Source organism: Schistocerca serialis, chromosome 3, assembly GCF_023864345.2.
Source record: "Schistocerca serialis cubense isolate TAMUIC-IGC-003099 chromosome 3, iqSchSeri2.2, whole genome shotgun sequence".
Taxonomy (NCBI): domain Eukaryota; kingdom Metazoa; phylum Arthropoda; class Insecta; order Orthoptera; family Acrididae; genus Schistocerca; species Schistocerca serialis.
In genome coordinates, this window is record NC_064640.1 from 754,933,877 (window position 1) to 755,005,965 (window position 72,089).

A 72,089-nucleotide genomic window follows, 5' to 3' on the forward strand; every position below is an offset into this window, starting at 1 on the left:
TCTGACGCAATGTCGATGTTCTGAATTTGACAGAGACCTACCTCCAGCCCACACACTCCTTCAAGTTCAGGAATATGACTGATTACCATACTGATCATGCTGGAGGCCATGGTGGCATGGCCACAGTCATTAACAAAGCCATCAAGCATACACGAGTTAGCCTTCCTCAACTTACCACCTTGGAGGCGATGGTTATCACCATCAACACGGTCCATGGCGTTGTGACAATGATAGCAGCCTACCTGAGTCCTCAGAGATAATTCGACTAACGAGACTTCACAACAGTATTTGATCACTTCCATCAGTTCCTTCTATGCAGCCAAATAAATGTGAAGCATAATGGGTGAAACTCTCTGCACAACAACCCAAGGGGAGAACAACTCCACGCCCCTCAAGAACGGCTGTGGGCAATAACTATCAGCCCTGAAGACACGACATATGTTCCACACAAAAGGACCCACAGTCCTGATGTTCTCGATGTGGTGATGCTAAAGAACCTCCACCTCGGCCTCCAACTCACGTCCATAGGACCTTGCCTCAAACCACTACCTGGTAACTGGTACAGTCAGGAAAGCCCTGGGCCAAATGTGACTGCCACATGCATGGTCACAAACTGGGATCAGTGTGCCGTATGGCTCAACAACAACGTCCACTCAATGGCAGACGTCTCCACAACTGTGAGGACTGATGAGATCATCTCAGCTCTAACAGGGAAAATCAAACAAGCCTTTTGACAAGTGTCAGTTCCCACCACATACTAACCTATGCACCTTGAAATTTTCTCTCCCTTACTGCAAGACCTCGAGACGCTCAAGAGCTGGGCCTGATATCGATGGCAAAAGTTCGAAACCCTGCTGACCATAGGGAGATAAAGAGACGACAATGGCAGCTTCATTTCTGAGCCACTGAACACCAGATAGAAGTATGGGAAGACAAGATAGCCCGTCTCACCCAGCAATCTAGGAGTGAGTGAGGCCTCATATGATCCCTACGACACCCATGACCTCTGAAACTGGCCACCCATGGCCCAGCAGACCAGATTTACAATTCTCAAACCAAAGCTGAAACCTTTACCACAACATTTGAAGCCTAAAACACAATAGATCGTAATTGTGGCGATGAAGACGTGGCACGAGCACAACTGGCACAGGAGGTCAGTGACACAGTTCTTCCAATTCTTTCAGAATTGACAACCCCTGCTAAAATCAAATCTGTCATCTGTAGGGTGGGAAAACATTCAGGCCCCGGCCCAGATGGGGTGAATAACATGCAGACGAAACACCTGCCAAGAAAGCCATTTGTATTTCTCACCCAGATCTCCAACCAGTGCCTGCTACTGGGATATTTCCCATCTCTTTGGAGGATTGCCCATGCAGTCCTGCTACCAAAGTCTAATGGATGTCTTATATAACTGAACAACTACAGACTATTCAGCTTGCTATTCAAATTATCAAAACTTATCTAAAAGCTCATATTGGTCTGACTGAACCAACCAGTTCTTGACAACGGCATCATCAGACCCGAACAGTATGCCTGCCAGCTGAAACTGTCCACCAAATTATAGCTTCTACGAGTGACAGAATACATCACCTACAGCCTTAATATATCAAACCACACACCTGCTGTTTTTCTTGATGTGGAAAAGGATTATGATCGTGTATGGAGGACTGGTCAGAGTTCATAACTTTGGAACATTTCCACCCTACTGCCTCTGTCTCATTGACAGATTCCTCCAGCATAGACAACTCTTAATTAAGATCAAAGGCCATCACTCCAACTTGAAATACCTAATGGATGGTATCCTCCAGGAATCAGTACTGACAACATTTCTATTAGCCATGTATGTCAATGACTTCTTATCTCTGCATGGTTGGTATCGGCCCAATTCAATATTTTACTATGTTGCTAATGAGAAGTCATCAAATGACTGTCGCTATTAGGCATCTTCAGTAAATCCTCATTGCCACCGAATGGTTGGCTGCAACCAATGCCAACACCGCAGCACTGCCAAGACCCACACAGTAATGTTTACACATTGGCGCCCTGACCTGAGTGACAGACTCACCCTTCACCACAGAGAACTGGAATGAACTGACCATATCAAATACTTGGGGTTCATCCTGGACAGCAAACTCCTCTTTAAAAAACCAGGAGTAATCGTTGCAGATCCTTCACTTCATCATATGATTGTATCCTGTGCTTGCTAACACTAATACGCAAGTTCACATGAGTAGGACATGTATGAGAGTCCTGAGGCAAAGAGCATATTTTATAAACATTTCCTGATAGAAAACAAGATTTTAGCTTTGATGCATACACCTGTTAAAAATTTATCCACACCTATGAAAGAAATTTCCATCTACAATAATATAAAATCTAATCAATTTTTTCTTTATAAATAAGTTCTCTAAGATCGGTTTTGTGTATACCTACAAACGATATTTCCATTTTATTTCAAATATTATTTATTATACTATCATCACAATGCATTTTTGAGGGTGAATTTTTTATAGTAATATCTATTTCTTTATGAATTTCCTTTTCTTGAATACACTATGGACAAATTCCTTTATTTTCACTTCCCATTTACAAAGAAAAAATTTAATAAGTTAAGAAACTAATATTTAATAAATTTTATTAAATATAAATGTATTCATTTTTAGATACCAAACTAAGAAACATATATAACGATAAAATTGTTAATGATCACTGATGAAAAAATAATCCATGCTTCAATACAAAAGAAATTTGTGATATTTTGGAATAATTGAATTCTACAAAAGCCTTAGATGATAATGACAAAATGAAAAAAATGTAAAGAATTAAATCTAACCAGCAGTTACCCTCGCATTCAGATATAAATTTTATAAACAAACCAGGATTATATTATTTAATTATGAAATCCAAAATGCCTTTTGCACAAAATTTTCAATATTTTATTTAAGAAAGAGTTTCACCATCTATTTGTAAACACAGTGATTATACATTAATACTTAATGTAATGAATACTTAATGTAATGAAGGTCAAACACATTATTTAAAAGATAAAATAAAAAAGTAAAATTAAGCACAATTATATGAAAAGTTCAAATGGAATATGTGACAGAATTATAGAAATCTTATGAGTAAGAAATGAACAATTAACTAGTTTATTACCAGATGTCCTTCCTTAATTAACTGATGAAAATATAAAACATTGTTTTGATATTTTGAAATTAAATGATTACATGAATGATTACTATGTTATTTGAAATCAATTCAAAAATCTTCCCTAAGAAATATTAAAAGAGATAGACATCCAAATTCTGATGAATTATAAAGTATTTATTATTTACCTAATTCAGTAAAGTTATTTCACAGAATTTAAAATTCTAAAATAATTTTGACATAAGGTCACCTTAATTAAATTTTATTTTAATATCAAAATATACTATACCTTCTTTAATCAAACAATGAATGTAATGAATTTTACATTCAATACCAAACATGATTAAATTTCAATAATTAACTCCATTTATGTAAAAATATTTATAAATTAAAAATTTAGAAAATTATGATAACCCCAGTTAATATCTCTTAAGAAAATCAAAAGATTTTACCTGGAAAAGTAGATGGAGTAAAGGGACATTAATTAAATGATTAAAAATTATAATTCACTCCAAATCTCTTTTTAGAGTATTCATGAACAATACGAATTTTTCTCCATTCAGATTGTTTAAATAATTTACATATTCATCAAATATTTGATCCGTTAATGTAGATACATTTCCATCAGCAGAATAACATACAGATAGAAAATATGGAAGGGCTAATTTTCTCCTTCATACTATTTGAAATATTTATATATAAAAATTTTTATTTAATATCTATAAATCAATATTATCTTTATTTATCCTACTGTTATGTGAATTATCAAAAGTTACAATTTAAATTATACAATAGCTCCTTTCTTATTAAAAACATTTTGAAGAAAATAAATATCAGGAATAATTCGTTTTCAGTAGTTCCTGTTCATGAAAAATTTCTTTTATTTCTTCATCAGTTAAATCCTTTATTTTACATGTAATTGGATTTGGATGACCAACATCTTCAATTCCCACCAATTCCCACCAATCTGCTGTACATTCTTTTTCGAAAATTCTGTTTAATTTATTGATTCTTACTTTATCACCTATTTTATATGTAGCATCAGCATCAAACAAATTTGTTACATAAACAGTTTTAACTCAGATTTTACATTTTCTGTCCTTAGATCTGATGATTCCTTTTTTTATTGTTGAATGTTTTGTGTTATTGTAATCGTCAAGAAGAGTTTTAACTAAATCAACCCATTTACAATTTCATGTAAGTAATGTTTTTTCTCTTCTTTCCTTAGAATATTCTATTAAATCTTTCAACAACAGATGCTTGTAATTCACAAAATGTAGAATAATGATTAATATTATATTTTTCATTAATTCTTGTAATTCTTTATTATGAACTTCTATATCATTATGTGCTTTTAAATTTCTTGGTGATTGCTTTCTAAATATTCTTTCAGAAGTATTATCTACATTGTTACATATTTGATCTTTAACTGGAATAGCCCAAGCATATGGAAAAAAATTAATGACAATTAATAGATATACATATATCCTTTATTTATTTCTGATGTTCCTTTCAGATTACAAGAATCAGCACCAGCCAATGCAGGCTTAGGCATGTGGCAAACTTCAACTAGATCAGCTTTGTATAAATCATTAAAACCAAGAGTAATTACATTAGTGCTAGGAAAATTTTTTCTCATATCTGTATGTAATTGAATAATAATTTCATCGTGAATTTTAATAGATTTGCTCCATCACTTAAAAAAATTTTTTTAACAGGTTAACTTTTTTTAGCTATATAAACTGAACAATATCATCCAATTCTTTGTCCTCTATTTTTGCTGATATTTTATAAGGATCATTTGCTTTAGTAAACTCTTTGAACTTTAAACTGCAGATGTGACTGTGATTTTTCATTTATATAGATAAGAAATTGTTAAGTTTTAAATTATTTCACCAAATATAATTAACATCAACTGCAACAGTTAGAACAGAATATTTTTATCTTACAATTAGAAAATTTGATTTGTGCACTATTTTTATTGACTGGACAGAGTTAGTTTTTCCTAAGGTTTGTCAAAAACATTCATCAAAAGATAAAGCTCATTAAATGTTAAATCTCAGTTTATAGTTTTACGAAAAACTGTTTATTAAGATTAAAGCCATACTAATTAAAATTGTGCATTTTTTGTTCGCCTCCAGTCATAAATGTGAGTTAAAAAATTTGATTAACATATCCTTTATCTTTAACATTACTTAACTCATTTCAGTATGGAGGTGAATCTGTTTTTTAATAAATCATTGAGAAATCTTTTTCTACCTCCTTTTTTGTAAAGTAATTTGATAGATTAATTTTATTAAGTTGGTTAAAATGTGTTGTACTTACGTATTTATTTAGTTCTGTTAGAATACTTGGGTACTCAGGTTTTGTAACAAGACTCAATAACACCTTTTCTAACTACAGTATCGTAACAACCTACGGGATCTTTTATATAGAGTACTCTTATACCCTTAATCCCAATATAACATTTGATAATTTAAAAGTGTTAGCCATTTCTTTTTCGAATTGTTTGATTATACATTTCATTTTTGGGTTTTCTGATGATTGGAACTTTGGGTATTCTTAAATGTTATATCTAATGACTGCAATGACAGTTCTATTTTTTAGAATTCTGACACTTATTCTTTCAAAATTTTTAGGTCTATATTTGTTTGAAAACTTTTGACTTTTTTAAATTCTTTACTGTCTGTACAATGTCACTTATTTCCCAAAATGCCCATTGATTATAGTCAAAATATCATTAAACTTATAATTAGCTGTTAATAGTTTCAATACAAATATACATTATTGGCCACATATTACATCATTAAAATTTTGAATTCTCTGACTATTGTAGTTGCATCACTTTTCCCAAATAGTTAACTAGTTAATTTGTTATATTTTCTTCAAATGAAAAAATAACAAATTTTATATCATTATCCTTATAATAACAAATCTGGTGAGTACCAACATGATCAGATGTATTTAGTATTCCACATTCATAATCTCCAGGATGACATGCCAATTTATCAATCATAAAAACACTCCGAAAATATATTTCTTAAAGTGCTTTACTAATTCTTCTGTATTAAGATTAGATAAAGAATCAACAAATATTTTGATTATTTCTTCGAATGTTTACTACTTTTTTGAAACTTTTCCTTTATTTTCCATTATTTGATTGCATCATTTTTGTTGTTCTAATTTCTTATCATTTTTATGTTTATGATGAACTGAATTTGTGGTTCCTGTGGAACGGTAGCTAATGAACGAGTTGCACATAGCACACTGAGTGAAATTGGTAAAAATCCACCTTTGTGTTTTGTTAATCCTGAATGTTCTTTCCTTTTAGCTAGAGACTCAAATTTTATTTCATAACTGGAATACCTAACAACAGATGACACAGCCTCTGGACTGAGTCCCATTCCTAATTTTCGCATCCCATACATGATTCATCGAATTGCAGTTGCAGCTAATTTTTTACCAATTGGAGATTTTCAATGGTGCATTCTCTCTTTTGCCAGTTTTTGGACATCTTTATTGCTTCATGTGTAGATTCTAAATCTTTAAGATTACAACAGGCAATGTCATGTTGTTTGCAAGGTTCATTTAATGGAGTTCTTCCTTAATTTCCATATGCTTGTCTTTCTTCTAGTTCAGGAAAAACCCTGGAAGATGCATTTCTGCCATTAGCAAATTACTTAAAGCCCAAGCTATTGATTCTTTAGCATAATTTTTACTTGAGTATGTGAGGAAGGTTATTCATAAATCTAATTAAATATGGGCTTACTTTTGGGTTATTAATAATAAAATCACTAAATTTATTTGATAACATTTCAGTTGATTCAAATTTTTCATGTGAGAATTTTGTTGTAGCTAATTCTTCTCCATGAATTACTGTTGATCTATCGATTAATTCTCTAAAATTGTTCATCCAAATATATTTGATTGGTTTTCTGTATATTTTAATTTAAATATTGACTTTCTTTGAAGTGATTGATAAAATTTCTTTCTGAAAAACTGGGAAAATAATTTTCAGCAATTGGCTTCATCAAATTATTATATTCATTTCCATTACCTGATTTTACTTTATTGGCATCACTTTCATTATATACAGTATTTGAGTCAAATTACGGTCTAGCATTATTTTGTAAATTAACAGAACGAAATTCCTCACCTCAATCGTCCATAGTAATGTGATTTTAAGTTGACAGAGTCGTTAATCCATCAGTACATTCTTAATATGTTTTATCAAATTCTAATTTGGTCAGCATTGAATTCAATAGGATATTTACCAATATATTTGTAAGTACCAAAAGGACTTAATTAAGAAACAGTATCTTCGCAATGATTAATAAATTCTAACATTCCTTCACTTGTATGTAATATTTTTGTCACCTTTATCTTTTAATATTTCTTTCTTAAACATAATTCTCTAACAAATTAGTTATTTCTGATTCACTTAATGTAAATCTCTTCAACAACTATCACAATGTTTAAATGTTGGATACCATTAAATTCTGCTGAAAGAAGTTAATTATAAGGAACTATTTATTTTTCAACTTCTCTGTTTTCTTCAATTACTTTAAGCATATTATCACTTAATCCTTCAATTCCTTGTTTAACTTGTCCAGTTGCATTGATTATTGATTGATCTTCTTTTTCATATTTTTCACATTCTATAATTGTTTGATTTTCCATATTTTAAACTCTTCTTTTAATTGCTCTTTTCCTTTTCTACTTCATCTATGTTCTTAACAGTCTCTGGATAATATACCATTAACATTTATTAAAGATAAAAACTATGATCACCTATGCTTTTAATTTTCATTGTTTATGTTCATCATTTACTTTCAATGTTTATGTTCAACGTTCAGTATTTATTTTCAGTGTTGAAAGAATTCTTAATTTTTCTCTGTATTTACCATTATTAATTTTTCTAGTCATACATATCATAATAAAACAAAATTCATCTTTATACCAATATTAACTACATATATCTTTAAATACACCAAACCTTAAATTACCACCATCAAATTCATGATAAATATGATTTAAATTTGTGTCATTATGTCTGAAAAAATTCAAATATTACCATTCTGTCCAACTAATTGTTTTGGTACTTTTGAATTTGTTTGACTTGAAGAAGAACAATCTATCCCTTTGTGTGCACATCCGGTTAAATAGTCTCTAATTACATCTTGATTTTGAAGAATAAAATCATCAGAAACTACAACTGAGTCATTTTCACATTATCTAACAGAGTATTTCTTCACTAATTCAATGAAATTTATAAATTTTTCATTAATTTTATCTTCTATTTTTTCACATCTTTTTATAAGTTCTTGTTATTTGCGTTGATATAAATTTAGAATAAAAGTACTAATGAATTATTTTATTCCAAGTGAACCATCCTGGAGTTAGAATATAATTATCAATCGATAGTGTTGTTTTTCAACAACCACTCAGTGCTCTAATTGAACATCTAATAGAATTTGCTAACAATTTACCAACCGTAATTTTTAATTTCAGTTCTGGAATTCTTTTTTTGGTTCCTAATCAGTTTTCCTTTATTTACATACTTTTTATTAATCCAATTTTCACGTCTGTTTAAATTGAGAGATAATTAATCCATTTTAAAAAATGATTGACCATTCAAAATAGAGAAACTTATGAAAACGTTACATTAGTCAGTTTTTTTCAACTTTTGTAACTAGAAATATTACATAAAAAAATAATAACTTAGATACTGAAGGAGAAATGACAGAAATTTCGGTTGGCCAATATAGTCTGAAGGATTCAGAAAAAATTATTCGAACAAGAAACGTAATATTCACACAAAAGAATATAAAACTTAAACAGAGTTACTATTGAAAGTGTTGTTGAATTATTTATGGATAAAGGAGTTGTATTGGACAAATTTTCGGTTCTAATAATTGTTTTACTGCAGCAAATGAAAAAACATTTGCTAACAATGTTCGTATAATTATTGCATTTGATATAATAACCTGCAACTTTAATCTATCTGATCGAATGTTTGTTTAACATAGGAACCATTTTTATAGGGAAATTAATATTATTTTGTCATTTAAACCAAATGCTTAATAATTTATGAACCAGGTTATCCCGTAAATATTCCCATTTTTGATGCTATTAAGAAATTATAAGTAACTGTAGTGATGAAAACAAAAATTTGACGGACTTCAATGGAGCTTCCGTAACAGTAATTAAAAAAAATTGTTTAACAATTTTTTTAAAATAAATCATGAACAAAGTTGAGAATTTCTACTTTTACTAACTTCCTGTTAATGAGAACACGATAAAAGTTAAATGGTCGAATCAAGGAAACTAATTAATATTACTATTGGTGATATTTAGATTCATCCAAAATAGTCACAGCTTTACATGATATTTCATGTTACTTACAGATTACATATTTTTCAGCGTATAATGCTAAATCCAATATCAAACTAATTGATAAGTATGTGTTAAAGTTGTTCAATGTTACAATTAAAAAATGAAACAATATTTTGTCTGGCACAGAACATTCATTTATATCCTTAATACTCTTAACAAAGGTAAAATTGAAAACAAACAAAATGAAGAACTTTGCCCATTAAAATTATTCGGAAGATGTTTTAGGGATTTTAAGTAAATAATTTATGATGTAGATTTAACATTCATTTTGAGTTGGAGTTATAAAAAAACCAAGAAGGTGCTTTTCTTAGATGGGTTAGTAATAATGATAGTCGAACACATCCAGAAGAATTAAAAATATTTGTTATAAATATGGAAATTCGTGTTCCTCTTGTTTAATATGATCCTGAATATGCACTTGAACTAAAAAAGGAAATGCTAAAAAATCCAAAGTTCCAGTTTTTTTTGAACCACAGACATTGGAAATTGGTGGATAAAACAGAAAAAGAAATGTCCAACTAGATATTAGTAATTATTATAATACAGCTAAATTTGAAGTGCCTTACTTTATTTTCAATGTTTTCCAAACCAGTCGAAAAAATTATCAGTTAAATGATTCTTCTTTAGTCATTCTTGCAAAATCACAAAATAAGTATGTGAAAAATGGCACAAATGAAATTTTTCATCGAGAATTATGGGATCTTCATCTGCCAAGCAATTTTTTAAAAGTTTATGACGTTTCTAGAGGTTTTGAAAGAGTAACACGATTAAATACTGATGTAAATGTAAGTCCATTCGTTTTATTCAAAGTTGTTCTACTTATGAATTAAAAATGCCTGGAAGAATGATTGTTTTATGTGCAAAAAAAAAAACAGTGAAATTATCTGTCCCTTTTAATGAAACAATACCAAATGATAGACCTACAATTCGCAACATAGAATACTTACTGAATATATGAATGTTATGGAAGTATAGTTGAAGGACTTTGTGTATGCATATAAAATTGGCGATGTTATCCACTAAAAAATCAAATTGAGTTATTAAATATGTTGTAAGAAAGTAATAACCTTGCTAGATTTTAAACAATATTTGTTTTAATAACATTGAACAATACAGACCAATGAATTTAATTCTGAGTAATAAACATGTAGTTAACTCTTTTAAGGTTAATAAAAAGTGTCAAGTTTACATCATGAGGATGGTATGTTATTGAAAATAAAATTCATAAATCACTATATGTACATTATTTAATTGCATAAATGATATATAATTGTAATATCTAGCATATTTTTACTTTTTATAAGATTCATATTTCGCATATTTACATTCTCCATTTTAAGTGATATTTCTACTTATCATAAACATGTTTTAATCTAATAACACAATAAAATTTGAAAAAAATTATCTTATCATAATTCTCAATATGGAATGTATATGTGATAATTTACATTTTATAGATTTATCAAACAATGCTGTTGATGTTTCTTTTAAAATACAGGTGTTGTTTAAATTTTCTGACTCTTTGAAAACTTGAAGAAATCCATTTAAATTAAAGATACTTTTACACAAAAATTTTAAGAAAATAAATGAGCACTAGAATTATTAACTATTCATTGAGTTCTTCCATTTACTTATCATAATTTTCAAGGAAAGAAGGTGATAATGAGGACATAGTTTGACAACTATAAATCTTCATATGTTTTTAATTTTTCTTAGAAATTATATGAGTTTTACTTGAAATCTTGGAATCATATTTGGAAAACGTTTGCATAAATGTCCGTCTGATTAACTGAGTGGTAATGTGCTTTCTCCCTTGCAATGTGCCCGGGTTCAATACTTGACCAGGTTGGAGATTTTCTCCGCTTGTGGTCTGGGTGTTCTGTTGCCCTCATCATCAATTTCTTCTCATCCCTGAGGGCAAGTCGCACAATGTGTCATCGACTACAATAAGACTTGCACTTGGTGGTTGAACTTCCCCAGATGGCGCCTCCTGGCCAACAATGCCAAAGCTCCTTTGCATAAATAAAACAAACATTTGAAGTTCATGTGCTCAAAAAATCGTAAAATATTTGGAAAAATTATGAAAATATTTGAATAATCGATGAATATGTTCGAACAAATTGTAGCGGCACCACTGTTAAGATAGCAAAAAGTCACATTCGGTGCAATATTTGTGAAAGAGTAAATACAGTGGTTTGTATGACGCAAGTTACATGCAGAAGGGACCCACTGGCCTACCTAGGTGTTATGAGTACATGACTCAGAGCAGCGCGTTAGCAAAACAGAGGCGCACAGCTGCATATAAATAGGTGCCGGTTTTCTAAAGAGGGGTTTCAAGTGTGCAGCCCTCCTGTACGACAGGGCGTGTCACACCACCGGCAACACACAGCAGCAGATGGGACACCAGCGTTCCAGTCCACGACGGGATGCTGGTTCGACCCTCTGAGGCCAAAGTGGAGCCTGTAGCCAGGAAGCTGTGGGCGACTCGACGGCGTGCTACCATGGGCAGTCTTGTTCACTCCCAACACACGTTGGAGGCATCCTGAGGTGAAGGCCACAGATTTGGCTGTCAGATCACAGTCACTTGTTGTCGCCTGCGATCTTAACCATGACGGCGAAGAAGCATGCAGCTTCTGTGACTTCCTGTGAGCAGTGTTGTGGCAACTGGGATAGAGGCCGCTGAGTCAGCTGCTGGCTCATCCTGATGTTGTCAAAATTCTGTGGCTGTACATGGTCACTGAGATAGCCCTTCAGCGCAAAGTTGTTTTGGAGACATCAAAGTGGCGTCCTCGACATCGCTGGACCCTGTAACATGCAAAGAGAGAAATGTGGCATTGTAGCTGGGAATAATAAAATACTTGAAGATCATTGCTGAGTTTTAATATGGCGCATCCACATCCAACATTCCTCCACCGCACGCCAGTATCTACATTTGGCAGTGACGACTAGAAAATGTTTAAAATGCCTAAAAACTATGACCTTTTTTATTCTCATCAATCAGCCTTTTGTGTTATTAAAATGTGACTTTTTGACAAAAAAATGTTCTTTGATACCTTTTGCTCGAAATATCACAATTTTTGGTTCTTCCTTGATTTCCAAGAAATCCCAAAATTGTGCTAGAGTGGGTAACATGTATCTACTGGTGAAGACAGTAGTCCTGTTGCACAATGGTTTAACTAAAGATTTTGGCATGGTTATCAATAGTGTCAAAAAAGGGCTTAGTGTGAATATTTTGCAAGGTTTTGAGGAGAAAGTAAAATGTTAACACAAAACGAGAGCATTTGTTAGTTGTGTCCTGACTGAGAGTGAAAACAATTAATGTTTAACTGGAGGCACTGGTACTGGTAAGGGTCTTCAAGAAATTTCGGTACTTCCTGTTCAGATAGTAGACCAGAATATATAGAGATTAGAATATACTTGAGTTCTTGTTGACAGCAAAACTGATCCATGAAGGCTTAAGAAGAAAAGTATTGTATCTACAGAAATTTAACTTTGATCGCCTATCTACCAGGGGTAACAATTTCCTGCTGATGCACTGTCCCAGTCACCAGTATAATTAGTGGATAAAACGAATGAAGACCTAGACCGATTCATAGAGGGTTCTTTGCATACCTGTGGAGTTGATCAATAAAGCCATTTGCTATACAAACTTCTGTAATGCCAATTTCGGACCAAATGGGTGTTCATTCACATTAAAGACACATATAAATTTAACAGCATGGAGAGGAGAATAAGAAAGGTTCTATCCATGTGCAAGGATTGATAAAATATAAAACTTTTGACTCAAACGACTCAGGCAACACTGTACCCAACAGTGCCCAAGAATTTGAGACAACTTGCCGCAGTTGATTTAATGGGAGTCCCCACAAGAACACAGAGGGGTGTATGGTATGTGATACTGGTGGTTGAACTCACATCCACATTCGTTACACCACTGCAGAAGGCAATGGCGAAGACACTATCGAAGGTGTTGTGTAAAGATTTCCTTACACAAGTTGGGCACACAGACAAAATTATCTCTGATAATGGTTCCCAGTTGTGGCCCAGGAAATGGATAACCACAATAAGGGGGCGTAGGATCAAACACATTTATATTTCGGCGTCGCACCCATGTCTAAACCCCTTGGGACATGTAATAAAGATCTTGTGAATCTTTGCAGAGTATATAGCATTAAACACATGGGATATATTTCTGCAAGACTTTCAGTATTAATGAATGAGACTCCGCACAGTAATACAGTTTTGAACCCGCTGACTGTGTTAAAGACCTACCGTCTACAAGGCAGAATGAGAGAAACAGTTGATTTTTCCACCATGGACGAGACTACAGCATAAGGAACTGGTCGAATGAGCACTGCGCAAAAAGCAAGACGCAGTCTACAGTGGAAAGTGCCACCAAGAAGGCTACAATTCGGAAATATCAGAGAGTCCTAGTAAAATATTTTTTACTTCCGGACAAAGAAAAGAGAAAATGTCACAAAATCTTCTCTGTGTATAATGGACCAATGAGAAACAGAAGAACCGTACATGCGAATGCATTCTAGTTGGACACGATTTAATCAAAGAAATGTGATGGTGTGCAGTTGCACCACATCAGCCACTTGAAACCCGTCTTGGACTAAAATACAAGAAAAGAACAGACGACAAACAGCTAACGAAAATTAAAATTTTATGTTTAGATGAAGATACGGTTCTGTATGAAGTTAGACTGAACTGTTATAGTGTGTAGTATTGGTCCATTGTGTACGATTACGATGGGTTTTCTGTCTTTAAGAAATGGTGTAGTGTCAAGAAGTACAGATAAATCAGACATAGTAAAAGGGTACCATGATAATGCTGATATCTTTAAATAAGAAGTGATTTATGATTGAGGAGATGATATATGTGTTTGTTGGTTTGCTGCGACGAATCGAAGTCCACAAAGTGTAGTGATGAAGCAAGAACATCACAGGGATGCGAATATCCAGATATAATTATATTAGAGATATAGTTTAATATGATGATAAAGGTCAATTTTGTGAACATTTTTAAAACGAGTATTTTTTTTTACATTTTCGGGACTCAGGGGGCTAATAAGGATCAATAGTACTGCTTCCAAGAACAAGAGAGATTTAAATCATCACTACTTCAACAGTAATGGTAATGTGGGTGATATTCTTATTATGAGCTTTAGGCCGTTGTCCAAGGCATAATTCTCTGTCTAATGTTTCGTCTTCTACTGTTGGAGATACGCATTAACGACTTAGAGAGCAGTTACAGTCGTTTACATAAACAGTTCACCTCGTTGAAATTGTTTGTTTGTTACTCGTTCTGAGTCATCAAAGCCTCTGATGGTGTCTGAAGCGTAGGAAGACGAAATTTTAGGCAGATAATTATGCCTTGGACCATGGCATAATGTCTTTAATAGAAATATCAGCAATTTCGCAAATACCGGCCGTGAAAGCTTGAATTCTATGAGCAAATTCTTACATGCTTTCTGTATTGACAGATTAAGTTTGTCGATTACTGTGGATCACTAAGTACCAACAGCATGCCGGCCGGAATGGCCGTGCGGTTCTCGGCGCTACAGTCTGGAACCGGGCGATCGCTACGGTCGCAGGTTCGAATCGTGCCTCGGGCATGGATGTGTGTGATGTGCTTAGGTTAGTTAGGTTTAATTAGTTCTAAGTTCTAGGCGACTGATGACCTCAGAAGTTAAGTCGCATAGTGCTCAGAGTCATTTGAATCAATTTTTACCAACAGTATACGCTAGTATCCGTATCAGACAGTACCTTCAATACAGATTGCCTACGACTTGGCTTCTTCTCCCGGAAAGTCTGCTGGCCAAATCTCACTTTTCTCGAGCTCCAGGCAACTACCTGGGTTGATTAAACTTCAGCTAAAACGGCCAGTCGTGTAGAGCGATAGGCTTTTCGATTCTACGGGGGCAGTTATCTCATTAGTCATCCCCTGTCGCCTTGTCTCACTGGTATCACAGTGTTGCTTCTGCTAGGAATTTTCACAACATAGGAATCGCACACTTTTCGATCTTTGGCTACTACTATTCTTGTTTTATTTTAATGATCAGCTATTTTATTTGTATCAGGAGGCATAATTAGTCCTGTATACAGCTGATACAAGCGTTGTTGTGTAGCCGAGCAAATTCACATCAAAAGAGAAAATAGTAAATAATGTTTCTGTAAAAGTTACTGACTGGTTTTTCACGAATGAGCTACATTCAAATATAGAAAGATCACAGCTCATCCAGTCATATACGGACATCCTATTTTGTACTGGCGTATTAACCTAGTATACCAAAAAAGTAATAAACGTTATAGAAAATTCTAAATCCTTAGGTGTCTGTACTGACGAAAAATTAAAATGGAAAAACCGTATAGCAACCCTGCTAAGACATTTATGTTCGTCTACTTTTTGCATGAGAATGATTTCCAACATTGGAAATACAGCAGCCACTAATAAGTTAAAGTATTTTGCATATTTTCATTCGCTGATGTATTATGGAATAATATTCTGGAGTAACTCTTCCCATAGGGCGACGGTTCAATCCCGTCTCCGGCCATCTTCATTTAGGTTTTCCGTGATTTCCCTAAATCATTTCAGGCAAATGCCGGGAAGGTTCCTTTGAAAGGGCACGGCCGCTTTCCTTCCCAATCCTTCCCTAACCCGAGCTTGCGCTCCGTCTCTAATGACCTCGTTGTCGACGGGACGTTAAACACTAACTACCACCACCATCACTTCCCATAGGGAAAAAGTATTCACTGAACAAATGGGAGCAGTGAGAATCACTTGCGATGTTCAAGCATGTACCTCTTGCATTCGTCTCTTAAAACATTTGGGAAAATCAACAATAACATCACGGTACGTTCATTCACTTACGAAATTTGATATCAACAATCCATATTAGCTGAGAGGTAGAGAGATTTTTACAAACAAAAGACTAGAAGGAATCAAGAACTGCATTACCCATTAATTAGTCTAACTTTGGCACAGAAATGGGTGAAATATGCAGCAATAAGACACCGTGACAGTCTACCCATGGAAATAAAATGTCTGAGAGATAGGAGAAGTGTCGTCAAATACAGATTAAACATGTTTGTCCTGAACAGGACCTTGTGATTCAAAATGATGTCCTATAGAAGAAAGTCTACATTGCTGATTCAACAGTCTTGGTCCATTGGACACAGTCATAATTAGTGGAGACAGCGAAAAGTTAGAGAGACAAACGTAGATGTGCTTTAATCTTTACAAACAAAAACTTACATCATGGGTCAACGACGACCTGGAACTTAACAGTATTGTGCTGCCGCCAGTATACTCTGAAGCATAGGGGGTTCAAACTACCTTCCTACAGACGACGCATCTAAACATGGCAACGGACGGGCACTGCTAAACACTTATTGTAACGTGCTGTAGGTCTTCCTGTACAGGCTCTGGTGATATTCTCCTGCAGGTCAATTAATGTCCAGTGGCGTCAGGCATGGTGATCCATGTGGCCATCGAACTGGACCCCATCTACCAGTCCAGTGCCCAAGGAGGACCGCATCCAGGAGTCGGAACGTGTTTCGTTCGAAGTGTGGAGGTTCGTCATACTGCTGGAAGAAAAACACACATCTCTGTTCGAGAGGCAGATCGTCCAAATAGGGTAATAATGTTTCCTGAAGATTATGTCTGTAGCGTGCAGCACTGGGAGTGCTGCATTCACGAAGACGACGATTCAATCCCGCGTCCGGTCATCCTGAATTGGGCATCCCGTGATTTCCCTAAATCGCTCGAGGCAAATGCCGGGATGGTTCCTTTTAAAGGGCACGGCCGACTTCCTTCCCCATCCTTTTCCAATCTGTTGAGACCGATGACCTCCCTGTTTGATCTCTTAGCAAAAACAACTCAGACCAAACTGGGTGATGTTAGAGGGCCGCTCTGCAAAATTATTTAGGCATGTGTCAATGTGGAACTCTCTCACGATTACGCCAGAGGAGGTTCCAAAGAAGGAGGGATGAAAAATCAGGAAAACATGTTACTGCTTCGGATTGCGTTCAGATTTTGTCGGATGAGTTTGAACGGTCCCTAGTGTTTCCACCCTGTGTGGCACAACAAGAACCACCCTGAACTCCGAAGGGGTCAGATCACGTTTAGTGAGGTTTAAGCTCTGCGATTTCCTTTGATTAGGGCCAAAATGCCCAGGGGATGGCAGCAGTGGACATATTTGTGAGGAATATCGTCCTTTTGTCCATCTCAATGAGAACTGTTGTTTTCAACCGCAAAATATGTTGGATTCAACGCGCAAAGGGAAGGGGTGGTTTCATGACGCCCTTTTTGCACCCCTGAGACCTTTTTGTCTCCATTCTGAGCGGAAGTGTGTCTGAAATGTTTACCTCGGCCACACATAAGAAAAACTCGTGATTTCAACGCTGGGTGTGGCGGTTCTGATCTCCACTGCACAGGCGTCAGAAAAAGGGGTGAAGTACGGGTAAGAGCAGATGTGACGATCTTCCCATCGTGTGATACGTCCATGGTGGTGCAATTTAGTGCCAATGTAACACCATTAACAGAACATACAACTCATATGAACTTCTGAAGTGTGGCGTTTTCTTCGCATGTGTCGATACGTTGCTGTCTGAAGCGTTGCCGAAACGGAGGGTGACGTCACACGGTGCAATTATTTTGTACCGTTACAGAGGGAGATTGTAGTTCACTTTCGAGCTAAAATTCAAACCTACGTGTTGCAATGGGGAACAGTTACGAGGATTTAGAAAAAATGATGCTATAATTTTGTTGTACAATGTATTTACCTTCATCAGGTAGTATATAATTCTCATATTGTTATGTATCATAGGTGAAATATTTCAGACTTTTTTATGAAAGATTATTCTGCTGTCTGTATTAAAACAATGGTAAGAGCTCTAAATTTCATGTACATACATGGGTGCACTCAATCTGATGGGACACTACTGTCTATTGTTATATAGGACGAGTAGTTGGTATAATTTTGTTGGCTGTGAGAATGTTTTGATGGTAGTTTACTAGGAGTGTGAAGGTAGTTGACTAACCTAGCGATGTAGCCCAACTATAAAAACTTTGCGGACCAGAGCTTCCAGACTGCCACAATTGTTCTTGCTGGATTGAACAGAACGCTGTTTGTGTTAAAAAGTATCTGTAGAAATAGTGAGAAGGAAAACATACATGTAGTTTTTTATTTCACTGGTGACTAAGGATGACTCGATGAGATACACGTCGCTCGAAAAGTTATTGTCGCGTCTTATGTTAGCTGGAAACGTGTATGCAGAGCTGTGGCACAATATTTAATGCCTACTGAGTCCCGTGCGGATAAATGTGCGGTGCAGTCGCCCCACAGCTGTTAACGGCCCTCTCATCTGTCTACGGCTTCCCTTCTACTACCTTTATTCGGGTCTCCTGCCCTTCCTACAACACCGCCGTTCGCGGATGTGCGGGTGCAGGAAACATGAAGCATGGGCCGGAGAGTGCGAAAGGTCTCCGCGTTGTCCGCTTGGGAAACTGGGCACATGTATCATTGCTGAGCGGACCAAAGTTCCAAGAGGTGCCCGGGAGCAGGAAATGGACTCTGTAATCGCACTGGAGAACTGCAATTTGTAAGCCATGATTCTTCTCGCAAGCCGAGATACGTAGCGTTGCTTCCCTAAAGCTCCTCGTGCAGAAAAGCAATTCCGTAAACGACCCGCAGCGGCGAAATGAATTCTAAGAACGTGCAGCGAATAAGTTTAGATACAAAGTTCAGAAGTCATGCCGCACTTGATGCTGTGTGAACGAAGCGAGCGCGTGCACACACACACACACACACACACACACACACACACACACACACACACACACACATATATATATATATATATATATATATATATATATATATAGATATATATATATATATATAAAAGCGCGCCAGTACAAATGTATTACCAGAATAATGAATAATGGTCGCTCCCTAAATATTACGTTCCTAACCGCTTTATTATGATTGCGACCAATGTTATAACGTGAATTACACGTGTTCAATTCATTATTTTGCTGGTGCGCCTGATGATTAAGAAACGAAGAAAAGAAAATCATTGTCTGGTAACACGGACAACCTTCTGGAACTTGTCCTTTCTTCTTCAAATTTTTTAAAATTTCTTTTTGTATGACAATTGTTCATTTGAGACGCAACATATGCTTACACTTGACAGTACTTGGAAGGAAAATAACCGATGCTTTTCTTCCGAAATGTGCGAATGAATCTTAAGAAATGTAGCTTTCATTTGCTAGTCGCTGGGAGTTACTTGAAAGATCTGAAATCTGACAAGACTTCCAGCAATAATTTACAGGTTTTTAAGATTTCTAAACAAAAGCATATTACATAGCATCAGACCAACTTCTGATAAGAAATTTTTTTCTTTGTGGCTTGAAATAGCTTGCATATCGTTAAATGTAACATAAATATTACAAAAAGTATGTTACACTTGAAAATGGTTGATTTCCATAGAAAGAATGCGTACCGCTGAGTCTTACTTATCTTACCCCACATCTGCATCCACATCTGTATTCAGCAAGTCTCCGTTCGGCGATTGGTAGAGAGTTTCTACAGTACCACAAAGATAACATTTTACTTATTTATGCATTTATTTCAACAAGTAAGCCACATGCCTTCTCTCTTACTTTTATCTGGACTTCCAGGAGATGATGATGATGGTGTTTGGTTTGTGGGGCGCTCAACTGTGCGGTTACCAGCGCCCGTACTAATTACTAACCTTTGCTCACTTCAAACTCTCCACTTTCATGAATGTTGAGGACAACACAAACACTCATTCATCTCGAGGCAGGTGAAAATCCCTGACCCCGCCGGGAATCGAACCCGGAACCTCGTGCTCGGGAAGCGAAAACTCGACCGGGAGACCACGAGCTGCGGAATTCCAGAGACAGTTAACACTGCAAAGTGTATAATACACGAGCAGTAAACAATAATAATAACAACGATAATAATAGTAGACATAACAATAGATATATGGCACTTCAGAAATTTGTGTCTAAATAACATTGGGTAGTGAACTCGAGAACATGTTTGTTACATCACGTAATATGAATATTACGATTCGGATCACCCCACGCTGGGATCCAAAAATTAAATGATATCACTAATTAAATTAAATCAAACGCAAAAGATTATGAGATGAAAGGGTTGATATATGAATGGAAAAGATTGTTTACGTGATTAAAACAAGAGAGAAATGTATTTATTTCAGTACCGTATGTACAAAGCAAAATAAAATTACAACTCTCAGGGCTGACCTGACACGCGTGGACACGACTAAGTTATTAAGGGGAAGGAGCGAGGAGCGAATCATCTCACCATTCTTCGTGGTCATTCGGCGTGTAGTACTATCGAGAGCACGCGCTGCGTCGGTACGGCGTGTCGAATCGGAGCTGTTCGGCACGAGTCGGCTGCCTCCATCGGCATCCGCGACTTTGTGGCGAGGCCCAGGTACGATCTCCGCGTTGTCTGCTCGTTGTGGGTTGCGTACCAAAAACTGTGACATCACGGTGTCGGAAAGCGAATGTTGCCGATAGATGGAAGATGCCTCATGTCTCCTTGCTTCTGCGCTACTTCAGCGACTCTTCCCTTCACTCCTCATTCCTTTCTCAGCTCAACGACTCCTTTACATTTTCTCCTCTCTCGGCGTTGTCACTGGCGGACTTGATTTACAATGCCGCCTAATGCCTGATCGCCGTTTCATAAGCACGCCTCTCCGTGCAAGGTGGAAATTTCCGATCTTGCGTGGGCTGGAGTGTGGCTCGGGAATTAGCGTCTTTCTCACGATTTCACCAGGGCTAGTGACACATTCTTCCGATGTTTTTCTGCTTTCCAAAGTTGTTGTGAAAGCAGCCACACAACACTTCTTTCTAATCGCTATCTCTGTGCTAGTCCTGGACGGACTCGTGTATGTGCTTCGTCTAGGAGTCTACTGGAATCCATTATATATAAGGAACATCCTTACTGTCCAGGAAACCTCTTTTTAAGGGGGGTAGGACGTCAAACGTACCGACTTGGAATAGGAGAGTCACCACAGGACATTTTAATTTCGACTGTCTATACTTTTACAAATAAATTCATAAAATTTTGTCACCATGACGAGGAAGGATTGAGGACTCACACTCATTGCAGTGGAAGTTCAAAAACGTAGCAAAATACCTTTTTTTACATGTGGAATTTCATCATTACTTATTACTGGCTGCATTTGTTGCTATAGGAACACTTTTCTTCCTAAGTAAGATAGATACTTCGATGAATTTTTCATAGCATAAAAACAGTAGTTACAGGTGTATGAAACTCTATAATTTTCCAATATTACAAAACTGTGGAAAAATTGAGATAATTAACTATAAAACTTGAGTTTTTTCTAAACATGAAGTTTAAAATGTTACAGTTCATTCATTTTCTCATAAATTGAATAACTTCTAGAGTTTCATACACCTGTAACTATGGTTTGTATGCTGTGCAAAAGGCATCGAAGAATATCTCTTACTTAGGAAGAAAAATGTACCTATAACAACAAACGCAGCCAGTAGTAAGTGAAAAAATGATGAAATTTCACATGCAAAAAAAAAAGTTTTTTGTTACGTTTTCTAGCTTCCACTACTGTGAGTAGGAATCCTGAATCCTTCCTGGTCATGCTGTTAAAGTTTAATAAATTTATTTGTAAAAGTATAGACAGTGGAAATTAAAATGTCCTGTGGTGCCTCTCCTGCTCCATGTCGGCCCGTTTGACGTCCTACCCCCCTTAAGAAGGCTGACTTCTTTCACACGCCTCCGTGTGTAAATTCTTGAGATTCCCGGCGGGGTCAGGGATTTTCTCTGCCTCTTGATCACTGGGTGTTGTGTGATGTCCTTAGGTTAGTTAGGTTTAAGTAATTTTAAGTTCTAGGGGACTGATGACCTTAGGTGTTAAGTCACATAGTGCTCAGAGCCATTTGAACCAATTTTGAATTCTTGACGCTTTGTGTACCTCCTCCCAGTGCCTGTAGGATGCTATAACTGTCGCCATGCTCGTGCTTTCAAAGGCAGGTAAAATTACTGTTTCCAGGCCAGAAGAATTGACATACTTTCGCGAGTGCATTCTTGACGTTCTGTACTAATGGCTGCAGGAGTCCATCACTCCTCGGCACACTTTTCATTGTCTTCGAGGCTTTTCTTAAGAGAGGCGAGGGCGTCCGCCGGGCCACCTGCTGGCTGATTGCAGAATGACTCCAATGTAGGTTTCTCGGGCACTCGCCGCATCGATACTGCCCTGCTTTCTCCTGGGCCTCTAGCGGTGTGAGTCGGTGAAGGAGGCCCCGGGCAGAGGTATTAAATTCTATTAAGAAATTTCCTTATTACTGCCCTGTCGAATATAAGTAATGTCATCTATCAGAAATGTATGGCAGCTCTACAGTAATAATCTTATCTGAAGATTACGTGGACTAGTCTGAAGAAGAGAGAAAAATAATACTGTAACTTTAGAAGATGGATGGGAGAAAAAAAATTGAATTGAATAAGGATGTCGGAAACATGGATAGTAATCACATAGTGTTAGGCGTAGTAATTCACTGTTAAACAAAAGAAAGGCAGCTAACATATGCCTAGAGAGATCCTACGCCGATGGTAACAGATAGAGCCTTAATAGCCTCTTGAATAAAATGTAGTTTTGGATAAGACGCAGGCCATTGCGTAGTCTGTCCTGCTATTCCGAACACACAGCACCGACCAATAATGTGCCAAAAGCTACCCGCCATCCGACAACAATAGAGGCAGTTTACGAAGAGATACAATTTTAGGAAGGCTAACTGGATTGATTCGGCTGACTGTTGGATAGTTAAAGCGTGACGATGTGTTGTACAGTCCCTAAAGAATTTTGTCACTTCGCCGGCACCGTTAGAGCTTGCTCTAGGGCGTCCATTCCTAGAAGAACAACATGTAATTACGTAAAAGAATTTGCCCCTCAGACAGCCGAACCCCTGGCTCTTGTCGGAATACACGCCTTTGGAGAAGAAACTCTTGCTCAGACAAACAGACATTGCAGTCTCCTTCGTATCCATTGCAAAAAAATAAGAGTGGGGCAAGCTATGCTATAAATCGTTATGGGTCGAAGTATCCACAAGGCATGCAAACTTCTTAACTGCTTAGCTAGCAAATCACAAAAACTTCAAAATGTGCAAATGTCAAATCAGATTAAATTTAATATAAGCTGCTCAAAAATTGAAGGCCCCTAAGTATACGCAATACGAACATAAAAAACAGCAGAGGAGAATGAGAGCACACACAAGAAAAAAAACGAAACGCTTAACACATTTAATATGTCAGAACTCGATATGTTCCAAAAGCGCAAGGCAGCCGGTCTTGACGACATATGCGTTTAAAAATTTCGGACCCGAGGCCACAAAATGATTAATCACTATGATGAATAACTGCATGACACTCTGCAAAATACCGGGGATGTGGAGAACGTCCAGGGTCACAGCCATTCTAAAACCTGTCCTTCAACAAGATGACACTAAGAGCTATAGGACATATGCCTCCTAAATGAAATCGTCAAATGAGTCATGCTCAACAGATTCGCAGAAGTAGTGAAGCCACTTCCGATCTCACAACAAGCCTCGTTCAGAACAGGCAAATGCTGCACATCACAGGTACTGGTACTAACGCAAGGCATTGACGATGGATCGGGGAAAGAAGGACTATTGGGGTCGTATTCATAGATTTATCAGCTGCCTACGACACAGTCAACCATCGACTACTGTTACGGAAAGTGTGCGCACTAAGTGAATGTTATGATATGACAGAAATGACTGGAAATCTCCTCCAAAACAGTAGGTTGTTAGTTGTTTTTCAAGAACACAGAAGAATGTCGTACCGCGGGCTAGCGTGCGGGATCCTTTGTGTTTCATTGTCCATACCAATGACCAGCCACTACTTGAAGGTCTCAAAGCTACATAGATGCAGATGACTATGTCAGTACAGCCCAAGAAAAAACTTTGAGACTATCAAAAAGAAACTATATGATGGCGTTGAACCACTGGCTTCCTGCTATAAGGAAAATCAACTCAACCTAAAACAGAAGACCCAAACTTGAGTTTTTCGGTTGAATAATAAACACACGTAAGGGAGATTACAAGTAACATGGGAGGGGGTACCGCTAGGGTGTTGTGCAACTCCAAAATATTTGCGCATCACATTGTATAGAGCACCCACAGGAAACACTGAATGAACACCAAGCATAAAGTAGCTGATAGGAACAACATCGCGAACAAAATAGCGTGCACTGCAGGGAGTACACAGACCAGGACAGAAAGAAATACAGCATTAGATTTGTGCTATTTAGCTGTGGAGCACGCATATCCAGCCATGCCAAAGAAGGGGATATGCCACTCAATGAATCATGGCGCAACACCACAGGCTGACTGAGACCAACACTGAATGACAAGCTGCACTGCCTAACCATAACATGTCCAACAACACCAGACGCGAATTGGCAGCCTAGAATGAAAAAAATAAAATAAAATAAAATAAATTTCAAGTAACTTCTTCCCACTACCCTCTTGGATGCCAAACAGGCAGCTACCGACTTAAATGGAGGAGGAGTTTTCTACACTCAACAAAAAATCTCACTAATACGCAGCAACAAACCACAGGAGAAATCTGGCACGAAGAAAAGTCCATTTCCAAGACAGAAGCACACCAATGGTAAAACTTCCCCAGGACGCATACAGGAGTGGGAGGTATGGAGATATTTGATCAGATGGCGTTCAGGAGTTGTAAGAAACAAAATCAGTCTGAATAGATGGGGATCATCAGAAGAAACGGAGTTGTGCGATTGTGAATAGAGTAGACTACTAACCATAAGTTTAGTTTCTTCCGAGAATTATGTTGAGTTTCATAAGATTTGGCACATAAATAAAATTTATTTACAGTTGTCAGTAAGTCGGCAATATTCTTCGACTGGTGCCGCACCAACGGCTGAGGAGGAGGGAGCCCCTGCGGCGAGCGCCCAGGAAGAGGACATTGGAGCTGTTCTGCAAGCACAAAGCGGGAAGCTGGGCGGACTCCCAAGACTCGGTTAAGAAGAGAAATGTTGCGAAGAGCCAGAATGACCATGAGAAGTGTGCCGCGAACTGATGGACCCCTGCGACCATTAGGACAGAACATCAAGAACGTACGCGGGAAAGCATGTGAGTTCCTCTGGCCTGGTAACGCTCAATTTACCTGCCTTAGAAAGCAGAAAGCGCCAACAATTCCAGCATCCCACAGGCACAGGGAGGAGCGTAGACAAAGCGCGGAGAATTCGAGTAGGAAAGCACTTGAAAGATATCAGGGTTCTTGACAAGATGTTTTTCTTGACATTAAGGACATTCCTATAAATCACAGATGCCAGTAGACTCCGAGACGAAGCCCAACCATGAGTCTGTTCAGGCCTCACGCAGAGAGAGCGATTACAAAGAAGTGTTGTCTAGCTGCTCTCACTACAGCTTCTCAATGTAGAAAAATATCGCAAGAATGTGAAATTGTGAGGAAGACGCCAGTTCTCGTGGCACACACTAGCCCACTCTAAATAGGAAATTTCCATGCTCCACGAGAGACGTGGCCATGAAATGGCGATCTGCCACTAGGCTGTAACGCAAATTAAGTCCGCTAATGACAACCCCGCGAGAGGAGAAAATTTCGAGGAAGAGCTCTGCTGGGAAATGGATGATGAGAGAGTCGGTCTGTGAGACAGTGCGGAAACGAGAGGACATGAGGTCTCTTCCATTCAACCTTCCGACATCGTGATATGACAGCTTCAGCAACGCAACCAACAACGGACAGCCAACGCGGAGATGGTATTCGGGTCTCGCCGCGAAGTCGCGATTTCTGATGAGTGCGGCCGTCTTGCGCGGCTAAGTTCCGAGGCGACGCGCCGTAGCGACAACACTACACAACGAATGACCTCGCATAATGTTGAGACGATTTTTTTTCCCTTTTTACTTTTTTTGTTTGCTGATCTCATTTTGTTCGTAATTGTTCCTTGGATATGTTTGGGGCGGACGTCCCTTGACACATGTTGAAGTTCATTGTTGATCCATTGAACCCTCTGACCGAACCCGCTGAGCTACCGTGCCGGCAGAGCATTCGCCCGCCCCCCCCCCCCCCCCCTCCTTTCACCTTCCCCTTAATATGGCTCTGAGCACTATGGGACTTAACACCTGTGGTCATCAGTCCCCTAGAACTTAGAACTACTTAAACCTAACTAACCTAAGGACATCACACACATCCATGCCCGAGGCAGGATTCGAACCTGCGACCGTAGCAGTCGCGCGGTTCCGGACTGAGCGCCTAGAACTGCTAGACCACCGCGGCCGGCCCCCTTAATAAATGAGTCGTGTCCACGCCCAGTCAAATCGGCCCTAAGATTTGTAAGTTTGTTTTGGTTTGCGTAAACGATACTGAAATAAACAAATCTATTTTCATGTTTTAATCGAGCAATCCGTTCCAGTTACACGTCAACCCCTTTACCTCATCACCATTTGTGTTTGATTTCATTTAGTTACTTGATATCAAGTAATTGGTGGGTCCTCGTGTAGAGCGATCTCACTGGTAATTTTCACGTTATGTAATAGCACAGAGAAGAATTTCTGTAATTTATGGCGCCAAACGTGGAGCTTCGATTTGATTTCATTCTAGTGATTTTACTAGTGTGAGAACTTTTAAATTTTTCGACACTATTCAGGAAGAATTAACTTTCCATTCCTTTATTAGCATATGTTAAGCTCTTTGTATGTGATGTCAGGCGCATGGATCGTGTGTTTGTGTGTGCTGAATGAGTTGCAAATTTGCAGTACGAAGCAGATATAGTGGTAGCTAGTCTGTATAGCTTCGGTTCCCACAGCCTCCCACGTGTTTTATGACGTAGTTTTAGAAAGTGTTGTTTGCTGTTTCCATTATTCTGTTCCATGTTTCCATTGTTACATTTGCTGCTTCCAGCGTTGCCATCAGCGTTGTATTGTCTCTGTTCGTTCTGTGGAGTGCTTTTAGTTTATGGTTCCGTTCTCCTATTCAGCTGAGGTCTGGGAGGTTGATAAATATGGAAACTATTAAACCAACGGAGAAGATTTCGTGTGTGAGTGAGGAAACGGCAGTAACATCTGTGGGGAGTAAGCAATATCAGAGTGCATTAGAAAGAGGCAGGCTAATTGAGGGAAGTTCGGGGGTGAGCGAGGAAACACAAGGAATGTCTGTACGTCATACTCAGAGTCTACTAGATCGAATTCTCACAACATTAGAAAACCACACATCACAGATAATAGGCAAAAGGGAGGAGAATAAAACATGGTTTGAAAGGCTGGAAACGCAGCTAAAACTTTTCAGTGTAAAGCTTGATAGGCAAACAGATACAACAGATACGGACGGAGGTCACCGAAAGCCTGGACGAGATGAGAAAAGAGTGTGAAACGAAGGATGACAACTTAGAAACGGGGGTAAACGTGAAGATGACTGATATCTCCTCGTGCATTGAGGAAGAAAGTAAATCGTACAAGGTAACACAAACTCGAGTATCAGTCCTCGAACAAGAAGTGTCTGCAATGCGACTAAGTAAGTTACTTGTAATGCATGTCACGTCAGTGAATTTGCAGGCCTCATTTCCGATACACGGGGTGGACGTACGATCATTTATATTCGGTGGAATGCGCAGTACCCACCCGAACATATATAAAGAATTTAGATGCTTATCTGAGTTCGAAAAGAGTGGCGGAATGTAGCGATTTCTTGTTGCACGGCAGGCGCTCTGCCAGGAGGAGGCTATCAAGTTTGACGTTACAGTTTGCGAGAAAAGTTGTTACAAGGATTTCTGCACTAAGTTTCTCACAACATGCTGGGATGTGGCTGCACAGGCAAGTTCAAAGACGAGTATATAGCGGGGACACAGTGTGTCACAGTAACGTCAGTCCATGGCCACATGCGCTGCTCTCTTTGACATTCTGGCGGGGTGCTTGGACGACGAAATTACAGATGAGGAATGGTGTAGTGCGATGTGCTCAAATTTTCCTGCACACGTACAACGTGCACTTGTCGGGGCACTGCCGAAAGAACAATTCTTTGATATTTTAAGGTCCTTGGACGGCATCGAAGAGAGCAGGAGAATCGAAGGACAGCACATGCCACCGCAACGAGGACAGAAAATAGGACGCCACAAGGGTTTGTGCAACGCAATGACAGGTAGAATTGGCGCAATAATGTATGAAGGAGAGGAGAAGGGAATAGGTCAGAGCGAGACAGACGCCAAGGTTCACATCAGGCACAACACAGCAGAAACGCAGTGCCGAACAACATACGTCACGTGAACTGCGTGTTGGCATCACATAATGGGAGAGACCGTGAGAATAATAGAGGTTCACCACCTCTGGCTCCTCCTCATACAGAGGAGCGTGAGATCACACACGTGAATGACCAAAGACAGTGAGCTATCACAGGAAATGATACAGTAGAGAAGGGTCATCACATACCAATTTGCGGTACTGGCAATCATAAGTGCAAGATAATTTTGGAAAGTACTGTGAGAACCCAGAGTTGCCAGAAAAAGCGGACATTCCGTGTCCGCTCACTGAAATAACTGTGGAAGGAATTGAGATGAGAGCTCGTCTGTATTCTGGGTCCTAAGTGACAGCACTTTCGACTTCTTTTTACGGAAAACTGGTGCAAAGTGATAGTACATTAGCTGAGATACCCAGAAAGGAATCTCACTAATTCCCGCTTTTGGGACTAAAAGGAAGAATATAGAGAAGCGGGTCTTGGCGTCGGTAAGCGATGAAAGAAGTGGCTTCCAGGTAAATGCAATTGTCATCTGTGAGTTGTCACTTCGTCAGTAATGACATACTCTCGAGCAGAGCGGTGATCATGGATTACACCACTAAAACCGTGGTCAATTTGTTCGAAGACCCTTTCGCATGGGGTGCAGAGGACTTGACAGGTACAATTAATTTAATAATATGTGAGGAAGATGAGGAACTTTTCATAGGTGGTGCACGGGAGCTAAAAGGTGATTTATTAGATGGAACATGGGTTCCAGATGATGTCAGTTTGCCGTCCGCAAATCGGGATAACAATTGGTTCAAATGGCTCTGAGCACTATGGGACTTTACATCTATGGTCATCAGTCCCCTAGAACTTAGAACTACTTAAACCTAACTAACCTAAGGACATCACACAGCACCCAGTCATCACGAGGCAGAGAAAATCCCTGACCCCGCCGGGAATCGAACCCGGGAACCCGGGCGTGGGAAGCGAGAACGCTACCGCACGACCACGAGCTGCGGACGTGATAACAATTCCACGCAGTCAGCCGACGAAAGAAAATCAGATAGACATGATGTGACTGGTCGTGGGTTAGAGACTCTCACACATGTTCTATTCGGGCCAGAGGCCGTTAATTAGTACGCTCCCGTAGCACCCCAAACCGCCCATGCGAGTACGGAAGACACGTTACAAAAGGAACATAATAATACGGAGGGACAACAGTCGAATGGCGTGACGGCAAGCACGTCGATACAGTGAACAAGGTTGAAGGCGAAGCCCCCACAACAAAAGAGGAGCTCATGCGCAGTGTAGAATGCTAAAGCTACTGCAGAGTGGCAGAGGAACGCTATGAAGTGGGCCACAGAAGTATCAACGCCCACTCGCCAGCAGCAGAAGACAATGTTGTTTCGTCCACAATAGGAAAATATGCAAAAGTAAGGCAGTTTTCGGAAGATAGTAGGTGTTTTCCGGCGTCGAAGTGGAGAGATAAATCGATCACCTCTCACTCAGAAACAAGGGGCTCGGTAGATGGCGTATTTTGTACAGACGATAACTCAGAAGTGTGCGTGGATAACGCAAAAGTTGATCCGATGAGAATATTTAGAAAAAGTATTCAAGCTAACCCGAGATTGAGCCTGCAGCAGAGACAGGCGGTGGAAAAAAAAACAATCATGGAATTCAGGGATATATTCTCGTTCCTACCGGGAAGATTACGGGGAGCGGTCCACAAGTAATACGTGGCCAGCCGCCGACGAGAAAAGCGTACTCAGTGGCCTGGAAGAGCCGAAAAACTACCAGGTAAGCGATACAGACGTTGGAGGGAGCCGGAGTCATATCGTGGGCCGCGTCGGAATATGTGAATCCGCTCACAATTGTGCCTAAGAAACTAGGGTAGGTCCGCTGTTGCCTCGATGCGAGGGTGTTAAATGATCACACTGGGGCAGACGGAACAAGGCTGAAACCCATCCAGGACATACTGCACCAGTTCTCAGAAAAATTTGGCTGTCAGTCTTCGACAATACAGCCCGTTCCAAACAGGTTGAACCCGATCCATCCTATCAAATATACACTGCCTTCCTATACGGAGGGGGACAACGTACTACCGAGTGCAATTCGGGCCGAAGGACTCAAATTCGGCATTCGTGATGACCCTGAATGATATAATCACACTAAAGGTGACTACATCAACGACATAACTGTCGCGTCTGCAACATTTGAAGAACACGTGTGCCTCGTAAATCAGCTGTTGGCGGTCCTCCAAGGACATGGCGTGACGCTCAGGCCTGACAAAGCGAAACCGTGCGCAAACAGTGTAGTATACCTCGGGTTCGAAATCTCGCCGGAAGATATCCGTCGGGAAAAGTGCAAGTTTGTGGAAACCACGTATATGGAACTACCATCCCGCGTTCGAGAATTAAGACAGTTCTTGGGTGTGTTTTCATTTTACAGGTGGCACATTGTCAACTTCTCGCAAATGCTGAGTCCTGTATATGCGCTGTTGTAGAAGGGCAAGAAGTGGAGCTGGGGAAATGAGGACGAAAATGCGTTCGAGAAGGTTAAGAAGGTGTTTCATGACAGTATCCGTTTGGCGCACCCTGACTTCCGACACCTTTCCAGCTCTTCACCGAGGCAAGTGCACAAGGTTGGCTCTGAGCACTATGCGACTTAAATTCTGAGGTCATCAGTCGCCTAGAACTTAGAACTAATTAAACCTAACTAACCTAAGGACATCACACACATCCATGCCCGAGGCAGGATTCGAACCTGCGAGCGGAGCGGTCACTCGGCTCCAGACTGTAGCACCTAGAACCGCACGGCCACTTCGGACGGCCAAGTGCACAAGGCATTCGGTGATATCTACAACAGGAAGACAAGGATGGAAATGTGGACATTGTGGCCACATGTAGCCGGAAGCTACTGGACACAGAGAGATAGTATTTCACTTTAGAACTAGAAATGCTGGACTTTGTCTATGCGACAAAGAAGTTTAGGAGTTACCAGCACGGCCGGAAAACTCGTTTATATACAGACCACTACACTCTGATGTTCCTAAGAACCGGCAGGTATACGAGTAACAGAGCGAAGCGTTGTTCCCTGGTGATTCTGGAATTCGATCTGGAAATCCCTTATTGCCAGCCGAAACACAACAAATTTTCCGACTGGTTGCGCCAAAATCCTTAGCGGAAGGACGGCGACGAAAATTTCGCGAGTGAAAATAATGAAACAATGGGACCAGGTGAGCATTCAACAATACAGGAAAGAGTTAGCCACAGCACTAGACCAACAGCCAGAAATACGATGAGTGAAGGATCCTCTGATACACGGCGTTGGTGGAGAGGAGGAGCGATTTAGAAATACCGCTCGATTGCGCACAATCGAGCGGAAAGTATGTTTATGGAGAAATGTGAAAGAACGAAGCTGGAAAATTTGGCTCCCTGGATCACTTTTAGATGATTTAATTGAGCGATATCAGCCGAATCTTGGCTACTGTGTAGCGATGAAGTTGTATGCGATAATCGTCAAGCATTGGGGACGTACCGTTCTCAGACGGAAGGTTGAGGAGATAATTACGAAATGCGACACGTGCTAGCGTGGAAAACGTCTGAACGCGATTGTGTTAAGTAAAATGCTATAACACCAGAAGAACCAAGTGACCTGATGTATGTTGATCATTACTGCCCTCTGCCGTAGGGATGGTTCGGGTGGCAATTTATTTTCATTGTTATGGACGCATTTACTAAGCACGTCTGGCTTTACGCCACAAACCGCACCACAACGAAAATCTGTGTAAAAATTTTGACGGAAGATGATGTGCGCACACATGGTAGGCCAAAGAGAGTCCTCTCAGACCATCCTACAATTTTCACATATGGAGGGTGGAAGGCAGCATTAGAAAGGAATGGATCAAAGTGACATTCTCCTCAAGGAGGGAGCAATATCGCACTGTTGCCAATTGTTTACATACTGTATATTCTTTCCGGTTCATAATCAACTAATAAATAACATCAAAATCTAACTCCAAGATACATTTTATATGTAACTTATTTATCCCCCGAAGTCATATTTCCCGACAGCCTACCACAACAAATCGTACAAAAATGCGAGTGTTGGGGAGATCTTTAATGTTGTGTATGTTAACTTCTCTGCTTGCTTAGTGTTATTGGTGTTTTCAATTCTAAACTTCAGACGTTTAATGTTTTGTGTGATGAAACCACACCTCACGTGACGACACAGTGGTAGTTTACATACCATATATGTCGTATTTATACTTGTGTATTACTAGAATGTAGAACACGAAGGATCTCTCCAAAACACATCATTATTGGTACATTTCTTGTGATAATGTATCGGAAAATGTAAAACTTTAACACAATAAATCACACTAAAAATTGCCGAGTTTTGGAAAATGTGATGTCAGTATCTAAACATGTCGTTATCCTTTCTTATGTGCTTATTTTCATGAGCTAAATAGGTAGATGTTGTTGTTGTGGTCTTCAGTCCTGAGACTGGTTTGATGCAACTCTCCATGCTACCCTACCCCGTGCAAGCTTCTTCATCTCCCAGTACTGACTGCAACCCCCATCCTTCTGAATCTGCTTAGTGTATTCATCTCGTGGTCTCCCTCCACGATTTTTACACTCCACGCTGCCCTCCAATGCTAAATTTGTGATCCCTTGATGCCTCAGAACATGTCCTACTAATCGGTCCCTTCTTTTACTCAAGTTGTGCCACATACTCCTCTTCTCCCCAATTCTATTCAATACTTCATCATTAGTTATTAGATAGTTATTATTCATCATTAGATACAACAAAGAAATTGATTATTGTCACCTATTAATGCAGATTTGGTTACCTAAATTCATTTGTTTTTAGATGAAGTAACATAGTTCTCCATTCTGCGCTGCATAATAATCTCTGACAGTTCCACTGAAATTTGCCTGAATCTGTAATTCTTTTTCGAGTGTACGCAACACAATCGAAAATATCTGTCCTCATTCGTAGTATTACGCATGAATGTTTTCACCCGCTTTACCGTAGAGAAGCAGCACTCTTCCTCTCCTGTCGTCATTAGGAAGGTTACTATTATCTGCAGAAGTTTAACACTTTCATGAAAAGCTTTTGTAAGATTGTTTTCGTAAAGAAATTTCAACAAACTCAAATCAGCTGATGCATTCAGAAAATGCTTTCCGCTATAGAACACATTCAGTTCATGAAGTAAGTCTGAAGACTGTAATTTAAACAAATACTCAGGTACTTTTAGTTCTTTTTCAGGGAAAAGAATTTTGTGTTTCGGAAACAACGACGGTTCAAACAGCTGTGCAATTGACGAATGATTTTTAAAAATGAATCGATCACTGATCGGAGTCTATTGCACACGCCATTCTTGATTCGGTGAAGCGTCTCCTTTTTTCAGTTGGCTCTTCCTGCTCCCAATGATCATTGTGAAGTGAGATTCTAAGATGCTTTAGGACAGAAGCTGCATAGAGACATACATATTAAACAGTTTTCACTTCATTATTATGCATTTGCTGTAGTTGACTGAACAGAATGTCAGAATAAGGCGTGACTTTATTAAAAATAATGTAACTAGAATAGAAAACCTTCGTCTCGCAGGGAACCCTTCCGTCTCATAGTCTTTTTTATTTCCTGTTAGATTCATCAGTAATTCTTTCCATGCACTCAACAATTTCCTTGCAGTATTTGTATATAGTGGTATGCTCCGTGAGTTTAAATTCCATCTGGTAGAGTGAGGACAGGCAGGAACACGTTTCTTTACTCTCTCTCCAGAACTGCTGTGCATTTAGCAGACTGGGAAAAAAGGTAAAAATTTCTTCCAGGCGGCTGACGAAGCTCAGCCCTTGCTTACTGCCTGTCACACAATGTTCAATAATTACATTTAACTGATTTGCATAACAGTGAATGAAGTGAGCATTTCCATACACAAATCTGAATGCCACTTTTGTGGCCTATCATAACAGGAGCATCATCATAGCACTGAGCTATCAGTTTTTCAGTTGTTTCATTCTCTCTCTCTTCCTCTCTCTCTCTGTCTCTCCCCCTCTCCCCCTTCTCTCTCTCTCCACCACTAACTGGAGTTCCATTGTTCTCGGTCTTGATTGATGTTTAGATCAGGACTGGGGACACCAAGTTCCTACACCTTGATCGTAGAAGCTCGTGTTCCAAATTTGACCGGATAAATAACGCTCTGAATTCATACTGTGCTGTTTTAAAACTCTTGGTGTGCTGCAATTATTCGCAAGAAAGTAAAACTCACTAACTGAGGCACAACATATTCATAAAGAGAACATTGCTAATAAGACACATTACCCACAAATGTAGTCAGCAAGCAAAGGAACTAAAGTAAAGGGACATACATCGGGCGCTTTTACCTGTAATCGATTTTGAAACAGTCGCTAGGAGGTGCTACTTATGTCACCTTATTCTAGTGCACTCTGGCGAGGCATTTTCAAACATTTTACCAGTGGGTAAAAGAGCCAATGGAAAAATAACTGTATAAAATAATAAGACTAATTGTCGATATGATACATCAATGCATCGCAGACATATACGAAGACAGGGATTCGATATCGAACTTGCAGTAACTCTATTCATTCCCTTTTGATATAAGGAGTGGAACGTGAAAATTGTGTGGAGGTTGGTAGCACACGCTTAGGCTGAAAGACCAGAGCCTTTGCGACGGCCCTAAGAGCTGTATTTGCAGAAGCAATGCCTCCAAATCTATTCTACATTGAGCTAAGTGGCATTTTCTAGGTGCAGCCTTAATACTAGCTGTTACCTGTTCTAAAAACATCACTTGATACCAGAATCAACAATTCCAAAAACGTTGATATGCAGTATTTAAATCCTTGAGGGAAATATGCGAAATGCGTCTTAAATTCTATAATACGTTGTTGAAAAATTTATTTTCATGTATGTTTTGGGCGACTTTGCTTCAGAGCCTTAAATTACGAGGCGCGTCTGCCCTGTCTGTATCTGAACTGGGCTCATACAAAAAAAGTTGCAATTATCCCATACTCGGGATCTACTCATCGTCACTTCATTATATTGTGTGTGCCTAGCATGATTCTACCGGCAGAGATCTCTTACGAAATTTCGTTGATCTTCATCTTGATAAAAGTCATTATCAGTTTCGTGCTGCGGTTCAGCTTACTTAATTCGGTGATTCAGTTACTCAATTCATGGAAAATTTTTGTGAAATGCGAAGTAAAAACTTCATCAGCCATTGTACTGTCTGCTATCGGGTTCCCCTACACGGCAGGCAGCAGCGCATAACAGCCACGCTATGAGGGAAACAAACCAACAGCCAAACAGGCGAAGACATCAGGTAAACACGCCAAAGATTACAGTCGATTAATAGGAACCTTTCCTTGCAGAGATCGCCGTGACGTATCCGGCCACGGATTCCTACGCCGGGTTTCTATTAGCTCCAGCTCACTATATAGGCTCGGCCGGTCGAAGGCAGACCAGTCTTCGTCCGCTGCTATTGGCAACCGCTATAGCAGAGTCACCGAGAAGATACCACCGAAGCCGCTGTACCGCACCGCTGATCGAAGTACCAGCCGACCGAGTGGAACCACATCTCCGGCTAGATCGACAGACGTCTACATCTATTGTACAGCCAGCTATTGTATTGTAGAAGAAGTTACGTTCAATAAACTGTTGGAGAATACAACTCGCCATCATATCTAATAATAATTTTACTTATGATGACAGGTTTCTGAAAAGCTAAGATGCGTTCATTGGATCTCACGCAAATACACCTCAGCAAATCTCCTTCAGTACCCAGTATACGAGCAGAGCGTCAAGTCGCAATGCTTCATTCCAGGAACAAGAAGAAAGTGATACATCGGCATGTCAATAATACCGTACAACAATATTTATATAAAATGTAATGCACGTTGCATCTGTCGTGTTAATATGAGCTTGCGCAGGTGGTGCAACATGCATGATATTTTATTTAAATCTTGTTGTACTACTGACAATATGATATATCACTTTCTTCACGTTTCTGGAATGACGTTATACGACTTGATACTATATACTGCACAATGATAGACATTTATTGAGGTGTATTTTCATAAGATCAGATGACGGCATAGTAGATTTGCTAAAGCCGGTCATCGCAAATGTAATCAGAATTAGCGATTTTGACTGTCGAAGTTTTTACTTCTATATTTCATACTACTATAGATCGCCACCACACTTAAGTCATGCCAAGCATATATTAGATAATTTCTTCATGCACGATTACCCTGCCAAACATTTAGGCTTTTCCAGTCATTATTGTTCCATTACTATTATAGCCTCTCTTCGCCTAGAGCGTAATATGAGGTACACTGCCTCAATATTACATCATAGTGATGGTAACTTCTTTCTGACAGGCAGTGGAAATTCCTGATGAAAATTACCATAAATTCTTCTTTAACAAGACCATCTAGACAGGAATTTTTGTCTCAGTGGTGTTTATAACACCCTTTATTGTTCCATGGTCGTTGTACGTATATACCGTGAATTAGGGCATATTTATAAATAAATTTCACATGTACTTCATGCGAGTGAAAAGTGTAGATTTATAGTCTGTTTCTACCTGTGTAACCAGTATCCTATAAAACTGCGTCTGCTAAATCTTAGTAAATACGACACAGAATAAGCGTAATTTGGCAGATGATTTATACAAAATTTTCTGTCTTTCCTTCGACCCACTTTGTTAGAAATGAGACTCAAAGTTTCATAATGAATTCAAGTGAATATGTGCAGGTGTTTAAGGATCGACCATCCGGCAAAGTTACATCTATGATTATCTGTTGTAGGCGTCGACAGCTATCAAGCACGATGTGGTGCATAGATGGGATTTCGCCACGCCCTCGGTCTTGATGCCATTACCGCTCGACGACACCTGCTAGTTTTGGCCGTGTAAGAGACAATATGTTGACTTTAATTCGGTGGCTTCCTATCTGCCGGTCTGGTAACGGTGGGTGGGATTTTGTTTTTGTTATTGATTTATTCTTTATAATTACAGGCTATTATTTGAAAAGCTAAAATAGGCCACACAAATCACATTTCCTTGGACAATAATAAATTTATATTAACTATCTATTTTTGATTCTTAATTTTTTCAATACTGCAACTACTTCTACTAATATAAAACTACAATAAAACCTTTATCCAGCTACCCAACTATTACTACTACTATAAGCCCTACAGACTCTGTTCTCTCTTTGTTCATATACTCGTATTTTCGTGCATTTAAATTGTAGACAGTTATTTCCGCACCCGGATCCGACCACGTACTACCCCTTTCAGCAGCCACTGTTTACTGGATTCCTTGGGCGTTGGGCAGCACTTCAGCAACGTTTCCACTGTAGCAAGCAATTGCACTCATCACTGTTACATCTTGAAGTCCACGCTTCAATATTCACTTGCACCAACGCAATTTAAGATTCTTGGGAAACTATTTCATTCGATGAACACCAACCTCAGTTACCTTCTCTCCATCTGCAGAGTTTGTTGTCTAGCCTGGATGACAGTCTGCTGACTTATGTTCAATGCCTCGGGGAGTCTTCCTTGGCCTTCCTGGATATTGCGACTGCAGTATCGTTCAAGATGTGCTAAGTCGACTTGCTCCTTACTGCTGCTTTGGGATCCAAAATACTTAATATCTAACGTCCATTAGCTGCCGCATTTTCATAGCGCGCGCAGTCAAACAATGTGTGTTCTGATGTGCTCACACTGCCTTCTGATTTTGTATTGATACGTAGCATACGGGTCATGGCCAGTCAAATAATTTATCAAGTCACTCGACGGCATAAGAAATCTCATTTTTAATATCTCCTTGTTGTTTGGGAGAAATTCGTATGTTCTGCTGCCTTTGCCTGAAGTGTTCCATTCATTTTGCCACAGTTTTAGTATGCTATCTTTTATTACCTATTTCGAACTGATCTCAGTTCCAAGCTGCCTTCGTACTTCCATTTGGTTGCCTTTCTCTAAAGTAAAAGGCTCCCCTTTTCCTAATTTCCAGATCCACTGGGCATATTCCTAGAATTACTAACACAGCATCTTTCGGGGTAGAGCAATAGGCGATCGTCAATCCTAGTAGCACTCCTCGTTGAACTCTTCTCGCTAATGAGGTTGGCTTCAATAACTACAATCTATGATCCCAAATCCTCGCACCACATCCTACGACCGACGTTAATGTATATTGGCGGTATATTTTGATTGTTTTCAACTAAATCCATAATTTCCTGTTTGCAATGGTTATAATTTTTATTTACCACGTTTGTCCCTGTTCTTCCTGCTTACTGTACTAGCATATGATGTGTAAAATTACTATGTACGTCCAGAAATACTCCTACATATCTCCCTACTGCACTTTCCTTCGTCGTTACAGCATTTAATTTTATTATAAGATTTTTAGTAGGTTCCCTTTCAGCAGGAGGTACTTTGTTTTGTGAGGTGCTAGTGATATTTTAACACTTCGACACCAGCCCTCAAGATCGTGGCGCACAGCACTACTTTTGTCTTCTACAGTTCTTCTGGAGTCACTACTACTCACGAACAGCACGTGAACTGCAAATGGTAACAGTCAGCTTACGTTACCACTGTGATGTAACTTTTGCAGTATGGGCTCCAGTGCTACATCCCAAAGCTCTGGACCACACGCTGTTTCCTGCGAACAGCCTTTCGTTATTGTCTTCGTTATTTTCTTTCCTGGGCATGTTAATGAAGCATGTCGCCCATGGCAGTATTCTATCAGGCAGATGGACAGCGCTTCTGAACACTCCAAACCCCTAAGGCTACCAAAGAAAGACGGAAACCATAGGTTATAGGTAGCACCAACAATATCTATAAACATCGATGGAGCGTGCGTAGAATGAATATCTGTGGTTAGCGAAATCGCCTTCTTGATTAGGTCTTCAGTTGACATGGCTCTTGTAAAGCCGTACAGGTGTGGGCTCATTCTGTGTATCAATGTATGAGTTTGTAATCTTCTACATACTAGTTTTTCAAATATATAGCCGAGTACGTTCAAAAGACAAAGTCGTAAGTAGGATTTGTGTATCATTGGATACTTACACTGATCAGCCAGAACATTATGAGCACCAACCTAATACCGCGTATGTCCACCTTTGGTACGGACAACAGTGACAAGGCGACGTGGCATGGAAGCAGTAATGCCTTGGTAGGTCGCCGGAGGGAGTTGACACCACAACTGCACATACTAGCCATCTAATTCTCGTAAATTCCGGGGAGGAGGGGAAGAGCTCTAACGCCACGATCAGTTACATCCCAGATGTCTTCGATCGGGTTCGAATCTGGCGAGATAGTGGCCAGAACGTCAACTGAAACTCTCCGCTGTGTTCTGCGAACCACTGCATCACACTCCTGGCCTTGTTACTTGGCGCATTACCTTGTTGAAAAATGCCACTTCCGTCGAGAAATATGATCTCCTTGACGGGTGTACGTGGTCAGCAACCTGTATACGATACTCCTTGGCCGTCATGGTGTCTCGCACGAGCTCCACTAGACTCATGGATACCCACTTGAACATTCCTCAGAGGATAATGGAGCCGCCGCCTGCTTATTTCCGTCCCGCAGTACAAGTGTCAAAGAGCTGTTCCCCTAGAATACGACAAATTTGCGCCCACCCATCGGAATTATGAAGAAGATAACAGGATTCATCAGAGCATGCAGTGCTCCGTCACTGCACCAACGTCCGGTGCTGATGGTCACGTGGCCATTTCAGTCGTAGTTGTCGATGTCTTGGTGATAACATTGGGCATGCATGGGTCGTCGGCTGGGCAGGCCCATTAGGAATGTTCGCTGCTTTGTCTGTTCACACTCGCTTGTACTCTGCCCAGCCTACGACGTCCGACATCTGTAATGAGGGGTGGCCACGCAAACCCTCGATAACTGGACGTGGTCTCACATTGGATTCTCCACGTGTTGAAAACACTCACCACAGTACTCCTCAAACACTCGACAACTCGTGCAGTTTCCGAAATGTTAGCACCGACCGCCCAGTCATTGCAATCTGCCCTCGGCGAAACTGAGATAGATCGCGGACCTTCCCCACTCTTCACACGAATAGAACGTCACTGATACTACGTGCACTGTGCGTTTATCTGAGTAGCAGTTATTTCTCTCCCGGTGATGCTGCTATCGCCTGGATGGGTTTATACACACATAAAAACAACTTTTGCATCACCCCGGTTCCCAGAAATCCTGAACATAGACTTTGACTGTGGATATTGCATCAAAGACAGTGCTGAGATGTCACTAAATCCGCCCAAAGATGTAAACAACCATACATGAGCAGCACCTATTAGACGGAGATGGTCCGAGAGCCGATCAGTTCCAGTCATTCCACCAGGAAGGAGGTACACAGCTCGTGTTGTCCGTAGTTCAACCATGTCTAGACGGTCAATACCGTGGTTCGATCGCGTCCGCATTGTTCCTTTGTGCCAGGAAGGGCTCTCAGCAAGTGAAGACTCCAGTGTTCTCGGAGTGAACCAAAGCCATGTTGTTCGAATATGGAGAATGTACAGAGAGGCAAGACCTGTCGATCGCATACCTCGCTCACGCCGCCCAAGGGCTACTACTGCAGTGGGTGACCGCTACCTACGGCTTATGGCTCGGAGGAACTCTGACAGCAACGCCGCCATGTTGAGTAATGCTTTTGGTGCAGCCACAGGACGTCGTGTTACGACTCAAACTGTGCGCAGTAGGCTACATGATGAGCAACTTCACTCCTGACGTCCATGTTGAGGTCCATCTTAGCAACCACGACACTATGCAGCGCGGATCAGATGGGTCCAACAACATGCTGAATGGACCGCTCTACTAGAGTGGCCAGAACATTCTCCAGACGTGAACCCTATCAAACATCCTGGGATGAATTGAAAAGGGCTGTTTATGAACGACGTGACCCACCAACCATTCTGAGGGGTCTACGCCGAATCGCCGTTGAGGAGTGGGAAAATCTGGATCAACAGCACCTTGATGAATTTGTGGATAGTATGCCACGACGAATACAGGCATGCGTCAGTGCAAGAGGACGTGCTACTGGGTATTAGAGGTACCGGTGTGCACATCAATCTAGACCACCACCTCTGAAGGTCTCGCTGAATGGTGGTACAACATGTAATGTGTGGTTTTCTTGAGCAATAAAAGGCAGAAATGATGTTTATGTTGATCTCTATTCTAATTTTTTGTACAGGTTCCGGATCTCTCTGAACAGAGGTGATGCAAAACGTTTTCTTGATGTGTGTGTGTGATAGTAGATTGGTGGTCATAATGTTCCGACTGATCAGTGTATCTTGCCCTGTACTAATCATTACCACTTCCACATTCTTCGGACACTCGTTGTACAGTCCGCGCAGGTAAATATCTAATTGGTGACATAGAGCTTGTATTACCTCTGTAGGGATACCATCCGGTCATGGAGAATTTTTGTTTTTGAATCTTAAAATTGTTTGCCTAATTTCTTCTTTGTGAAAGGGTACACAAGTTTATTATTTCTCTAGTCTTCGCTCAACATTTTCGTAACTACGCTGAAAATCTGTCTCGCTTTGTTCTCCATCATCAGGAAGTAATGTTTCTATTAGCAGGGCAGCTGACTGTTAACAACTTTATTTTATCGCCGCATCATTCATTTTGAGCGTGGAAATGACTGTTGGTGATCGCATTTTCTCGCAGACCATTGTATATGGTCACACCAGCGATCGGTTTTTAAGTTAGGCTGCGCAATTTGCTTTCATATTTGCATTTTTGCTTTCCAAAACTCTTTCTTATAACGTTGTTTAACATATCTGGTTCTACACAACCTTCTGACTCTTTCTTCTTGGGCCATGCTGCTCTGGTTTAGCTTCCTGGTTCTTCTTGTCCAACATCTTAATTTCTGAAGAGCCTCGGTCCAGATGCAAGGTACTCCTTTACAATGACTCCTGGTGGCAGATATCGATGACTCCATTACTCTGTCAGTTCTTGTGCTTTAACATTCATACTATCACTCACCGATGGACTTCCCGGACACTGAAACATGCTTCTTAGTTCTTACTAATTAGCGTCCTTGATATTGTATTCGGGCCTTATGTGCATGTTTTCTATGGCATCTTAGATTTCCTTTCCATTATCGTATAGTATATGAAATTGTGGTTACTCAATGTCATCATACTCTAAGTCTTCCAGCCTTTCACACGGCGCACCGCTGCCGTATTTGCTAAAGTGACGTCAGTATTTGACATTAAGCTGTTCTATCAATAGGGATGATGGATATATATTCGACAGTCTTGCCCTTCTCGCCTGTAATCCCTTTCTACACGACCAGGCATCATCAAGCAATGCCTGTACAATGTATCTGGGGAGAATGATTTATTTAATGTCGCCAAAACTTTGTTCCATAACGCTCCAGTTCTTCCACTTCTGGTGGCAGACCGTTCACTTTGAGATGGACTGTATCTACGAAATCAGGTACAGGAAATGGTTCAAATGGCTCTGAGCACTATGGGACTTAACATCTATGGTCATCAGTCCCCTAGAACTTAGAATTACTTAAACCTAACTAACCTAAGGACAGCACACAACACCCAGTCATCACGAGGCAGAGAAAATCCCTGACCCCGCTGGGAATCGAACCCGGGAACCCGGGCGCGGGAAGCGAGAACGCTACCGCACGACCACGAGCTGCGGACAGGTACAGGAAAGGTAACGCTGCAGTAGGCGTTGGCTCTTCCGGTCTAGTGAGTTGCCTAACATTCTCTATGCTTTCATAAATCTGTCATGGATCTGTTCAGGTCTGTGTTTTATTATTTACCTCTTTATAGTGTGTTTGTTTCCTGTACGAACTGGCTCTGAGTCTTATGCTGTTTTCCTTGCAGATTCACATCCTACATTGGCGAATCTTCTTTTACTTCCTCAGGATGCTGGTCACCTATATCATATGTCACTCCTACATCCGCCTCTGATCTTGCTCCTCTGTTATACCACATAGTAGTGATTTTTCACCAAAAACTTCTTTCCTGCTTTATCGCAGATGCCTGAGGTTCTTCATTCTGTGTCACATGCTCTTTTCTGTGGTACTTACTGCTCACTTCAGAAATTCCTTGCTCTTTCGGTGGCCCTCTTCCTCTTCGATGATGATTTATGTTTCTTGCATACACGGATCTTTCTGGTAGCATTAGTGGCCTCATTGCTTTCTAGACTCGACTTCTTCTGCTGGGAGTTCAAATGGAAGTTCAAGTATCCTGATCATGCGGAGTCCAAAATCAGCATGATCGACGTCCACGGTACCCACATTGTTATCAGCGTGGCAGAAGTGCAGTCCCTGTTTTGTTTTTTGAAGGATCTGTTTACATGTTTCATCGTTGATAATATGTACGTCCACTATACCGCTCGCAATGGAATGTATACCAATGATGTCTGCGCAGGTATTTTCAATCTTCTCGGAAAAATCGTTCGACTTCGAATGCTTTTGGACGTGCAGATTCAATCTGGAACGTAAATATGAACGTCGACTTTCTGTGCTGGTTCGCCGTGCTGGTCTATTTACTTAAGCCAACGCGCACGAAACGGCCGAGTACTGTGTAAACAAAAACGAGCGCTCACTCCGTGGCGAGGACACAAGAAGCTCGTTCTACTGCTGTCCTGCCAAAGGCAAACTGGCCGCCTCGGCCATTCAAACTCGCTTTCCTTCGAGGCCATATTCCTGACTTCCCGCCTGCCACACCGCAAAGATCTCCTGTCATTAACCCCTACTGGCAGATATCTGATTCCCTTAGGTGTCCTGACGTTGCTTGTGCCTCCGCACTGAAACTTTTTCATCAAGGAGCCGTCGCGACCATAGAGTTATAGATATGAGTGGTGTCTGTTCTGTCGGACATGCCCAACAAAACTGATACCACTGGCAATGAAGCAGCTGCGACATATACATGAATAAATGAGGTGAAAGGAGAGGAAAGGAAACAAAGGAAGCAGGATGAGAAGGAGACAGGAAGGAAATAATGACTTCCAGCCACAACAGCAATGCAGCAATGCAACAATGAGAGATGAAAATTGGGCTGGACTGATACTTGAACCACGATGATCCAATTCTCTAGAATGGTTGACTTCGGACCTTTCTTTACCTACAGTTACCAGAGAAATTACACGGTAACTCGAAATACGCCAACGTCTTAAATATACAAAGAAGAAATGAATATAGCTTCTCCTTTCACAATATTGAGAATAGTTTTAGTAGGTTACAAGTTAAAGATATAATACTTCACTACACAATATAGACCTCAGGATGTTATTTACAACACAAATGCTTTTGCAGATTTGTTGCATCACTTCATTTAACGTATCATAAATTACAGGGATACAAACATTCCTTAAAAGGACTTAAGTGGAAAGGAAAATAGGGGGAAACAAACCGTTGTGTGTATTCATATTTAAGGAAGCACACGAGAAAAAGGCCCCTGCAAGTAGTCTGTGGGTGAGTTCCGATAGTCTTCTTGATAGATAGTAACATAAGTCCCCTGAGTACCTCAGGCGTGAACGTTGCCTTCTAATTGAATACTGTCTTCGTACTACTCGTCTCACACCTGCGAACTCCATCTAGCCAGCGGGTCTGTGAATAACGCCATAAAATAACCAACGAAACGGGTTCTACATTGTTCGTGGCGCTGTAGGGTCGTATGTCCCTCTTGTATCATATACACTCCTGGAAATTGAAATAAGAACACCGTGAATTCATTGTCCCAGGAAGGGGAAACTTTATTGACACATTCCTGGGGTCAGATACATCACATGATCACACTGACAGAACCACAGGCACATAGACACAGGCAACAGAGCATGCACAATGTCGGCACTAGTACAGTGTATATCCACCTTTCGCAGCAATGCAGGCTGCTATTCTCCCATGGAGACGATCGTAGAGATGCTGGATGTAGTCCTGTGGAACGGCTTGCCATGCCATTTCCACCTGGCGCCTCAGTTGGACCAGCGTTCGTGCTGGACGTGCAGACCGCGTGAGACGACGCTTCATCCAGTCCCAAACATGCTCAATGGGGGACAGATCCGGAGATCTTGCTGGCCAGGGTAGTTGACTTACACCTTCTAGAGCACGTTGGGTGGCACGGGATACATGCGGACGTGCATTGTCCTGTTGGAACAGCAAGTTCCCTTGCCGGTCTAGGAATGGTAGAACGATGGGTTCGATGACGGTTTGGATGTACCGTGCACTATTCAGTGTCCCCTCGACGATCACCAGTGGTGTACGGCCAGTGTAGGAGATCGCTCCCCACACCATGATGCCGGGTGTTGGCCCTGTGTGCCTCGGTCGTATGCAGTCCTCATTGTGGCGCTCACCTGCACGGCGCCAAACACGCATACGACCATCATTGGCACCAAGGCAGAAGCGACTCTCATCGCTGAAGACGACACGTCTCCATTCGTCCCTCCATTCACGCCTGTCGCGACACCACTGGAGGCGGGCTGCACGATGTTGGGGCGTGAGCGGAAGACGGCCTAACGGTGTGTGGGACCGTAGCCCAGCTTCATGGAGACGGTTGCGAATGGTCCTCGCCGATACCTCAGGAGCAACAGTGTCCCTAATTTGCTGGGAAGTGGCGGTGCGGTCCCCTACGGCACTGCGTAGGATCCTACGGTCTTGGCGTGCATCCGTGCGTCGCTGCGGTCCGGTCCCAGGTCGACGGGCACGTGCACCTTCCGCCGACCACTGGCGACAACATCGATGTACTGTGGAGACCTCACGCCCCACGTGTTGAGCAATTCGGCGGTACGTCCACCCGGCCTCACGCATGCCCACTATACGCCCTCGCTCAAAGTCCGTCAACTGCACATACGGTTCACGTCCACGCTGTCGCGGCATGCTACCAGTGTTAAAGACTGCGATGGAGCTCCGTATGCCACGGCAAACTGGCTGACACTGACGGCGGCGGTGCACAAATGCTGCGCAGCTAGTGCCATTCGACGGCCAACACCGCGGTTCCTGGTGTGTTCGCTGTGCCGTGCGTGTGATCATTGCTTGTACAGCCCTCTCGCAGTGTCCGGAGCAAGTATGGTGGGTCTGACACACCAGTGTCAATGTGTTCTTTTTTCCATTTCCAGGAGTGTATAAAAATTCTGAGACATCCTTATTATCTTATCGATAAAGATAATGTGTCACCACCCCTGTTATGCAGTTCACTGCGTTTCTCCTGGTAGGGGGGAAACAGATACCTTCAGAGAAAAGTAGGATGGTGGCAATAAATGCTGCGTGTGTTACACAACAACAGAGCTAACGTGTTCCATGTTAAAAGCCAACACTCAGTCGTTATGTCACGAACCTGTGAATCAGTGACCAAGCAGTGGGGGCACAACGGCGTATCTGCCAGATGAATGGCTTGCAGTCGTTGACGTTACGGGAGTTTGCCGTTCACCACGATATACCACAGAGCCCGCACCAGTATAGGAAGAGGAGAGTGATAAACCGCACGCCAGACGTTCCTTCTGCGTATCGCCGGCTGTTTCTGTTCAGCCACGTTTCGTGGGAATTGTCGCAGGAAGCAACAATGAACGTTCTTCGTTGTGGGCTGCCTGGTCGTCGGGAACTCTTCTCAGAGCTAACTGCAGTCAACAGGGAAGGCCTGGACGTGAGCGAGTGGCAGCGGAATGTTCCCGGCGTTAACCGGTGGACGAATCGATAGGGGACGACTTCGTCTATCACTGAGCCCATTAAAGCAATGCAATCGCTCCTCCAAAATCGATACATTTTACTCAGAAATATTGCCCGTACTCTGTTCCTCTCGTGTACATGTCCGGTGTCTCATTCCCACGGTGGCGGCGTCAGTGTATCGTATCTGGGTAGGAGGCCAGCACTTACGGAAGGCTGATTGTAACCCCGAGGCGATCATAGCGGGAAAGAGCCGCGACGTGACGTACTTCTAATGCCAAATATACGTTAACGTACTGTGCTCTCTGTAGCATATATAACAAATGTTGCGGCACTAAAGCATGACTACGTCATACTAACACTCAATAATTGTCTCCCGCTTTACGTTGTGTGTTGCCATAGAACACCACTCCAAAACATTTAAGATGCGGCACCTTGGTGAAAGTAACTGGCGATCCTGGTCGCAGTCCCCTATCCACATCCATATAACGGGTCCTCCGCGGGTTAATGACGCTTCCCGCCACCGCCCTGTACTGCGGAAATCATCGCAACATCGCCTGGTTTTCATCTCAGGATTTGGCGAGGAGAAAGACGTCATCGGCGTATTTAGAGCTTCGGAACGACATAGTACTTAACTAGAGTCGATGAAGGTTTCGTAGGAGTCCATGTTCTGCTAACTCTGGAGCAATTACCAATAAAATGGCCGACAAGTGGCAACCTTGCCGCACCGAATGTCGAATTTGGATCTGTTCAAGGCTATTGCCAATCACCAAGATTCGAGAATTAGCTACTTGAAACAACTTCAAGATCAAGTCAATGAATTGCATGGGGACTCCCATCCGTTCCATGATGGCACCGAGGAAAACGGTGTTCACCCGTTCGAAGGCGTGGTCAAAATCTGCTGCCATCACGGCGCATAGTAATCTGCCAGCTGACATCAGTACTATGACATCCGTATACTCCCCCAGAGCCGTAAGTATTTCACTCCCACCGAGACACGTTCGATCGGAATGTGCCTTGTCCGGTATCACTGAGTGGAGGCGAAACTGAAGGATACGTGGAAAGATCTATAAATCGGCGTTCAACAACGTTCGGGGCGATAGTCTTTTGGTCGACGTCCACCATATGGTTTTGGAATCGGTATAATAATACCCTCCGTAAAGTCGATGGGGATTTTGAATGAAGGTGGCAGCAGTTCATTGTATATCAGTATCCATATCGGTTCCAAGAGAGGGGCAAATGTTCAGTATAACTTAGTCAGGAGCTATATTGTCCGAGTGATTTGCTGGAGTCATCATACTTTAGGACAGCCACCAAAAAAATTTTCATATGTGTGTGAAATCTTATGGGACTTAACTGCTAAGGCCATCAGTCCCTAAACTTACACACTACTTAACCTAAATTACCCTAAGGACAAACACACACACCCATGCCCGAGGGAGGACTCGAACCTTCGCCGGGACCAGCCGCACAGTCCATGACTGCAGCGCCCCAGACCGCTCGACTAATCCCACGCGGCAGGACAGCCACCAAATGGTCCTGCACAATTTCGGCAAAGAGGTCGTCCGCTTCTGTAAGGCGGTCTGCTGCCGGCGTGTTGCAGAGGACGCCTGCGATTTCTGCTGTGTCCAACTGGTCCTCCACGTAGAAACTGCGGTAATGGTCGATAAAAGCACGTGCAGTGTCCAAGTTTGACGAGATCCTTATACATTCATCCATTTCAAATTCCCTAATGAGTGCTCGGCAACACTGGAGCCTTCCTGTCAAGATGTAGTGTAACATTGGTCATTTGTTGAGTAACTCATCGAGTTCTCGCACATACCTTAACTCCTTCCATATTGGTAGTCATAAGTCGCAGCACCTGAGACTTTATACGGTGAACAGTTAAATGATATGTGGGGGATGGAGGTTGTGTTGCCAGCTCCCATAAGGCCGTGAAGTAAAATTCGGTGTTCGCCAGATGCCATTGTGACTTTTCGCTGTCATATCTGAGGAAAGTCCGTCGAACATCCAGTTTTACGTAGTGGAGCCTAAGTGTGCGACACTAAGATTCCAAGTGCCGTTGCATCGCCATGTCTTCTGTTTCGGCAGAGCGATGGCGCATATGTAAGCTCGGTAGTTTGTAAAGGCCATTGGCCAAACCTTCAGCATCAAACGTTGCCGCATGTATATTCTATTCAAATGACTAGTCAAATGGCTCGTGATATACACTCTTTGACATAAAACTCGACCCGGCGGCCGGCCGCTGCATTGGCTAAGTCCGCGCCGATCGCGACATGGAATAAATAAACTGGCCAACTCGCTAATTCTCTAAGTCCGGCAATCTGCACAATCTGGCAACACTGTAGACTGCGGCACTTCCTGGAGGAAGTCTTGTCCCATATAAGAGAAACTATATAACGTTTACACCTGTGGTATAGCGGTAACGTGCGTAGTTTCTGTTTACAATGTCTGTGGATCGAAAGTAGCTGGCGCAAAAAAAAATTATAGACTCTTTCAACTTAATGCTGAAGACGTGATTGTAATGGTAATGAAGATTCAATTTATTTCACTTTCTATCACACCGATAATAAACTTTAATGTAGTAACCATTTCGCGGTAGATTTCTTGCAGAGTGTCCTACTCTGGACGCCGCATGCGGCAAAGCTCCGGGATCCATTTGCTGGCTACTGGCAGCGGCCGTGGCGACAGCAGCGCCGCAGCACTCCCCCGTTCTTTATCGAAAGCGCCTGCTACCGCTCATCGCTTTTGATAATTTAAAACGCTTTATTATTATTAAATGTTGCTCCATAGGAGATTTCTACGATTTCCATTTACGCTCGAAAGCAACATAGACCGACGCCCTGATTAGTAGATTAGTACTGTATTACATTCTAAAATGTTCAAATGTGTGTTAAATCTTATGGGACTTAGGTCATCAGTCCCTAAGATTACACACTACGTAATCTAAATTATCCTAGGGACAAACACACACACCCATGCCCGAGGGAGGACTTGAACCTCCGCCGGGACCAGCTGCACAGTCCATGACTGTGTTACATTATTCGGCAAGAGCTGCGTATGCTCCGAAATTAATTTTACAGACTTAGACGAAATTAAACCACCTCACTACATTCGATGAATTTATAAATGCTTCATACCTCTTTCTTTTCCTTTCAAAGCCCATTATTTGTGCAACTTTTGGCCAATATTCGGATGTTTTCGTCAAGTCAGAGTGATTTACTGTGGTGTAAAGTGTATTACAGTTTTTGTTTCATTCCTTATGGTAAGTCTATGAGAGAAACAGTGTGAACACCTTGCAATGCAAGCTCTGTAGCAGTGCAGGAACACTGCACATTTTGAGTTCCATGTATGGATTCATGAAGTATTTAACGTTGATTCGAAGTGATAGTTAAGGTCATCAGATTTAAACCAGAAAAATTTATCGATTTTGAGGTTTCATAGAATGGAAAGGAATTGCTAACGCCGGTGTCAGCAAACGTCTACAGTTACATGCTATTGCAAAATTTTGAAGGGCGGAACTATATTTATCTACATGTTCACTTCATAAACAACCGCCTGACATGTTAAACCTATATGACAAACGAAGCTCAAATTCGAATCGTTGACAGTAGGTTTGAATCTTTTCGGAAACTATTTTACGGTGAAGCACCTTGGCATTTGCAAAACAGATATTCATGATATTAACATAATTTACTAAGTCGAAATTGCAAGAAGATTTATGTGTAAAGGCATTCTTCAGATTTAGCAGTTTGCAACTCCATTAGTTAAAATGGAAAATAAAACATTGTGTTCAGCGGCCTTCACCGAGATTGGAACTGCCATTTCATATAGCACCAGCATCGCAATGCATAAGGGAATCGCTGAGCTAATGTCACACTGGCGGCAACAGGCGGACTATAGTCATTGCGATATTGCCTGAGCCTCAAAACGCAACATTAAACACACAAACAGGTGTTACTTATGTGAAGAAAGGCGTTCTTGGAGTCCAGAAATTAAATATACTTTCTAAGTGTCTCATCTTACCGTGGATTATATTGTATGAGTCTTCGATGTGAAAAACGAATTCCAAATGAATTTAGCGACGTAATGCCGGCCTACACTCGGAAGTAAATGCACTCTCACAGTGTTGACAAATACTTGCTACGGCGCTGCCAATTTTCAGCGCTCTTACGAGACAGCTCTTTAGCGAAATGCTTGTCGTGATTGTCCGATACGGTTCTTCAGAGGGAGACGCGCGCGCACGTTTGGTTTTTATGCGGCGTCCTCCCCTGATAGTTTCTGACGTAACCTTGTGTATACATTTGAGGTATTCAATCATCATTAATCCAGCGTGGCTGAAGGCTGTTGACGCCGACATTATACCATTACAATGCAGGGAAAGCAAAACTGATGATTCAGTGTTTCTCATTCAGCATAAAGCATGTGAGATAATTTTCCGTAACGTTCATTATCATCTCAAAATATGAAGTAAAAATACTTCGAAAGCGCACCTCGATTTCGAATATGTCCTCGTGCAATCTTTTGCAGCATACATATAGAATGTCATGATTAGCACGTGAATGAAGAAATATGTTGGTAGGGATGGAAGCAAGAAGAGACGCAGTGAACAAATATTCTATTCCACATGGCATTCATTTCATTTGAGATTTAAGAAGAAGTAAAGCGGTATATTACTTTCGTTAACACGAAAGATATGCCACCCATATGGATAACGAGGATGTCTGTGTCTTCACACGTTTCCTCCTTGAAATGTGTATGCTCTATTATATACTAAGTAGCCTGATCATTGTTTCCATGACGTTATCCTCTTGTTTGGCTCCTAAACGATGAACAGATTCCAAATGCATGTCTGTGCATGAAAGTAGTTGTTCGAACCCTTTTTGAGTTGTTTTTTGTGTATTTGCTTGGAATTCATGATGCAGACCACTGTGCCTCAACCCCCTCGAGGGTTAGGTCTCCAAACTAAACCGTTTTTTATCTACCGGCATAATTTATTCAGACAGCATCAGCACAAGACTATCAAACAAAGCCTTCGTTTAATATCCTGCCTATTGACTGTCGTTTCTTTCTTAACAGTGATCCTTGACAAAGCATTTTAACGAAGTTTATATTTGTGTGTGACAGATAACTGAAAAAAATATTCTTTTATTTTGTCAGTCTTCAAAATGGTTCAAATGGCTCTGAGCACTATGGGACTCAACTGCTGAGGTCATTAGTCCACTAGAACTTAAAACTAGTTAAACCTAACTAACCTAAGGACATCACAAACATCCATGCCCGAGGCAGGATTCGAACCTGCGACCGTAGCGGTCTTGCGATTCCAGACTGCAGCGCCTTTAACTGCACGGCCACTTCAGCCGGCTTTGTCAGTCTTCCTTTCTGACTGAGGTGTAAATGGTTCTCTTTATAAAATGCGTAGTAGCGTCACAAGGGCAACTGTCGCAATGCAGTCGTAGTGGAATCGAGAGAGTAGGGTGCGTGTGGTTGCACTGATTGAGCATGGCAGCTACTCGACATCAGAACCTGGAGAAAAGTGTGGAGTACCGGCAAGAACAGCCAGACGCTGGTGGAAAGGATGCAAGGAAAGGGGCTATATAGGTCGGAAAAGAGGAAGTGGACGGCTCCGTGTGTCTACCGCAGCAGAAGATTAACGTGTTTTGGCGAATATATGTGCTTATCCATTCGTCAGTAGCCGTCCCCTGAAAGAGCTATCTCAGTTTCCCGGCAGCGGAAAGACTGTTACGAGGAGACTGAAAGACGTCGGATTATATTGTCGGAGAGCTGTTATAAAGCAGCAATTAACCGATTATCAGAGGGCTGACCGCATGGATTTTTCAGCAGAATATATCGACTTTGACTGGAGTTGAGTAATCTTTTCGGATGATAAAATATTTTCTTCCTGTAGCGACGTCCCTGTTCAAGTGAGACACGAAATTTTCTCCATAGAGTTATCAGTTTACGCTGTTAGTGACTTTATATTTGTAGTAGGTACAAAATAATAGATATAAACAGTTCCCTATATCATGATTTTAGTAGTTCATCCCTCATCTGATAAATAAATGTGACCCTTCAATTTATGAATATTTGCATTAACACGCAAATGTTTTTAGCGTTTGTTATACCACCCACGAGGGCAATGCTTGCAGCCATTACATTTTCTCTTCTTAGGCATCTCTCCACAGTTAATTCTTATACGACTCTGCGATTCATTTCTATCTCCTTTTACCTTGTTTTGGTCATTTTCCCCTACATTCAGCATCCTGTGACCTGTAGGCGGACCATACTTTATTTTTTCAGATCCCATCTTTCATTTCCAAAGAAAAGAGTACTCCACATCATCCATTTTGCATTGTGTTTCTGTATTTCTATCACTTGTATGTTTACTTCAAAGAATATTATTCGTAAACATAAATGGTTCGTTATCGCTGTTCTTCGCTTTACTTTTGTTAAGCATCTATTTCTCTCCCATTCTGGTCATGAAGTGCTGTACTTTTAATGCCATCAGTTTTTATTGCTGTGTTCATATGTTTCTTACTTTTTGTCATTGCCATTACCATTTGTTGCTGTTCTCACATTCCAGTGTTATTCTCGATTTTCGGATTATACCTGCAAAATGTTGTTTATTCTGTCTAAATCTGGAACTATTAGGAAATTTTTAACAAATGTGATGCAGCGTGTCTTTTCACAATTGAATTTAACTGTTAATATTTCCTGTTCCGTGGCTTGTATTGTTTCTATATATACGGTGTTAAGGAAAGTAGTATTCCATACTTTGCGAGTCGGTAGTATGGACTAAAAGAAGACAACCTGCATATTGTAGGAGCTACACGCACTTCTTCAGTACAAGATAAGTGTTTTAAGTAGAACAACAGATGTTTTTCACAGTAGTAAAAGTGAAGAAGTTCTCATTACTCTTAAGATATTGATTTCAGACTCATTTCTCTTGTTTAGTGGATATGTTTCTCTTGTTTCTGTCCATCCTATCAGCTCTCGAAATTTGGATTACTTGTTTATAATAGCCTGTATTCGAAGCAGATATGTAGACAAAGGACGTCGATACTCATTTCCAGACTTTATATTCCTATTTTATTCCATTTGTATTTGTTATTGGGCTCTAATGTATTCAAAAATTGGAACCAATCAACTCAGTCCAGCCTATTTTTTTATAATAGTAAAATTATACCCTCCATTTCGAACCATTCCTGTATCAATGAAGGAATTATTTCTTTATCGGTTCATTTCTTCTCTTTTAACTTGCAGCACATACAAACCTGTAATTGATTTAGTTATTATTATTTTTCCCTAATAGGCCTGCCCCAATAAACCGATCTATATTTCCTTTTATTAAAGTTGTACGATATTCGTATGCTGCACTTTTCACTGTTGAAAGCCTTGGCTGATTTTTCTTTTAAAGTTAAGCATAAGATAAAATATACTTTACAGTACTTTACTAACATTACAATCATGAACTATAACATATCCTCCAAGGTATACGCTCTTTTTTTCCAGGTCACTTCTCGAAACGTAGAATATAATTGTACAGTAATGTCCACACGTAAAATTAAAATGTGTTCAACGTTTCGTAAGTGTATTTCCTCACCTCCTGGCATGGGTGAATGATAACACATCTGTCAAACAGGAGAGGCGAGGTCTGTATCACCTAATCCCAGGTCATTCGCGCTCGTTTCTGCCATCCACTTTGACATGGGAAGTGTCTGATGACGGGGATATGAATCGGAGAGTGAACATACTGGTGGTTCCTGGTGTCTCAACCTAAAGCCGTTCACCCCAGTGTGCTTTCTGTCAGGAAATATCATCCTCGGAAAGTGGACAGGACGGTTTTCTCTTCCTTCGAAATTGTGAGATAGCCGCATAAGAACGTTTCCAAGATAGTACACAGTTGTTCACGAGATTTGTTTCTCGTAAATCTTTTTCTTTATTCCCCCTTTACATTCAATTTTGATATCAGCTGAAAACTGCCTGCATTGCCTTGATTAAAAATTATATGACAAAGAAACAATTTGTTTTCATGTTTAATATTCCGTAGGTGCATGCAAATATATGAATTGGGTTACGATTTACAAATTTTATGATCTTAGTCGTAACAGCAACGCTGCATACACCAATTGTTCTTGAGCAATGAGTATTACATAAAGATACGCACTGTTAGTGGTATTTAGTTCTCAATAATATGAAGGGATGACTTATTTCACTAACATTCATGAAATCAGCTGTTTATCTCAACTGTAGGCGTTTACTCCGAGCGCGGGCCGCGTTGACACGCGGTGTGAACAGGCGACGTCAGCGGCCACGGTCTCCTTCAGTAAATGCAACACATTGAGCGAACGAGCACGTGTAAAGTTCGTAGAGAATATGTCGCTATAAAACAGATTTCTTTCTTCTATATATCTTTGTCAGTGGAAAGATAGAAAAAAGAATTGTATAGTGAAGGCTAGCAATCGTTTTGAATAAGCGAAGTAGATTAGATTTACAACCATGCAACAGGGTCCAACAGTTCAACAGACTGCTGCACTGTATTGAACAACTTACATCCCACCTCATCATTACCAAAGCATGGGAGGGCGGTATATTGTGAAAGATGTCCTACCTGCGTCTTATAACTGACGCCTTAAACTATATTCTGATCCCCATCCCAGCACCCTCCCCTTGTCAATGTAGGTTCTTGTCAACAGCATCAGCAAAGGAGCAATGTGGAATCCTGCGAATAATTTATAAACCTGTAGCTTAGACTACACAGCCAATGCAGTTGTCGAATTTTTTCACAGTATGGAAATTCATAGTATTAGTCAGAAATATTTAGTTTCTAAGTTAAAGGATGATCATTTCTTTACAGGACCATAGCCCGATTCATAATAACAGAGCCGTCCAGAACTGGTTCCAAGGTCAGCAGAGAATAAAGCTTCTTCCTTTCGTGCCAAAATCACCAGACCTCAACCCCACTGAAAATATGTGGTTCAAAAATGGCTCTGAGCACTATGGGGCTTAGCATCTGAGGTCATCAATCCCCTAGAACTTGGAACTACTTAAACCTAACTAACCTAAGGGCATCATAAACATCCATACCCGAGGCAGGATTCGAACCTGCGACCGTAGCGGTCGCGCGATTCCAGACTGAAGCGCCTAGAACCGCTCGGCCACAACGGCCGGCGGAAATATGTGGGCGGAGGTTACGAGGTCGTTACTACCTGGGTCAAGGAATTCAGAAACTCTGTGGGAAAATATAGAGAATACATGGTGGGAGATAAACGATCATCACAATCTCTCGATGAATTTAGCATTATCATTTCCCCGACGCCTTCGAGCAATCCAGTTTCGAAGTCCTAAAGTGTTCCGGAAACCTACTAATGCTAAATGGTCCATGTGTATTCTCATTAAATGTGTCACTACGTGTTTATTACACATAACAATTACTAATTAAATTCTTTACTGAAAGAAATAAATAAACAAATGTACGCGCAACGGATAAATGTTTAATTTTGTAGTATTAACCCCAAATTTGGTACGCTGTTAATCACCCGACTGTGTTTAAAGAAAATACGTAAGTAATAGGAATCGTAACTGGGCCTGCATAATAACTCTTCTTCCGTTCTGTAAGCCGTTTCTTTTCATTCTGTCTTACTTTCATCTCTCACAACATAATAACGGAATTGCCAGTAACATGCAGGATAAAATTTCCTAACAGCTGATCTTGTAACAGCACATATAAAGATATTTTACTTCCTATAGTTTCTCACCCACGGGAAGGAATGGAGGAGAGCCCACAATGCTTGATTCATAACGTCACAGCAACACACTATCACTCCTATTACCATTGGGCAAAGCAATGATCGTATCTCCACGCGGACCAGTACTAGAAAAAGTCTAACTCCTTCAATCAAACCTCTCATTTATTGACGTGCCTCGAGGTTTTAAGTCCCGCGTGGCTGGAAAGTTCACGCGGTCGCGATTCCGAAATTTACGTACCCCTCATATTCGTGCGCGGCACGTTATTTCAACTGAAAAAATGCCCTCCACAAGTTACCTAGACCGATTTCCTAATTATATGCCGGCACCATTAAATAATATACCATCAAAGACTCCCCTCCAAAAGATACATAAATACACACACAGAACTTTTCACAGTACTTACAGTTGGTGTATAGCGTGGACAGCATGGCAACACGAATTACTATTATGCTGTTTCCCCTTTTTTTAATTCAGTAAAGCGATCTCAGTGATTCCCACGTGTCGTTCAAATCCAGTTGTTCTAAAAATCAGCTTCACACGTAAATTTCTACTGACTCATTCCACAAAAGGTGACTTCTTATTCTTTCATATTAAATTAACAACCTTGCCTTTATCCATGAATTTCAGAAACTCGTCAAATTACATATTAAAACACAAGCAAGCTATAAATGGCTTCTTTGAAAACTAATTCTTTCAGATCAAAATTAAGAGCATTACTTTCTACCATGAATTTCTGTTAGCAGCTTGATTAGTTAAAGCCACGAGATAATATTTTCCTACTCTTCCAGATCAGATTTTTAAAAAAACTAACCAGAATCATCAATTTAAATTGACCATTACTAAAAAGAATTATGGTAAATCAACTCATTCCTACTTATAAAATAATGGTTCCTAGCACTCAGTCATCCACTCTTCATAATTTTCTTCATCAGCCCCATGTGGTGAGAGCCAGGCCTTTAGACTATAATAGCTCGTCACATGTATCTTATTTGTGTCGTACCTGCTTTACAATTGAATTCTAACACTTTACTGTTCACCGAATTACTCAATCGAAATATCAAGTTCCGTTAACTTTCAAGTTACTCTTCGCGGTCGCGACATACTATTCTCACATTGGCCTATCTTTTACCTGTCTATAAACAATTTGGTTCCCTCAAAAATATATAATAATGGTTCCTAGCACTCAGTCATCCACTCTTCATAATTTTCTTCATCAGCCCCATGTGGTGAGAGCCAGGCCTTTAGACTATAATAGCTCGTCACATGTATCTTATTTGTGTCGTACCTGCTTTACAATTGAATTCTAACACTTTACTGTTCACCGAATTACTCAATCGAAATATCAAGTTCCGTTAACTTTCAAGTTACTCTTCGCGGTCGCGACATACTATTCTCACATTGGCCTATCTTTTACCTGTCTATAAACAATTTGGTTCCCTCAAAAATATATTAAATTAAATATACTCTGAAAGATAATTTTACCACGTAAGGTGGAACATTAGAGCCTTAAATAACTCATTTCCTTTCCCTTTGCGGAGAGCATTTTGCTCCGCCACTTCCTCAGTCCATCCGGCTGCTTCAGTCGTCCCGAGGCAAGTGCCTTACTCTTACCACGCTACCGCTCTCCCCCTGCCTACGGCGGGGGTGGTGTGCACCCTGCCCAATCAAGGCTCCAGAATTTCAAGCATTTGAAACTCCCGGCTGTCTTCTTCCCAGCACACAATGAAATCAGCCCGCGCTTTTCTACTCAATGAGCTTAACGTAAGAATACGGACAAACCTAGCCGCCTTCTCTCTAATGTCAGAGACAGACTTTTACCTCATAAAACTCCCATGTCACTGCATATCGATACATCATTGCCTTCCCATGATTCTAATAATTTCGTTTCAATATTCACTCCCATTCTATCTATAATGCATACTCGTATTTACCTTGCTCTCAATCCAATCGTGGACTATTTAGGATAAGATAAGTGGGAAAAGTGGATTTTCATATATTATACCAAAATAATAAACTCATCCAGTTGTTCTGATCAATTTCCTAAACACAGCAGGTTGGTTCAATAAAAATCAACAGCTCAGATTTAACGTCTGATAACAGATACCTGATACCTGACGTAGCAAGATATTCTAGCAATTACATGTAGACAGTAATTCCCGTGCGAATAGATTGATATTTTTGAAGTACAGCGCCTTTGGGCTATCAGGAAGTAAATTCGGAGGAATATGGTCAAATTCAGGGCTCTGCGTTGGCGATGCCCACGCTCGATATGATGAGCCTGCTGCTCTTACTGTTATTTTGTTTCTTTCGTTCTGAGGTGTACCACGAAATAAAATCCTCATCCGCTAAATGATTTTCGCTTCTATTCGAAAAGCTTCTTGAGTAATCCGGCAGTGAACATTACCTAGAAATGACACATGTAGTTTTTGAAGTAAAGGCATATGTTTAAGGATAACGTAGTAGAAGTTAAACCAGATGATACTGAAGGAATTAGGTTATGACATGCGACAGCGAGAGTGGTAGCCATTGTTTGCTATGTGGAAAGCAAGAAACCTGAGGCCTTCAGTAGTAAAATGTATGTAAAATTCAATAACAAGAAATCCTTTTTGATGGGGTAAAGATGCTAATATCATATATATCTGACGCTCAGGAAACCATATCTAAAAGTATATGACAGACTTCCTGCTATTATGTTATGTCGTTTGCTTTCAGTAGACATATAGATAACCCATGGTAGAGCTTTCTCGTCATCAGCATCACATAAATGGGAATAAAATTCAGAGGGTTATTACTAAATTGTAGGCACATGGCCACACCACATATCTAAAATTTGGAGAGCAGACTCTCTCGCGATAAATTGGATGTCTGGATCCTATCATGAAATATTCAGGCTACGAAAACACGTTCTTCTTGCTGTCAGCGTGGTCCAGACTGCAATGTTGTAGGCATCCTTTGGCAACGCTGTTGGCATAACAAAGATTTGCAGCTGTGGGACTGATTTATCCTGCTAAATTCGCCTGGCATGTTCTTGTCATCTGTATGAAATACTGTGAATATTCCCTCTGATGATACTGAGTTAGTAATATTTTGTGAGTACAAGGTCATTTCATGCAGAATCTATCCCTTGTCTCATCCTTCACATTGTGAGTTATCAGTTATCTACTGCAGCCGCGATTATGGCAATGAGTGAGTTTATGCAGGAATTCCTTGGCATCATAGTTGTAAAGTAGTGACTTTATGAAACGGTAGTGGCCTCCGAAAGCAGTTCCCTGTTAGCTGCAAAAGATGTGTCTTATCAATTCCTTTCGGTAAGTTTTAAATCAGGTGCTACCTGTCACATGTAAGTGTGGCCTAGCAAACTGGCAGGAGTTGCCATGATCGTAGACCTCACTAATCTTGAGTCACATCAAAATTCCTGATAAAATTACTGAACAGGTTCGAAGCATCTATGAGAGTCGCGAATTTTACTTTGTTCATCAACTCGGTCTGAAATAAGAGGGCAAAAATGACACCGACAATGACCAAGTTTGTTAGTATGCATTTTCTGTGGTAGATGTGGAGGTGAAAACGTACGAAAATGCACAACTGCACTTTTGCGAACTTGTGTTTTATTTTTGCACCAATATTGTTGTGAACCCACCATCTGGTATCAACGCTTTACATCAGCAATCATTATATCTAATCATTTTGATAGTACACCTGATAATATAGATGAGTAGGACGCAAGACAGTACGTAGATAATGTCCGTTTGACGTCAACAGTGTGTAACATTTTACTTTTTTGAATAGGACCATCATTTGAGGTTTAGTTAAAATAAGCTTATACTGCAAGAGAATTCGCTTGTATTTTTCAGTCTGTGGTCTGTTGTCGGTTTGAAGGCCTGTGGTCTGTTGTCGGCAACTTAGTGCAGCTCCACCGAGGGCTGTCTGGAGTGGGGTGGAGATAGCAATGCGAAAGTGGAGAGCTGTCGAAGACGATCTTCATGTTATTAGTGCGATTGAGACTTCGTATATTCTTGACGAAGTTTAGCACCTTTGCGGTCAGTCACCCAATTTCCGAATTCATGTTGAGTAATCCTGCTAAATTGTCATAATATTGTCTTTTTATATTGATGAGTCATCTGGTTAGTCGTCATTTTCAAGTACCATCTACAACGCAAATTTAATATTACGATCCTAGGAACTAACCTGCAATATGTTTTGTATTTCATAATCAGAACTATCTACATTAACCGTCATCAGAGCAATGTCAGGAAACAGAACGCAGCAGTGCCTTGGTAACTACTAGGTGACCTGCTTGAGTCGTGTTCTAAAAAAACGGTAGTTGCTGGTTCACATTATATTACACTAGCGAGAAGTACCGAATTTTCCTTTTTCTCTGCAAACATCCAGAACTAAATTCAGTGACAAAATGCTAAGAAGATATTTGAATTGTGCCAGCTCAAGGATCAGCCTATTTTTATCGATTTTCGTTTTCACAGCTATTCTCGTTCTCCATTGCAATAAACTTCATACATTACTTGCTTGTTCTTGTTAAAATTATTATTGTCATTTTCTCACTCCCAAGAGTGTTCACATCCCTATTTCGTATCGATGCACATGAAGAGTAGCTATGAAAGAAGGCAATAATGAATGTTACGTCATGCAGAATACACTCATTTACTTCGACACCTCGTGATCAACGCTTCAGGAGAAGTGAAATACATGAAGATGTCAATAGGAGGACAGATAAGCTAGCACAACTCTACAACTACTCCTGTTGATTTAACAGTGTTACCAGATAAACTGGTGCTGAGGAAACAAAATTGTAGTACAGAATATGCCACAGCAGCAGAGAGCTGCTAATTTCGGACCATGACTGTGAATTACTCTTGGGCCAGCTACTGGTTAGTGTGTTGCATCTGTAAATGGAAGGCTTTGTTTGATGTCTTGTGATGATGCTGTCTCAATAAATTACGCCAGTAGATTAAAAACGGTTTAGATTTGAGACCTAAACCTCGAGGGGGTCAGCTTAATGAATTCCAAGCAAATACACAAAAAGCAACTCAAAAAGGGTTCGAACAACTACTTTCATGCACAGACATGCATTTGGAATCTGTTCATCATTTAGGGGCCAAACAAGAGGATAACGTCATGGAAACAATGATCAGGCTACTTAGTATATAATAGAGCATACACATTTCAAGGAGAAAACGTGTGAAGACACAGACATCCTCGTTATCCATATGGGTGGCATATCTTTCGTGTTAACGAAAGTAATATACCACTTTACTTCTTCTTAAATCTCAAATGAAATGAATGCCATGTGGAATAGAATATTTGTTCACTGCGTCTCTTCTTGCTTCCATCCCTACCAACATACACTCCTGGAAATGGAAAAAAGAACACATTGACACCGGTATGTCAGACCCACCATACTTGCTCCGGACACTGCGAGAGGGCTGTACAAGCAATGATCACACGCACGGCACAGCGGACACACCAGGAACCGCGGTGTTGGCCGTCGAATGGCGCTAGCTGCGCAGCATTTGTGCACCGCCGCCGTCAGTGTCAGCCAGTTTGCCGTGGCATACGGAGCTCCATCGCAGTCTTTAACACTGGTAGCATGTCGCGACAGCGTGGACGTGAACCGTATGTGCAGTTGACGGACTTTGAGCGAGGGCGTATAGTGGGCATGCAGGAGGCCGGGTGGACGTACCGCCGAATTGCTCAACACGTGGGGCGTGAGGTCTCCACAGTACATCGATGTTGTCGCCAGTGGTCGGCGGAAGGTGCACGTGCCCGTCGACCTGGGACCGGACCGCAGCGACGCACGGATGCACGCCAAGACCGTAGGATCCTACGCAGTGCCGTAGGGGACCGCACCGCCACTTCCCAGCAAATTAGGGACACTGTTGCTCCTGGGGTATCGGCGAGGACCATTCGCAACCGTCTCCATGAAGCTGGGCTACGGTCCCGCACACTGTTAGGCCGTCTTCCGCTCACGCCCCAACATCGTGCAGTTCGCCTCCAGTGGTGTCGCGACAGGCGTGAATGGATGGACGAATGGAGACGTGTCGTCTTCAGCGATGAGAGTCGCTTCTGCCTTGGTGCCAATGATGGTCGTATGCGTGTTTGGCGCCGTGCAGGTGAGCGCCACAATCAGGACTGCATACGACCGAGGCACACAGGGCCAACACCCGGCATCATGGTGTGGGGAGCGATCTCCTACACTGGCCGTACACCACTGGTGATCGTCAAGGGGACACTGAATAGTGCACGGTACATCCAAACCGTCATCGAACCCATCGTTCTACCGTTCCTAGACCAGCAAGGGGACCGCACCGCCACTTCCCAACAAATTAGGGACACTGTTGCTCCTGTGGTATCGACGAGGACCATTCGCAACCGTCTCCATGAAGCTGGGCTACGGTCCCGCACACCGTTAGGCCGTCTTCCGCTCACGCCCCAACATCGTGCAGCCCGCCTCCAGTGGTGTCGCGACAGGCGTGAATGGATGGACGAATCGAGACGTGTCGTCTTCAGCGATGAGAGTCGCTTCTGCCTTGGTGCCAATGATGGTCGTATGCGTGATTGGCGCCGTGCGGGTGAGCGCCACAATCAGGACTGCATACGACCGAGGCACACAGGGCCAACACCTGGCATCATGGTGTGGGGAGCGATCTCCTACACTGGCCGTACACCACTGGTGATCGTCGAGGGGACACTGAATAGTGCACGGTACATCCAAACCGTCATCGAACCCATCGTTCCACCATTCCTAGACCGGCAAGGGAACTTGCTGTTCCAACAGGACAATGCACGTCCGCATGTATCCCGTGCCACCCAACGTGCTCTAGAAGGTGTAAGTCACTACCCTGGCCAGCAAGATCTCCGGATCTGTCCCCCATTGAGCATGTTTGGGACTGGATGAAGCGTCGTCTCCCGCGGTCTGCACGTCCAGCACGAACGCTGGTCCAACTGAGGCGCCAGGTGGAAATGGCATGGCAAGCCGTTCCACAGGACTACATCCAGCATCTCTACGATCGTCTCCATGGGAGAATAGCAGCCTGCATTGCTGCGAAAGGTGGATATACACTGTACTAGTGCCGACATTGTGCATGCTCTGTTGCCTGTGTCTATGTGCCTGTGGTTCTGTCAGTGTGATCATGTGATGTATCTGACCCCAGGAATGTGTCAATAAAGTTTCCCCTTCCTGGGACAATGAATTCACGGTGTTCTTATTTCAATTTCCAGGAGTGTATTTCTTCATTCTCGTGCTAATCATGACATTCTATATGTATGCTGCAAAAGATTGCACGTGGACATATTCAAAATCGAGTTGCAAAGTGTTTGATATCTTACATTATATTCAATTAAAATAAGCTTTCGAAGTATCTTTACTTCGTATTTTGAGATGATAATGAACGTTACGGAAAATTATCTCACTCGCTTTATGCTAAATGAGAAACACTGAATCAGCCGTTTTGCTTTCCCTGCATTGTAATGATATAATGTAGGCGTCAACAGCCTTCAGCCACGCTCTATGCTGAAACTTACATCATTCTGGATTAATGATGATTGAATACCTCAAATGTATACACTAGGTTACGTCAGAAACTATCAGGGAAGAACGCCACATAAAAACCAAACGTGCGCGCGCGTCTCCCCTCTGAAGAACCGCATCGGACAATCACGACAAGCATTTCGCTAAAGAGCTGTCTCGTAAAAGCGCTGAGAATTGGCAGCGTCGTAGCAAGCATTTGTCGACACTGTGAGAGTGCATTTACTTCCGGTTGTAGGCCGGCATTACGTCGCTAAATTTACTTGGAATTCGTTTTTCACATCGAAGACTCATACGATATAATCCACGGTAAGATGAGAAAATGGTTCAAATGGCTCTGAGCACTATGGGACTCAACTGCTGAGGTCATTAGTCCCCTAGAACTTAGAACTAGTTAAACCTAACTAACCTAAGGACATCACAAACATCCATGCCCGAGGCAGGATTCGAACCTGCGACCGTAGCAGTCGCGCGGTTCCGGACTGAGCGCCTGAACCGCTAGACCACCGCGGCCGGCGAGGTAAGATGAGACACTTAGAAAGTATATTTAATTTCTGGACTCCAAGAACGCCTTTCTTCACATAAGTAACACCTGTTTGTGTGTTTAATGTTGCATTTTGAGGCTCTGACAATATCGTAATGACTATAGTCCGCCTGTTGCCGCCAGTGTGTCATTAGCTCAGCGATTCTCTTATGCATTGCGATGCTGGTGCTATATGAAATGGCAGTTCCAATCTCGGTGAAGGCTGCTGAACACAATGTTTTATTTTCCATTTTAACTAATGGAGTTGCAAACTGCTAAATTTGAAGAATGCCTTTACACATAAATCTTCTTGCAATTTCGACTTAGTAAATTATGTTAATATCATGAATATCTGTTTTGCAAATGCCAAGGTGCTTCACCGTAAAATAGTTTCCGAAAAGATTCAAACCTACTGTCAACGATTCGAATTTGAGCTTTCTTTGTCATATAGGTTTAACATGTCAGGAGGTTGTTTATGAAGTGAACATGTAGATAAATATAGTTCCTCTCTTCAAAATTTTGCAATAGCATGTAACTGTAGACGTTTGCTGACACCGGCGTTAGCAATTCCTTACCATATTATGAAACCTCAAAATCGATAAATTTTTCTGGTTTAAATCTGATGACCTTAACTATCACTTCGAATCAACGTTAAATACTTCATGAATCCATACATGGAACTTAAAATGTGCAGTGTTCCTGCACTGCTACAGAGCTTGCATTGCACGGTATTCACACAGTTTATCTCATAGACTTACCATAAGGAATGAAACAAAAACTGTAATACACTTTACACCACAGTAACTCACTCTGACTTGACGAAAACATCCGAATATTGGCCAAAAGCTGCACAAATAATGGGCTTTGAAAGGAAAAGAAAGAGGTATGAAGCATTTATAAATTCATCGAATGTAGTGAGGTGGTTTAATTTCGTCTAAGTCTGTCAAATTAATTTCGGAGCATACGCAGCTCTTGCCGAATAATGTAATACAGTCATGGACTGTGCGCCGGCAAGTGTGGCCAAGCGGTTCTAAGCGCTGCAGTCAGGAACCGCGCGACCACTACGGTCGCAGGTTCGAATCCTGCCTTGGGCATGGATTTGTGTGATGTCCTTAGGTTAGTTAGGTTTAAGTAGTTCTAAGTTATAGGGGACTAATGACCTCAGATGTTAAGTCCCATAGTGCTGAGAGCCATGGACTGTGCGGCTGGTCCCGGCGGAGGTTCAAGTCCTCCCTCGGGCATGGGTGTGTGTGTTTGTCCCTAGGATAATTTAGATTACGTAGTGTGTAAGCTTAGGGACTGATGACCTAAGTCCCATAAGATTTCACACACATTTGAACATTTTTTAATGTAATACAGTACTAATCTACTAATCAGGGCGTTGGTCTATGTTGCTTTCGAGCGTAAATGGAAATCTTAGAAATCTTCTATGGAGCAACATTTAATAATAATAAAGCGTTTTAAATTATCAAAGGCGATGAGCGGTAGCAGGCGCTTTCGATAAGGAATGGGGGAGTGCTGCGGTACTGCTGTTACCACGGCCGCTGCCGGTAGCCAGCAAATGGATCCCGGAGCTTTGCCGCATGCGGCGTCCAGAGGAGGACACTCTGCAAGAAATCTGCAACAAAATGGGTACTGGATAAAAGTTTGTTATCGGTGTGATAGAAAGTGAAATAGATTGAATCTGCATTACCATTACATTCTTGTCTTCAGCATTAAGTTGGAAGAGGCTATAAAAATTCTTGCGCCAGCTAGTTTCGATCCACAGAAATTGTAGACACAAACAACGCACGGTACCGCTATACCACAGGCGTAAACAGTGCACAGTTTCTCTTATATGGGACAAGACTTCCTCCAGGAAGTGCCGCAGTCTACCGTGTTGCCAGATTGTGCAGATTGCCGGACTTAGAGAATTAGCGAGTTGGCCAGTTTATTTGTCCCATGTCGCGATCGGCGCGGACTTAGCCCTTGCAGCGGCCGGCCGCCGTTCGAGTTTTATGTCAAAGAGTGTACGTGAATACATGGCAGTCACCATGTTTCAGATCCAAGGTATCGTGCAGAGTTAAGTCCTGGACCAGTAGCTTGTAGCGCTGGGCAGGGCTGAAATGGCCGCCGATAATGTAATGGTCGATAGGTCCTCCAAAGAGATGTGTCGCATCCACCGTATAAAATGTTGTCTTTTCACACCTCTTCATGGATCCTCATGACGAATAGACATTCAGCAAACGGACATCTCATACAATAAGCACAATGTTTATGTCCACTGCCTGCAACATATCTTTAACCAGTTTTACTTTTGGCGGGTTGCTAATATCATTGACGTTTATGGTACTGACGCTATAAACCTATGGCATCAGTATCAGTTGAATCTGTTAGTGCTCCAAACATCATTGATCTGCATGATTTCAGAGCTTCCTATCTGGCTGAATATCGCTCTACTCCGCTCACTTAATTGCCGCAGTCATTGCTCCCTTCCGACTCTCATTTACACAGCGTAATCTCCTAAGAAGGCGACAGGGGGGCTCTAAGGTAAAGGACAGTCGCGATAACAGACAGGAGAATCACCATTCTGCTGCATCGCCTCCTCTGTCCCATTGCCATGAATTCGTCACTCTGCCGCTTTCGGTGGTATAGTCTGTATGATAGTGACTCTGTCCATGTTTGTTGTTGTATCCAGACCTCATTCGTTCCCGCTATCTTGAGTTTAATCCGAACCATGTTGCCCCTCGTCTACCGTCACCCACCTCTTCCTCCACTTCTTCAGCGACCGCTGTCTTCTTTGCAACATCTCCACAGCCGATGAGGATTGTTGCTCTAGACGGTCCTTCAGCAGACTGGCTTCCTAGTTTAACGATTGCCGGCCGGTGGGCCGAGCGCTTCTAGGCGCTTCAGTCTGGAACCGCGCGACTGCTACGGTCGCAGATTCGAATCCTGCCTCGGGCATGGATGTGTGTGATGTCTTTAGGTTAGTTAGGTTTAAGTGGTTCTAAGTTCTAGGGGACTGATGACCTCAGATGTTAAGTCCCATAGTGCTCAGAGCCATATGAACCATTTTTGTTTAACGATTGAGCAGACTCCAGAGTAGAGTAACCTGGACGACAAGACCGTCGTGAGGTGTCGTAGTGTTGTTATGGTAGGTCCATAATAGTTGGTGTCTATGGGTGGTCAGACGCTGGACACAGATCCTTTAGTGAATGACCTGTCACATGTGTTGCCCACTTCGTCTTTGAGCGCCTCCAGATACGTAAGAAGTAATGACATACCTGCTGTGGGCGTTGCTGGTTGACGTGAGGGAGCTGAACTAGACGCCGTTGGAGATACTCAGATCGAATGTGATCTTCCCGTTCGCAGCTAGATAAGGTCTATGGTTGCCGATAGCATATAAGGAAGGAATAACATCCTCCAACTGTACACATGAGATGGTATATGCTTTTGGAGTTCGATATGCATGTGGCACATGTCATTGATTTTCTGGTAAGTCTCGGCACTTGCCCATTTCCCTTCAATATGATTGAGGAGTGTTCCATATGGCTGGAAATCACCAATAATCATGCCTGACGAACCTTCGAAAGGAAGTTCCAAAACATGAACAGTTCTCATTTCCATGCTGGCATGATCAGCTGAATCTGCATTCATATTATTGTTGATGTAGCAAAAATGGTAACCATCCTTAGATCGCAAAAGGAGTGTGTGCATGCGGCTTCATCCACGAGCTTTACATAAACGGTATTGGAAACAATGGATAAGCAGCTCCTTATTAACTCTTTTGTGTAGAGTTTTACCTCACTGTGTAAGAAACTTTCAATTTCGTATGCTTTTGGTCGTGTACATCGTGTATCAAAACTCAACTTCAGACTGGAATCACAAGGTCCATATAATTTTTTTTCCTGTGTTGGTACTACTGCCTTTCCAACATCCTTTAACAGGCAAATTGTAAAATTTATCAGTAGGGGTAAAAAGTCGCCCCGCCTTGTTATTTAAGTTAAATTCTTTGTTTAAAAAATAGGGGGTACTTTATTTTCTAGACATATAAAATATCTTCTAACAATATATTTGTGATTCCAGGGGAAATAATGGGAGAATTTGAGAATGAACAGGCTGAAAACGTATATTACAAAGACAGACGAATATGTGAGGGAACCTAAAGACGGTCATATCACTGACGACAAATAGGATGACGACTTCGACGTATCGCCATTTGAGGTTGATTCATCAGATGAAGGTGATCGCCAAAAGCAAAATTTTATATGGCAAATACAGGTATTGTTGGAACACACTCCGCTTCCATAAAAAAGTGTTGGGAGCGCCAGCAAAGAATACAGTGGAGCAAGTATCTGGTGCACTAGGCGAGGCAACAGACGAAACGTCTCCCCTGAAATTATTTGAACTGTTGTTTACTAATAACATGGTTTCACTAATAGTTACGTACACAATTGCTGATACGAGGGAAAAATTCACATCTCCGCAATGGTATATTGGAGATACGAAACCAACGAAATAAAAGCATTTGGCATAATATTTATCAGTGGAGCTCAAAGAAATGCGCATGTCGGTTGTATTGATGCGTGGTCTTTGGTATGTGGGTTCTCATTTTCCCGAGGAGTTATAACGAAAAACAGATACGACTCTTTGATCAATAATCTACCACTAGTAGATTTCAAAGAAGAACGGCAGGCAAGTTAACTGCATTCCGAGGGACATGTCCATTCAGAATGTATCTGCCAAGCAAGCCGTACAAATATGGGCTAATTATAAATGCGACGCGAAGACGCATTACATTTGAGCGCTACGGTCGCAGGTTCGAATCCTGCTTGGGGCATGGATGTGTGTGATGTCCTTACGTTAGCTAGGTTTAAGTAGTTCTAAGTTCTAGGGGACTGATGACCACAGCAATTAAGTCCCATAGTGCTCAGAGCCATTTGAACGTATTACATTTACGGGAGACATCCTATATTTGAGAAAAGAGACTAGGGATAAATGTGTGTCAGTTCCTACATATTATGTGATGAAATTATCTGAACATATATATGGAACCAACCGGAACATTGCGATGGACAACTGGTCTGCTTCTTGTGAAGTAGCCGGCAAGCTGGCCGACAAAAAGTGGACAATGGTCGGTACCTTTCACAATAACAATCCAGAAATTCAAGAAACCCTGCTTCAAATCAAGACCAGGCCAGTTTCTTCATCTGTATTCATGTACAGGAAAGATAAAAATAATGGAGTCATACGTTCCGAAGAAAAATAAAAACGATATAATTTTGTCAATGATGCATGAGAAAGGTGAGATAGACTAGAAGGTAAAGGAATCGAAAATAGTACTTTTTTACAATGATGGCAAAGGGGGAGTCGATGTACTTGGTTTAATATGCCACAACAAGTCCATAGCACGAAAAACCAGGCGCTGGCCAATGCAATGCATGTATGGGCTTCTACATGAGCCAGGAATAAACGCCTAAGTCTTGCACAAGGGGAATGGCGGCACAAACAGCCGAAGCAATTTTTTCAACTAATTGGCTTTTAGGCTGGTTGAAGCAGAAGTGAAAGACAGACTTACGAGATAAAAATTACCCAAAGAGCATCGCATAACCATGGAACAGATTTTGACTCATTTTGGGAGCGATCTTCCAAGATCAGCAGCACAACCAGAAACGATATCGAAGAAGAAGTTAAGCGACGCTGTCTTTTGTGTCGAAAAGAAGACCAGTAAAGTCTTTTGAATGCTGTGTCTGTGCGGATTTCATAAAATTTTGAAATTAATTTGTGAAATATTTATTTAATTTTACATGAGGAATTATTTTTTCGTAGTTGTTAGCTTTATATTTTTACCAATTTACATATTATTTTTGATATTATACTATACAATTCCTTCAGTGATTCTTATCCTTTACAATATGTTCTGTTGAGTTTGGCAATGTTATAACATAAAGGGTAATTGAATATAAGACATACCTCTTATTTCCATTTACGACAACCATCATACAATAAAACACATTGATATTATAATTATTATTTGCTTTCCATGTTGTAAAACATTAGCAATACTTTTTAATAAATGAATCATATTCTTTGATTATTACCTTATATTACTGCATAATCCTTTTACTAACAGAGATAATGTAGAAAAACTTGAGGTAAATTTTTACCCCACCTTTACGTCTCCGGATTCGCACCTTGTTACTCTAGGTTTAAGCATCGCATTTCGGTAGGAAAGAGCCATCGTTGTTCGCACAAAAAAGTACAGTAGTATGTGATGCAGCACATAAATAAACACTGCCTCACAAACGAGGAGTGGCCAGTGCACACAAAAACTCGGGCTGCTACACTGTCGAAGACAGACTGTGTCGGCCTTCCAGACTTAAACCCCCTGCATCCCACACGCCACACCACAATGAACCCCTATTCACAGCTCTCTGATTCCCGTAGCAGTTTGGACGTTGGTTGTGCATTTGCGCTGAATCTTTTTCATGAAACAGCTGTCGCACCTATAGAATTACTAATATTTTTGGAATGTTGAAAGTTTCTGTAGTCATCCAAACATTTAACTGATAGTCATACTTTAACAGATCTCACACAGACACCACTCATATCTACAGCTTCAGCAGTGTAGCCACTGCCTGATAACGAACAGTCATGTGTGCCATCAAGCAATCCTACTGGCGAGAAATTCTCTGTGTGATAAGGGCTGAAGAGACTATTGCCACAGGAAACAAGAAATTTTTATATATGTCTAGTACGG